The 72089-nt window shown below is 44.4% G+C and overlaps 3 protein-coding genes across 13 annotated transcripts in view; all 3 read right to left on the bottom strand.

Moving 5' to 3' along the window:
• AREL1 (apoptosis resistant E3 ubiquitin protein ligase 1) overlaps positions 1 to 16165 on the bottom strand; it is a 94267-nt gene extending 78102 nt beyond the window's left edge. For 2 of the 5 annotated variants that reach the window (XM_085869873.1, XM_085869874.1), the window contains exons 1-2: positions 15886 to 16165; positions 1 to 142 (exon numbers count right to left, since the gene is read on the bottom strand). The exon at positions 1 to 142 is cut by the window's left edge and continues 91 nt beyond it. In XM_085869873.1, coding sequence (XP_085725999.1) covers positions 1 to 142; positions 15886 to 16123 — 380 coding nt within the window. In that variant the 5' untranslated portion in view covers positions 16124 to 16165. Of the gene's footprint in view, positions 143 to 10127; positions 10216 to 11535; positions 11645 to 15885 lie in introns of all 5 variants that reach the window. The other 3 variants (XM_085869875.1, XM_085869877.1, XM_085869876.1) reach the window with 3 other exon arrangements.
• Positions 16166 to 32082: 15917 nt separating this feature from the next.
• On the bottom strand, positions 32083 to 68223 carry LOC147032340 (intermediate filament family orphan 2-like). Of its 6 annotated transcripts, none has more exons than XM_085869866.1 (15): positions 68077 to 68223; positions 66813 to 66908; positions 66499 to 66576; positions 66177 to 66239; positions 65844 to 66034; positions 65683 to 65743; positions 56421 to 56516; positions 47972 to 48100; positions 46345 to 46561; positions 44876 to 44945; positions 44360 to 44474; positions 44029 to 44115; positions 42158 to 42282; positions 41827 to 41892; positions 32083 to 33484 (listed from the first exon to the last, which is right to left on the bottom strand). In XM_085869866.1, the coding sequence occupies exons 1-15, from the start codon at positions 68083 to 68085 to the stop codon at positions 33427 to 33429; spliced, it is 1461 nt and encodes a 486-aa protein (XP_085725992.1). In that variant the 5' UTR covers positions 68086 to 68223; the 3' UTR covers positions 32083 to 33426. The 6 variants fall into 6 exon arrangements, with proteins under 6 accessions (XP_085725992.1, XP_085725991.1, XP_085725994.1 ...); XM_085869865.1 differs by having other exon boundaries at positions 68071 to 68100; XM_085869868.1 differs by having other exon boundaries at positions 67901 to 68078.
• Positions 68224 to 70651: 2428 nt separating this feature from the next.
• WDR45B (WD repeat domain 45B) overlaps positions 70652 to 72089 on the bottom strand; it is a 54404-nt gene continuing 52966 nt past the window's right edge. For both annotated transcript variants that reach the window (XR_015055126.1, XM_085869870.1), the window contains 3 exons: positions 71749 to 71850; positions 71322 to 71431; positions 70652 to 71108 (listed from right to left, as the gene is read on the bottom strand). Coding sequence is in view for 1 of the 2 variants with exons in the window: in XM_085869870.1 (XP_085725996.1) it covers positions 71005 to 71108; positions 71322 to 71431; positions 71749 to 71850 (316 nt within the window). In the remaining variant the exon portion in view is untranslated. The remainder of the gene's footprint in view (positions 71109 to 71321; positions 71432 to 71748; positions 71851 to 72089) is intronic.

Genomic DNA, 72089 nt, shown 5'->3' with positions numbered 1-72089 from the left:
AACAAGAAGTCCTTGAAGGAATGGCAGGGAGTTGCACCGATCCTCTGTCTGCAGTGATGCATGAAGGAAATGATTCGCATCCCAAGTTCCCAGCAAAGGTGCAGCAGGGAGCCAATGGAGACCAACAGTATCATGTTCTCAACTGCAGCACAGACAGAGATGCATTGACACTATGCTGCTGCAGACATTTAAAAAAGGTTATTTAAATTTGATTTGGACTTTTATTTATAAAAGGCAAAATAATCAATGCAGATTAATAATTGAGAGAATTTTCTTTTATCATGTTGGTAAGCATTACTGAAAATCACATGTTCCCCATTTTAATGCATTTTTCCAAAATTCAAGATGGAACTCAAAAAGAATATCATGGTATATTAAATGTAGGCACCTGCAGATATGCTCATTATAAAGCAGTGTTGATAGTTAATTTTGGAGAAAAACAATGACCTAATTAATCACCGGGGCTATAGAATGCATTTAAAATAAATACAATACGCAGTCACCTGCCCCTCAATCCAGCCCTCCATACAGGTACATACATACATCTTATTATCACCCGCCCTTCCGTCAAGGTCTCCGAGAATCTGTCAATGTACTTTTGTGTAAGCGATATTTCAAAATAACAATTGAATATTTAGCTTTTATATTGCAGATATCTGTTCCTCATGACTTTATCTCTGAAACCTGATTAGATCACGGCTGTGATTGGCTGAATTATGTTTCCATGGCAACCATCTCCGTAACTTGACTTGTGCGTGCAATATTTCAAAAACGTTCAATATTTAGTTTTCATATTACACAGATCTATTCCTCATACCACCGAAAAAGCAAGGGACCTCAAGTATCAGCTCCTTGTAAATGTACTCTGGTTACTATTGGTATCAAATGATATGGCAATCTTTATTGCATTTCATGTATAAATGGTTAAACACAAACCATGTAGCCATACTAACATTATAGTTCAGGAAGAAAGGTGAAAGAAGCAAGTATAAGCTATATGACTGCCCACACACTTTTACAAATCAATAAAGTAACAATATATATATATATATATATATATATATATATATATATATATATATATATATATATATATATATATATATATATATATATATATATACACTAGTTTATTGTTACGGTTCTGGGAACCGAAACTCCAAGGCAATGGCACACAACATAAAACGGTTCCCAAATTTGTAATTTGCCTATTACACATTCCAGGTAGGGTCCTCCCTCATGTTTGCTCGGTCACAAAGGGAATATGCATTGTGAGCGATTAGTCAAGGCTTTCCCCACTTTTTCTCCATCTTCTACTTCTATCAAGCACTCTCTGCGAATACCATCATTGCATCAACATGCCAAAACCATTTGAATATGCATGCCAGAACTAACTGCCACTCAATACCATGGATAGCGTAGACCAAAAAAAAAAAACCGCCATCCACTTCTCTGCCATTCCTTCACCACCTTCCATAACCACCCTGCCAACTTCGACCCATGCACATAGACTTTATTCCCACATCTACACACCATTCAAGCTTGCCATTCAAACCCGCCATTGCCCAACAGTGCTTCACTTCAAGGACGAAGACAGCCACAACCACCACAACCACCTGCCTATGCATCACTTCAACCACCATCCAACGCTTCACTCCAGCCATCACGACCTCGCCCTGCTAAAAGACGCCATTTGCTCCACACTCACAGCTCAAGCCCACCTCAATCACCGATGCTTGTTACCAGCATGCACACACCATACCGATATGCTCTCCTGTCCACCATGACCACCCTGCTGTCCAGCCCGCAGTCAACACCTCTGCCGGACATTTGCGCAGCAATTCGGGAGCACCAGGCCTGTCCCCATGTTAATTCAGGAGAAGGTGCACTTGGCTCGTCCTGGGGGTAACTGAGCCCACTTTGCAGATAGAGGTCTCGGAGGGAGTGCGACGTCACAAAGAGGCAAGTCCGAACCAATGGACATGCCAGACTCAGGACAAAAGAGGAGTGTGACCCTCGGTCTCAGAAAACACGCCTACAAAGGCCGCCAAACTCCACCCCTCTCAGGATGTATAAAAGGGCAAAGGACCCCAGCGTCGGGTTGGGTATTTTTTGTCTTGCGGAATGGAGCGGAACACTGACTGAGCGTTCGGAAACCAGAGTGGGACAAGCGCTCAGGCAGGGTGGGAGACCAGACCAACCATACCCAAGAAATAGCTTGTTCCACACGACACTCATCAGTTCCCATTTCTCTTCCCTTACCTTCCCTTTCCCATGCTTGGGATCAGCCCAGGCTTGCAATTCCGTGCCACGTGAGAAACGCCACAAAGTAATACATGTGAAGCATACAGGGCCATGTTTGGCAATGGTAGATGGAGAAGAGCCCTCATCGACATGAGTTTGCTTATTGTGGCCAAATTGGCACTGGCAACTTGACAATTCGATGCAAAATTGCTGACATAGGGGTAGACACCATGGTGTACACAGGAGCAAGCACCACAATCATCAACCCTGTGATCCTCAATTCAAGTACGGACAGTTGGGAAAAAATCCGCCGTCTACAAAATCATAGTCTGCAGCTGGCTATCCAGGCAATGGCTCCCATTATAGGGCATGGTTCTGTGACCTTCAAGTTGAGGTCAGTAATGCAAGAGATCGAGGTTTGCTCAATAGGGTTTGATTCATTAACTGCCAGCAGGTAACATCAACCTGAGCCACAGCGTCCTCCAGGTGGGTTTGGAAGAGCTGCCATTGGAAGGTGTGAGCACAGACGAGAAGGTGGAGCTAGAGGCTCCTGATCCAGTGACGATCCCCCGGGGAGCCGAGGCGATAGTCCTGGCACGATGGCAGGTTCACAACCTGGCGGGAGCCTTGTGGCCTGGTGGATTAACCAATTCCTGGCTTTGTCGTGGGTCATACCCTCGTAAATAGTGATGGGCCTTTGGTGGCCGTCAGGGTGGCAAATGTTAGTACGGAACCATGCGCAATAGGATGGGGCACGAAGGTAGCAGACTGCACCCTAGTTATTCAAGTCATGCCACACCCCATGATCCAGTGAATCCATGACTCCCCAGGCCTGACCCAGATGTCTATTGACCTCTGGCTCACAGCCAGCAGAGACATGAACGTTGGATTGAAGAAAAATCCTTTAAAATATTTCTCTTGATCTTTTTTTCTTCAATCCAATATTATAGAGTGGCCACAAAGTCCCTATGCACTATGCAATCCAATATTTTCCTCAGCATTTCTTTCGCGAGCTCTGACTTCTTCTTCTTCTTCCTCTTTCGGCTTGCTCCCGCTAGGGGTCGCCACAGCGGACCAACTGTCTCCATTTTGCTCTATCCTCCACATCTTCCATTGACACTCCAACCACCCGCATGTCCGCCCTCACCGCATCCATGAACCTCTTCTTTGGCCTTCCTCTTCTCCTCCTGCCTGGCGGCTCCATCTTCAACATCCTTCTCCCGATATACTCCGTTTCCCTCCTGTGCACATGTCCAAACCATCGCAATCTCGCCTCTCTCACTTTGTCTCCAAACCGTCCTACCTGCGCTGTCCCTCTAATACACTCATTTCTTATCCTATCCATCCTCGTCACTCCCAACATGAGAATACGCAGCATCTTTAACTCTGCCACCTCAGCTCTACTTCCTGTCTTTTTGTTAGCGCCACCGCCTCCAAACCATACAACATAGCTGGTCTCACTACCGTCTTGTATACTTTCCCCTTCACTCTTGCAGCTACCCTTCTGTCACAAATCACTCCTGCAACTCTTCTCCACCCACTCCATCCTGCCTGCACTCTCTTTTTCACTTCTCTCCCACACTCTCCGTTACTTTGGACAGTTGATCCCAAGTATTTAAACCAATCCACCTTCCCTACCTCAACTCCTTGCAACCGCACCATACCACCACCCTCCCTCTCATTTACGCACATGTACTCCGTCTTACTCCTACTGACTAACATTCCCCTTCTCTCCAGTGCGTACCTCCACCTCTCAAGGCTCGATTCAGCCTGCTCCCTACTCTCCCTACAGATCATGATGTCATCCGCGAACATCATGGTCCATGGAGACTTCAGTCTGATCTCGTCCGTCAACCTGTCCATCACCATTGCAAACAGGAAAGGGCTCAGAGTCGATCCTTGGTGCAATCCCACTTTAACCTTAAACCGGTCCGTCATTCCTACCGCACACCTCACCGCTGTCACACTGTCCTCATACATATCCTGCACGATCCTCACATACTTCTCCCACCACTCCCGACTTCCTCTTCTTACAATGCCACAACTCCTCCTCTTGGCACCCTATCATAAGCTTTCTCTAAATCCACAAACACACAATGTAACTCTTTCTGGCCTTCCCTATACTTCTCCATCAACATTCTCCAAAGCAAACAGCGCATCAGTGGTGCTCTTTCCTGGCATAAACCCATATTGCTGCTCACAGATCGTCACCTCTCCTCTCAACCGAGCTTCCACTACTCTTTCCCACAACTTCATGGTGTGGCTTAACAACTTTATCCCTCTGTAATTTCCACAGCTCTGCACATCACCCTTATTCTTGAAAATCGGAATCAGTACACTTAATCTCCACTCCTCCGACATCCTCTCACTTTCCAAGACTTTATTAAACAATCTGGTTAACAACCCCACTGCCATCTCTCCTAAGCACTTCCATGCCTCCACTGGTATTCCATCTGGGCCAAACGCCTTTCCACTTTTCATCTTCTTCATAGCAGTCCTCACTTCATCCTTACTGATCCACCCCACTTCCAGATTCACTATCTCCACCTCTTCCAACCTTCTCTCTCTCTCTCATTTTCTTCATTCATCAGCTCCTCAAAGTACTCCATCCACCTTCTCAACACACTCTCCTCGCTCGTCAGCACATTCCCATTTAGTCCTTTATCACCCGAACCTGCAGCACATCCTTCCCAAGCTCGGTCCCTCTGTCTTGCCAATCGGTATAAATCCTTTTCCCCTTCTTTTGTATCCAACTTCTCATACAGCTCATCATATGCCTTTTCCTTGGCCTTTGCCACCTCTCTTTTTGCTTTTTCGACGCCACTCCTTGTACTCCTGCCGACTTTCTTCATCTCTCTGACTATCCCACTTCTTTTTAGCCAACCCCTTCTTCCTTATACTTTCCTGTACTTCCTCATTCCACCACCAAGTCTCCTTATCTTCCTTCCTCTGTCCAGATGTCACACCAAGTACCTTCCTAGCTATCTCCCTCACAACTTCTGCTGTGGTTGCCCAATCATCCCACCCATCTTTACCACCATCCAACGCCTGTCCTCACCTCCTCCCTAAATTTCACGCAACAGTCTTCCTCCTTCAGCTTCCACCATCTGGTCCTTGGTTCAGCCCTCACTCTCTTCCTCAACCTCACCTCTAAAGTCATCCTACAGACCACCAATCGATGCTGTCGAGCTACACTCTCCCCTGCCACAACCTTACAGTCACTAATCTCTTTCAGGGTTGCATCTCCTACTTAAGATGTAATCCACCTGTGTGCACTTTCCTCCACTCTTGTATGTCACCCTGTGTTCCTCCTTCTTCTTGAAATACGTGTTTACCACTGCCATTTCCTTTCTTTTGCAAACTCTACCACCATTTGCCCTTCCACATTTCTCTTGTTGAGACCGTACCTCCCCATCACCTCCTCATCCTCTTTATTCCCTTCCCCAACATGTCCATTGAAATCTGCTCCAATCACCACTCTTTCATCCTTGGATACACTCTCCACCACTTCATCTAACTCACTCCAGAAATCTTCTTTATATTCCATCTCACACCCCATATGTGGGGCATATGCACTGATGACATTCATCATCACCCCTTCAATTTCCAACTTCACACTCATCACTCGGTCAGACACCCTCCTCACCTCCAATACCCTCTTGACATGATCTTCCTTCAGGATTATCCCGACACCATTTCTCCTCCCATCCACACCATGGTAGAACAGTTTGAAACCACCTCCAATGCTCCTCGCCTTACTCCCCATCCACTTGGTCTCTTGTACACACAGTATGTCCACCTTTCTTCTCTCCATCATATCAGCCAACTCTCGCACCTTTGCCAGTCATCGTCCCAACATTCAGAGTTCCAACTCTCACCTCCACACTTCTACCCTTCCCCCCCTCCCACTGCCTCCGGACTCGCCTTCCCCCTCTCCTTCTCCTCCTTCGCCCAGCAGTAGCACAATTTCCACTGGTACCCTGCTGACCACCGGTACCGGTGGCGGTCGTTGGTAACCCGGGCCTCGACCGATCCGGTATGGAAATTCGTTTTGTTGTCCGCATAATGATTTGGCATAGGTTTTTACGCGGGATGCCGCTGCTCACGCAACCCTGGTCGCCTCTTACGAGACAGAGGGATATGGTACACCTATTCTAACCGGGGGATAGACCGGGGCGAGTACAACTGGTGCTCATTTCGCCGACCTCGGAAGGATGGCAGGCTGAGTCAACCCCTGGTGTTTTCTACTTGGTTTATATATATTTATATATATATATATATATATATATATATATAGATACATATATATATATACACATTATATATATATATATATATATATATATATATATATATATATATATATATATATATATATATATATATATATATATATATATATATATATATATATATATATTTCGCGAGCTCTGACGCGCACACTTATTTTCCACAGCACGTTTACACACAGTTCTTTCGCGAGCTCTGACGCACGCCCTTATTTTTCCTCAGCAACATTTATGCACGTACTTCTTTCGCGAGCGCCGACGCCCACCTTTTTTGAGAGCGCACAGGTCGTCATGGTAACCGTGCGCAAGTGGGGTGGGGTGAGCTTGGGGCAGACTCTGCACCCGCCGAGATGGCCTCAGATATAAAACGAATTGGAGGTCCGTTCTGAGGAAGAAAGCGGAGGCGATTGAAAGAGAAGTGAGAGGAATAGGGCAGAACGAAAGCTCGGGAGGAAGAAGAGAAGCGAGCAAAAGAGAAGAAGAAAGCGAGCGTGTGGTGCGCGTGTGGGTGTCTGACCAGCATCAACGAGAATTCATCCTTCCCAGTGCTTGAGCAAGCGAGCATGTGGTGCCTGTGTGGGTGTGAGCAGCGCCGACGGTGAGTGAGACACGGGTCGGTCACCAACAAGTGAGGCGCGGGTCAGTCACCGGCAGACCGTGTGGGTCACTGGACGTCACCAGTTTTATGAGGTGTGAGGAACTGCCCGTGTCGCAGCACCAGGGTCTAAACCCGTGACAGACGATCTCGGTGCCCTCCCATACGTCGACTGGGGTTCAAGGCTGTTCGCGAGAGGGTGCACGGCAAGGCTGGGTGCTGGCAACGGACGTGACATGCACGCACACATTTCAGGACGTTTTCACTTCACGGACGACTACTCTGGTGAGTGATACGATTCTTCCCCCGAATGATCTGTTGGGTACCCTTGTCTGTGTTTAGCTGTAAGTAAGTCAACCCCTGATAAGCATCTGCTCTTTGTCTCTTACTTGGCATTTTGATTGATTTTGCTTTGAAATTAATTCATTTATTTACCTCAGAAAATAAAGTTATTTTTATTTATTTATTTTATTATTAAATCATTTATCGATTTCCAACCTGTCCGTGTTTGTCCTTTCCTTCCATTGGTCTCGCATTGTTCGAACCGAGATAGACTGGGAGGTAATTACCACAGATTTGACCAAAAGTAAAGTAGTCGGCACACTCCAGCGGTTAAAACGCTCGGCCGCCCTAATTAAAATCTAATCGAGATAACATTGGTGCTTTGCCGAGGGCGCGCTCCCCGCTCAGGTAACCACGTGACTTCTAGTTAAACGGAATAATTAGACGGTGGACACTGGAACTCGTGGTTGACTGGGTGGCATTCGTGGTTCTAAAACAACCCACCGTACCACAATGTTAATTGTGAGCGGTGGCCCCAGGTCCGGCTCTACCGAGGACAACCAGGGATTAATCCTCCTGAGTGACACGCTGGTGTCACTACCCGTGGCTGCAACAATATGATTCTTTTTAAGTATGTATCCATTTGGAATTAACATAATTATATTACTCCTTTGTTTTGAAACATCACCTGTATATTCAAAGTGTAAACAGGTTGAACTTTGCCAGTAAGTTGAATATAAGAAGAATTGCCTTTCATTTTAAAGCTATCGAAAGGAATTTTTATATAAAAGACAAACAAGTTGGAATGTAGATTTAAGAAGGTGTCCAGATGTATTCACTAAGTTCTAGTCGCTTCAAGATAATATATCTTCCCAGTTTCAGGAGAAGCAGCCTGACTTTTAACCTACATACAATGGAAACTTGTTTTCATGACCATTAGAGTTGGCGTTTGACATCATTCTAATATTCTGTGCGTTTTCTGTATTAGGAGAGGATTAACATATCTGGATTTGAAATATATGTTACAACCATTCAAGCAGGAACAATCTAATAAGACTGAAGATAAGCTTCACCTGGAAGATGTCAAGACCAGACAAGCTGGTGCCAGTGCCAGAGATGATTAAAAAAAACGTCTCTTACTGAAAACTATATAAAGACCAAGATTCTCCATTTGTATTTGAGAGATCTGGAATGAGTTTGTATGTTCAGAATCTCCGATGCGCACATAATAAAGTGTTTGTCTGTTGAATAAATGTTCTAATTGTACAGAAGGGTTGGAAATTTCTTCGACAGCACGCAGTTAGAATTTACCTGTATGCTTCCCTCCATTCTCTACACAAATTGGAATTTGTCTCCATGTACTTCTGGACATCATCTTCCATGTTGAGGGTTGGAGGTCATAAAAGCAGCTTATGACAGCTATTTTGAGGTCTTCAACTGTTGAGAATCAGCGATCCTATCTTCAGCTATCGTGCAACAAATTGGTGTACCAGCACATTATGCTCTCGCAATTAGAGAATATCTCGACGACAAATTCAGTGGACGATGGATTGGACGTGGATCTGAGATAGTGTGGCCTCCTCGAAGTCTGGACTTAACAACATGTGACAACTCGCTTTGGAGCATTGTGAAAGAGGAAATTTCTCATCTCCGCCTAACAACAGTTGAAGACCTCAAAACAGCTGTCAGGAGCTGCTTTTATGATGTCAAACCCTCAACATGGAAGATGTCCAGAATAACATGGAGAAAAATTCAATTTTGTTTTGAGAATGGAGGGAAGCATACAGGTAAGTTCTAACTCTGTGCATCGGGACTTTGTAGCCACTGTACATACTTGTACCAAGTTTGATTTAAATCCCTGAACCCAGATTCAAAATATTAAATAATTCTGCCTACCAGACCATGCATCTGATCAGGTTGAAATTTAAAACATATATTCCACATGGCTACTGCATAGTAATTATGACGTTTCACATCGATTGATGAAGCAGATTAAGAGAAATATATTTTAAGGATTTTTCTTCAATCCAATATGGCTAACAGACCATGTGACCTATTAATTATTCATAAACACCCTGGTATCCCCAAGGCTTGGGGAATATGTGGATTAAGTTTCTCCTCAATCTGTCAAGCTATTCTGGAGAGGATTTTTAAAGGTTTATTCTTCAAAACCAAAAAAAAAATCATAGCTGCCAAACCATGTAACCTATGATGTCAGAGAGGGAGAACTTTTTCTCATGGACAGGTGATCATACCTGTAAAGTTTCACCTTGATCTGTTCAGCCATTTCATAAAAGAAGATTTTTGAAAGGTTTTTTATGTTAAAAAAAAATATATATCTTCTTCTTCTTTCGGCTGCTCCCGTTAGGGGTCGCCACAGCGGATCGTCCGTATGATCCGCATAGTGATTTGGCACATGTTTTACGCCGGATGCCCTTCCTGACGCAACCCTGGTCACCTCTTACGACACAGGGACAATATAATATATATATATATATGGCTGCCGAACCATGTGACCAATGACATCATCAACTTTTTCCCCTCATACAATAAATTTAACCCGAGACGACCCTCAAAAATTTTCATTCTGATGGAATCAAGCACTCGACGTATGCAATTATGATGTCATAATGAAGCCACCAATAAAATCCCAAAAATAATTTGAAACCACGAATAATGAAGTCACCACGAATCGAAACATGAATCGGAAAACGAACCTGCCATTTAGCAGTACTGTGGCTCTGAATTCATCACGATTCCACATGCGCAGAGGAGCGAGATAAGTTGTTTACTCTGTCTGCCTGCCTGGCAGTCAAACAAAATTGAAAATTATTCCAAACAGGAAACTTACTGTTTATAAGGACATCATAAAGGACAAACAGGCATGAAAAACTAATGTAAAGTGTTAAATTAGGTGGTGTAAAAGACGCTGCATCAACGGTGGTAGACTTCCAAATTTTTTATGGTTTTTCTTTTATTTCATTTGATTTGTATCATTGAACACTGCATAACATAAATCACCTTTGGCACATTCAAAACCCGTCCGTTTAACAGTACTTAGATAAAATGTTGAGGCATTTTATGTCATCACGACCAATCAAATTTGCCGCTTACAGACCCCGCTCATGTCCTCATTTCTCAAGACTGCATGGGGTAAAGTGTTCCATGAACTTTCTTGTCAGTCAATTGCATTTGATGTCGTTGCTCATGAATACAAGTTAAACGATATAAAAAATAAAAATTCTGTAAGAATGTGATGTCATCACTGTGATTGATAAAAAAGTGAGGTGTATAGATGAGAAATGTACAAATTATTTTGGTGAGCGAAGGAGTACCACCACCAGAGGCGCCAATGAAATAACAGTGAGGTCTAAAACTTGTGTTTCAAAATGAGGGATGATCAGCAATTGGTTTGTGCACAGAGTAAAGAAACAAGACATACTGGAAACTGGATGAGAAGATAAAGTTTGACTTAAGAAGGCATGGTGTCACCCAATGTCACCAAATATATTTTGAGTATTATCTGATTCTGAAGACAAACAAGATCATCACTTACACCACAAGGATTTGAATATATTGCTATAATTTTGGCTCATACATAGGGCGTTCATAGGTAGGAATCATGGATCCAGGAGGCTACGACAGGAAAGGGCGTTTTGGACATTGCACTCTCCAAGTTACGGGAGTTAGTTGAAAGGTGAAGCTAGCGAGCTATGAAAGTTATAATAAACACAACTTTTTCACTCATATACAGAGACATTGTATATGCAATTTTAGAAACTTCTGCAGGATGATTTACAACTGCTGATAGTTCAGATTACTCTTCTGGTGAAAAGAAGCATGTTCTGTTGGCAACCGAACCTACGACTAAAATCACGCGTAGTAGCATGCCACCTGTGGGCTTGTTCCAACATAATACATGTTAATCTCATCAAAAAAGAGACGGAAAGGCTTCTAGTTCAGACCAATCATACATTATGCATTTAGGATAAAGGTTACTGACAAGCTAACGTTTCTCATTTCCCAACAATAAAAATAAAAACAAAAACCAGAAGATGCAAAAAATTGCTAAAGTTTATATAAATCCAGCAGAAGCTGAGCTGTGATTTTCTGAATTATCATTACCTTCAACAATGTTTCTGCTTGCTCGTTTTCCGTGTTACTTCAAGTCCAAGAGCTTCTTGAACTCGGTAACAAACTTCAGCTGTACTGTATATGTTAATCATTGGTAACACTAGGAATGCATAGGGAAGTGAAAACAGCAGTGAGAAATTGAAGGTGTACTTCTGAGCTAGGGTGGTATGATGCATCGTGGAACAAAATGTTATCATTCCTTCTGTAAAATATGCCACTTTGTAAAACAAGTTACACATGAGACATTGCTTGCATGTGTGGGGGGGTTTCTCGGGTTCACACACACATTCCATATGAGAATGAAATTGGTAACTGTTGACTGTATTTCATCAATGCAAATTTCAGGCTAATTCGTGCAGATATTAATCAAGTTGTTCTGTCCCTTTTGTCTTTTGCGGACATTGGTGTACCCTCAAAAAGGGGAGAAAAAATATACATGTTAATGACATAAATTCCAGTCCATTGATTAGGTAACCCTGCTGACCATCACTGTAAAAAATAAAATAAAAAACTCAAACCCTCCCCCACACCCATCGGAATCGTTATCTCTACCACCGAAGGAGGATGAAGGTTATGTTTCCACCCATCTGTCTGTGTGAGCAGGATATCTCAAAAAGTTATGGACGGATTTGGGCGAAACTTGGTGGACAGACAGGTTGGGTGTGTGAGAATAACGAATAGAGTTGATTTTGGTGAAGATCTGAATCCAGATACGAGAATTTTTAACTGATTCTTCATAATTGAGATATGACGCCAAAAATGATGGTATACGGCAGTGTTTCTCAACCGGGGTTCCCCGGAACCCAAGGGTTCCGCAAGAGGTCGCTCGGGGTTCCGTGAGAAACAGTAATAAATAGGCTCATGTATTTTTGAGTAGTTTTTGTTTGATTTAATATTCGTAATTTTACTATACACGTACGGCATATTGTTGGAAACTCCTTGTTTATTATAATAGAGGCTTCAACCTGTTATATTATTTACAATTATAACAACCATAGGGAACGATGTCTATATGGCGCCAGTGTGAAACTGCCCTCACTGGTTAGTGGACGTCCTGTACGCGGCGGATTCGTGTATCATTGAGTGACTGACTCAAGTACAGGACGCATGCACGGTGTCCATCTATCTTCTCTGTGCTTCCTAGCGTGAAGTCTATAAAAGAGCTAGATATTAATAATGGTAGATAATAATTTTTATAATAATAATAGAAAATAATAATTTTCAAGGGTTTCACAAGGGTAAAAAGGTTGAGAAACGCTGGTATACGGTATAGCATGATATTGTTGCGGTTATAGAAAAGACCCCGGGGTGACATACGGTGCCTACAGAAAGTCTACACCCCCTTTCAAATTTTTCACCTTTTGTTGCCTTCCAGCCTCGAATTAAATTAAATTAAATTAAAATCAGACTTTTTCCACATCGTAACCAATAACTTCCAAGTGAAAAACAAATTCTACAAGTTTCAGAAAAAAAAAAATAGATGTGAGAAGAAAGCTCCCTAACCTAACTGTGTAAAGGTCTGTTTGTGGAAGCGTGTACCTCCGTGGGACACTCTGCCTGAGTGTTCCCATCTCATGATATGGCATGTTATCTCCTTATTTATTCGCCGGGACTCACGGCAACGTGCGCTCCGCACTGGTCCGCCGTCTGTGGCCGGTGGTGAACCCGTCTGGCTTTATGGGGGTGGCGGCACGTCGACAGCATGAGTCCACTGGATGCTATCCAAGGACGGCAGTCAAACGCTGATACTATTCTCGAAAAAGAAGCTCTCTCAACAGCTCTGCACTACCCCCTTTCATTAGCCCCAGGCGAAGGATGGGTCGATGACTGGAAAGCAACGTGGTGGCCCAAATCCTGCTCCTCTATTGGGCCACAGCGGTTCTGGCCAAGCCCCGCCAGGCTCCAGGACCGGAAACCAGCTCAGATTCCCACCAGCTTCAGCATGACTCGGAGCTCCCGACTTAACATGGCAAGTACGCACCTTGAGCTGGCACCTTGGCCCCGAACCTGCACAGAGTGTAGTTTGAATGCTGGATGGTAGCGGATTTTCTCCGCCACCCATGGGCTCCTTCACAAGCCAAAATGCACATCCGGGACCTGAACCAAACTCCCGGATCGCCCATCCCATGATCCATCCAAGTTGCTTATGGTCTTGCAGAGGTCTGACGACTGTATGAGGTCTGTAATAATTCTGGACGCTCAACCAGAACGTTCCAAGTGAGATGCGGTGGAGCTATATAGCGTTTGTAGCGTAATCGAGCATCGCGTGGCGCCAAGGACAATGGCCGACGCTGCACGGTGCTCGAAAAAGAGTGGCGAATTGGAGCAATGCATAGGTATGCAGGGATGCGGGAGTATTTTTTTTTCCTCCTCCAAACCCCTGTTTCCACCTACGGGGCATGGCTTGCTCACACGAAACCAGGGAAGGCGGGGCCTCTGACCTCTCAGCACGTTTGGCTAGCTTCTGACGTCATGCCCATCAATCATCAGCCTCGGGGGCATGACTTTTCCACCATCACACTTGGAGGCAGAGCTTCTGCCTGCTCAGCACGTTTGGCTCGCTTGTAAATGCAAAAAACATAGGAATAGGTTACAGGGGGGCAATCACATAATGGGGAAACTTATTCTTAATCCCAATCTAATTACCCCCCCCCCCCCACCGTGTGGTGACACACAACACCTAAGTTCACAGTCTCCCGACTTAATTACATTGAGATGAATCCTACACGTCCACGGAACAAACAACTCTATTCAATCCTAACTTTCCCATTAAATTCCTCTATCTACCCCCACAATGGAACAACATATGCATACATATTGTTATGGATTTCACAATCAGATCCAACTAATACATACAAACATTTAGGTCTTCATACAGTTATTTCCCTAAATGCCTGTCCAGGATAGATCCATCCCCCATGTCTGGTGGGATTCTAACTTTGATGCGTTGGAGAAGGGCATGGAACAGATTCCCTTTCTTATGAGATCGCCTTTTTCTCTTTACAACACATGAGATAGCCATGAGCCCAACGGAGGCTCGTCTACCCCCTTTCCATCAGGACACATTGGCTTGGAGGTGGACGATTTATTTACACCTCGGACTTACAGGACATTTGATTAAGCACACCGCGAGCTTTTCCTGAGCAGTTATTCTGATTGTCAAATATGGCTGTGGATCATTTACCTCACCCACCTATCTTTCACCGACGTTGACGCCCACCTTTCAACGGATGGTATTTGCATACTAAATAAATAAATAAATATATGACCCCCGACAATCCGAATTTCGTGTTTGTTCAATGCCGAGCAGAAAGGAAGGGTGGTTATAGTACAAGTGTGTTAACAGATTTCATTTTACATCATTCTCTTTAGGCGGCGCTCATCGGTGCGGACTCAAACTTCATGACGCAAGTTGGTTCAACTCGTTTGAGGAAGTGGGAACGTTTCCGGGGAAACCGGCCCAAACGTCACCTCGTCGTACATCGTTAACAAACAAGTGCAGACACACACACACGCACACGCACACGCACACGCACACGCGCACGTGCACACACACACACACACACACACACACACACACACACACACAGACACACACACACAGACACACGTGCACACACACACAGACACACGTGCACACACACACACACACACACACACACACAGACACACGTGCACACACATACACACACGTGTGCACACACACACAGACACACGCACACAGACACACGCACACAGACACACGCACACAGACACACGCACACGGACACGCACACGCGCGCGCGCACACACACACACACACAGACACACGCACACACACACACACACACACCCACGTACACCCACACACGTGCACACGTACGTACACACACGCACGCGCACACACAGACACACACGCAGACACACAGAGACACACACACACACACACACACACACACACACACACACACACACACACACACACACACACACACACACACACACACACACACACACACACACACACACACACACACACACACACATACACACACGTACACACACACACACGTGCACACACACACACACAAACGCACACACACACACACACACACACACACACACACACACACACACACACACACACACACACGCACTCACTCCTTTGAGATGCCGGTGTGCTCCAACATACCGTACCCCTTAACCATTCACAACAACTTATCACTCTCTCAGCAACAATATTTACAATCAATTCGATTATTTAACCAATTTACCAACGCGAACATCCTGTACGGGAGTGAAACATCAACCTTGTCCTTGAGCGCGACGTTGTTTTCAAACAGACACCTGTCCCTGACCTACCGTTGGTCAATAAGTCCGCGACGAAGGGCGAGAGGCGTCGTCCTGCGAGCCACGTCGTCATGGTCATGCTGAGGGACTGGGCACGTCCGCCATGAAGACGGACTGCGACGAGAAGCCCCGAGAACGCGCCCAGCACCACGAGCTTCATGTTCTTCATGGTCTGGACTGACTCGTCAAATGAAACGCCGACGTCAAAATTTTTCACACAGCCGTCAACGGATCGAGTCATCCATTTCATTATCGAGCCGAAGGTTCCTCGTCCTTTAACCAACAACACTTATTACAATGTTCCTCACCGAATATCGTTCAACACTAACATTAAAAAAACTGATCCCCATCAAACAGCGGTGCGGCCCTATACACCGCCCAATCTCACATTCACAACACGGAGCGCGGTGTAGCGAGCGGACGCCATCTTGGTCGGCCCACTCGATTGCTGGACGGAGGCGATCACCGCCGTACATTTGTGTGTAATTCAGAACGAAGAACGATTTTGTGCGATCGTTTTTCAATAGTAAACTATCATAACTATCATAATAACTATAACACTTTCGTTATCATTTGCTTTTCACAATGAACTTCAACAACATATGTTTGTTAATTACAAAATCGAAGGATTTTTCAAGAAGAGTCAATCGATTTTGTTCTTCTGTCTGTTTGTTTGTCGCCGACAGGTCACAATTTAAAACCGATCTTCACGAACCTTCACCACGTGGTAGAGTTTGTCATAAGGAAGAAGCCCATTGTTTCAGAGGTCAAAAGGTCAACATAGGCCAAAGGTCAACAACTTGGGTGAGATTTCTAAAATCCTCAATTTTCATCCGATTGACTTGAAATTTGAAGATACTTTATATTTCAGGACACTCAAATCAACAAGCCAATTATTACCGAGGTCAAAATGAACCAAAAAGTCAACATAGGCCAAAGGTCAACAACTGAGGTGAAATTTCTAAAATCCTCAATTTTCATCCAATTGATTTGAAATTTGAAGAGAATTTATATTTCAGGACACTCAATTCAACGAGCCAATTATTACCAAGGTAAAAATGGACCAAAAGGTCAACATAGGCCAAAGGTCAACAACTTAGGTGAAATTTTAAAAATCCTCAATTTTCATCCGATTGACTTGAAATTTGAAGATAATTTATATTTCAGGCCACTGAATTCAACCAGTCAATTACTTTTGAGGTTAGCGCACACCAAAAGGTCAACATAGGCCAAAGGTCAACAACTAAGCTGGAATTTCTAAAATCCTCAATTTTCATCCCATTGACTTGAAATTTGAAGAGGATTTATATTTCAGGACACTCAATTCAACGAGCCAATTATTACCGAGGTCAAAATGGACCAAAAGGTCAACACAGTCCAAAGGTCAACAACTAAGCTGGAATTTCTAAAATCCTCAATTTTCATCCCATTGACTTGAAATTTGAAGAGGATTTATATTTCAGGACACTCAATTCAACGAGCCAATTATTACCGAGGTCAAAATGGACCAAAAGGTCAACACAGTCCAAAGGTCAACAACTAAGCTGGAATTTCTAAAATCGTCAATTTTCATCCCATTGACTTGAAATTTGAAGAGAATTTATATTTCAGGACACTCAATTCAATAAGCCAATTATTACCGAGGTAAAAATGAACCAAAAGGTCAACATAGGCCAAAGGTCAACTACTGAGGTGAAATTTCTGAAGTCCTCAATTTTCATCTGATTGATTTGAAATTTCAAGAGGAGTTGCACATTTGATCATTGAATTGAACAACCAATTATTATTGAGGTCAAATTTGTTTGATGCATTTTGCAAGTGTGGTGCTTTGGACAATGTCATCTTCTTGTTTGTTTGTCTGTTTGTCTGTTTGTCCGCACAGAACTTTTGTGTTTTTCTCTGCAACCTCTTGTCGGATTGAGGGGAAATTGATACCACTGGTGTGACTTCTCATGTAGAATGTTTTAAATGATAATTATGATGTCATAGGTCACGTGGTGTGGCAGCCATGTTGGAAAATCTTTCGACCTCCATCTCTGAAATCGCACCAAGGAAAAAATTGAAACTTGGCACATAGCAAGTACTCCTCATGGGAAATCAGTGATTTATTGTGGTCATAGGTGCCTTCATTATGACATCATAATTGCATATATATAGAACGCTACATCCGATCAGTATGAAAATTTTTGAGGGTCATCTCAGGATAAAACGGTCCACAAAATAAATTTTGATGACGTCATCAGGCACGTGATGTGGCAGCCATTTTGTTTGTTTGTTTTTAAACCTTCAAAAATCTTCTCTGAAATGGCTGAACATATCGAGGCGAAACTTTACACATATGACTGCCGATCCATGAACAAAAGGTTCACACATATGACATCATATGTCACATTGTTTGGCAGCCATATTGGATTTACCCCAAAATATATAAAGAAAATCTTCTCCAGAACAGTCGGACAGATCGAGGGGAAACTTCACATAAATGCTTCCCAAGGCTTGCGTGTCCAAGGTTGTTAAGGAATAATTGATAGGTCACATGGTTCGGCAGCCAGATTGGATTTAAGAAAAATATTAAATAATGTTTTTTTGTGGAACCGCTTTATCAATCGATGTGAAACTTCACAATTATGATCGAGTCGGAATGGGGGATACCTGTTTTAAATTTCAACTTGATCGGACACATGGTCTGGCAGACATAATTATTTAATGGTTTGATGTTGGGGGTGGGGGGCGTTGTAAGTCTCACTTGGTTGTGCCTGGATGGGTTTGAGGGTAGAGGAGAAGCAGTTGAAATGGGAGTCCTTTGGGAAATGAAATGGGAGGAAGGTTCCTCCTGATGACTTCATCTCTTCTTTTTGCTTGTTTGGGTTCCTTCTGATTGCTCCAACACAGGATTGTACCTATTTGTTACTCAATTTGATCTGAGTTTAATTTATTTTAATCCCATTCTGAATTAAATTGAATTATAATTTTTAAAAACGTCATGGGTCAGGGTCAGGTGTTGCATCAAAGCGGAATGTCTTGGTACCCGGTCATCACTGCCAGCAGTTATAAAGTGGCAGTTCTAGTTATGTCTCATTAATTACAGAACACACCAGTACACAAACCAAGTCCTGGTATGGCGAGGGTCTGCAATCTCTGATTGCTCTTTTTCTTGTTTCACAATTATTTGTTTTGGGGTAATAATTGAAAACGTGAATTTGTGTCGTTTTTTTTAATTTCGTACCAAAATGATACAAAGTAAAGTGATTAAATATTACAAAACGTTATTTTTATGTTCGGTATGGCCAAATCGTTGGCAGAGTGAGCAGCCGAGAGAATGTGCCTGTCTGTGCAGACAAGGAGATTCATCAATGTGTGTGCCGACCCTCGGCTGACCCGACAAGAAGGTGCGATTAATGGTGGTCGTTAACATAAATACACTCGTTCATCCCCACCCCCTCCACAGTTAATCCCACCGACATAAATAAAAATGTCATAAACCGATTTGCGTCCAACAAACAGGGTTCAGACGATGAACGCCAAATGAGAAGCTGCGATACCGCAGTGATATTTCACAGTAAAACTACACCATTCCTGTCCATCAACACATAAGAACACCTGTGAAAGGTCTTTCAACACCCCCCCCCCCAACAGATTGGAGCAGCTTATTGCCGCATAAAATGGCATTTTAACATTTATTTGGCTTTTTCAATATGCGATGTGTTCAAAACACAGCGCATCTGCAACGCGAGTCAGCCAAGAGGTGCTAACCAAGATGGCGCTGGTCATGTGACCTCGAACTCACGGAGGCTGCACTTTTAACGGGTTACTAGATGACCCGTGAACCTGTTGGGTTCTCGTTGACAGGGGTTGATTTTAAAAAATCATTACAAGAAAAGAAAAGAAGATAGCTCCAGCGAACTGTACCGCTGAGGTTGTTTGCATTGATCAAATTCTCCCGAAGAGTACTTGAATGAATCGGGAATTGATTTATTTATTAATTTTTTCATTGCCCCATTTGAACGAAACTTGATACTGCACACCGTACGAGAATGGTGAGTAAGGGTGCCCTAAAATTTTTGCGCCATTGTGTACCATTTTGGCTGTATTTCGGGAACATACATACATACATACAAGATGAGAGTTTTAGTAATATATCGATGAGTATTCTGTGTATTCTCAGCTCAGTGCTCAGTGGAGCGCATGGCTCTGCCAGGGTGAACAGTTTACATTTTGCATCCCACTGATAAGCAGGATCTGGATCTGAAGGTGGACCTGAACCAAAATCGAATCGGTTTATTCTTGTCACCTCCCCAACTCATCCACATAGTTTTGTCACAACTCGTCCACAACTTTTTGAAGTTTCATGCTAGATATCGTTTTTGGTCCCATTTCTCAATGGTGAATAATCACTTTAAAAATTTTAAATGTTCGTATCTGGATCCGGATCCAGATTTTCACGAAAATCGAATCTATTCGTCATTGTCGCACACCCAACCCATGCACCAAATTTCATACAAATCCGTCCATAATGTTTTGAGATATCCTGCTCACAAACAAACAAGAAAGATTCCGCGCAGAGCACGGTACTTGCGCAAATCCCTAACAAAAGTTTCACCTTAAAAATAATTGGTGGTTGAATTCATTGACCGGATATGCAAATCCGATTCAAATTTCAAGTCAATCAAATTAAAATTTAGGATGCGAGAAATTTCAACATTGTTGTCGACCTTTTTCCCTATGTTGACTTCAAAAATAATTGGTGGTTGAATTCAGTGTCCTGATATGCAAATCCTGTTCAAATTTCAAGTCAATCGGATGAAAATTGATGATTTTAGAAATTTGACAAAGTTGTTGACGTTTGGCCTATGTTGACCTTTTGACCTCAAAATGAATAGGCTTCTTGCTTATGAGCAACTATCATTTCGTAAAATTTTGTGTCAATTGGTTTTAAAATGTGAACTGTCAGCAATTGACAAACAGATAAACAGGCAAAGAAACAGAATAATACATGTGACCAACCAATATACTTAAACAAGGACAAATGTGTCCAAGAGCAGCGTCCTAAAGGTTTGTCGGCTAAAAAAAAAAAAAAAAAACAACTTCCGATATTTCGTCACGTGCCTTGATTAAGACAATAGCGAGACCCGTCATAATGTATTTACGTATTTACAATATATAGTGTATTTACGAAATAAATAGTGTATTTACGAAATTATAATACAATAAATGGAATAATCTTTAAATAGTAATGTGAACTTTTCGAAACTTTAAAGCAAATGTCTGAATATATTTAAAAGTTCATGATAGACGCTCTCAAAAGGCACCATCAAAAGGCACATCCTCGTGGTGCGAGGATGTGTCCATGTGCTTAGTATTTAAGGAGATCCGGATCTTGTATGTACAAGAGCTGAGTCCGAGAGGTTAAGGTTTTGTCTTCACAAGAAGAAGAACAAGAAGAAGAAGAACAAGAAGAACAACAACAACGCTGAGCTCTCTATGAGCAGCGTTTGCTACGCGAGACGCTGCTAAAAATGTTCAATTTTCGCCAGCAACAAACAGACAAGAAAGACATCATGCAGAGCACGACAATTGCAAAATCCCTAAAACAAATTTAACCATAAAATATGATTGGTGGTTGAATTCAGTGTCCTGATATGCGAATCTTCTTCAAATTTCAAGTCAATCGGATGAAAATTGAGGATTTTTGAAATTTCACCCAAGTTGTTGACCTTCGGCCTATGTTGACCTCCAAAATAATGGGTGGTTCAATTCAGTGACACGATATGCAAACCCTGTTCAAATTTCAAGGATATCGGATGAAAATTGACGATTTTAGAAATTCGGCCTATACTGACCTTTTGACCTTGAGACATAAAATATTCGGTGGTTGAACTCAGTGACCAGATCGGCAAATCCTGTTCAAATTTCAAGTCAATCGGATAAAAATCGAGGATTTTAGAAATCACACCAAAGCTGTTGACCTTTTGACCTCAAAATCAATAGGATCTACTTTTGACCAACTCGACCATTTGGTGAAGATTGGTTTTATATTGTGACCCGTCGTTGATTGACTGACACACACACACACACACACACACACACACACACACACACACACACACACACACACACACAAACACACACACACACACACACACACACACACACACACATACACACACACACACACACACACACACACAAATGAAAAATCTCTCATAGAGTGACACTTCGCGAAACGGAAAGGGACTCGGAAAAGAACATACCCTCTGTCAGGCTGAACAGTTTACATTTTGTATCCCACTGATAGGTCTGATCTGAATCCGGACCTGAATCAAAATCGAATCGGCTTGTTGTTGTCACCGAACCAACTAGTCAACCTAGTTTTGTCATAACTCGTTCACAACTTTTTGAGGTGTGTTTTCAATAAACTGGTAATCCGGTCAAGTTTCTATCAAGAAAACAAGAAAAAATGTTTTTGCCAAGTAACAAACAAACAGACAGACAGAATAACACATGTGACCAACCAATATACTGTACATCCATCCATCCATTGGGACCATCCTCGGTGCAGAGCGTTGGTGCTGCCGAAGCAGTCTCCTTGGCTGGTGGGCACAATCCTGGACGGGTCACCACTCCGACACAGGATACCAGCAAGCTGGCACTCATTTTGCCAACCTCGGAAGGATGACAGGCAGAGTCAACCCCACCTGGTACTAGTTCAACAGCCAAGTGGGGTTTGAACTCAAGATCATATGGTCTCAAGCCCACCACCCTAACATACAGTACAGTACTTGAAAATATATATATATATATATATATATATATATATATATATATATATATATATATATATATATATATATATATATGATGTGGATTGTGCTTGCATTCCGCAAGCAACTAAAAACTAAATAAATCAAATAAATCAACAATGAGTGATCAACAAGAGCTCTTTAATTAACACTTTAAAGCTATATGGTAATTTTTAATGTAAATAGGTCAAAAGTTATTCCATAAAACTAAACATAAAACCAAGCTGTTCGGGAATAGGAATGCAGTTCACATGAGTGGATGACATTGTAATAAGAGAACAAGTATGGTCTGTCCGAGTGCTAAAATACATCGTTGGAGCAACAGATGTTTGATAAATGGTATCATTACAGGGCCATCATAGGGGTAGGATACACTCCAGCCACTGGGGTTTAATCTGCCCCTGAATTATTGGCATCATTCCTCAAGCATGACATCTGTTCGATGTTTCAGAAGGCGTCTCTGTTGAGTTGAGAGTCTCAGTACGGGCACCAAGGAAACAGGGCGAGTTGAATATGCAGATGGCTGGACATAGGTGTTGTAAAAACTGGTGCTATGGGATCAGGGGCCTGGACCGGGGTCTGCAGGACATGATTAGATGAGGAAGACCGTGGCTGTGGATCAGGTATCGGCATCTCTGCACCGGGAGGCAGCTCAGGGATCTGAGCCAGTGGTTGGGGAACAGTTCTGTTTGACCATCTTAGGCCGTGGAGTTTGCGTAGTTGGTTCCATATTCGCCGGCATTGGAGCTGGGGAAGGTGTAAACGGCTCAGCCAGTATGTTAGGGTTAATAGGAACATGCTCAGTTGGTGTTGGTGGGGAGTGATCACCGCGGCCGGTTGGATGAAGGTTGGAAGTAGAGCAAACTGCAAGACCAGTGTAGAAGGAAGGGATGTTGTAGCACTCAGATCTCTTGATTCAATAAGTTGTGCGACATAGCTGGGAACCGATGAATTTGCAAAAATTGCAAAAGCCACCCTTGCAAAGGTAACCAACTCCCATTGGTGGGTCTGAGATTTGTTGCAATTGGCATGAAGGTGGACAAGCCAATATTAACTGAGGTTAGTGTGGTTGCAGTCCTAGAGGAACCTTGGACTTCTGGCTATACGGGTGATTGGCCCAGTGGAGCCGATGTTGAGTCTCAATAACTCTTATCTGTCATAAGACAATGTTCTGGAGAGGAGTGAAAGTATGGCAGCTAACAGCATTCATGATAATGCATTCTCTGGAGGGGACAAGAGGTTCATCATGCCAGACGAGGAGTAAACCATCTTGTGCCATGGGAGCAACCCAAAGGTAGCATAAGACATTGTGAATGTTGGTAAGCTTCTTTGAGGGTAAGTGCCTTGCAACAGATGGGCATGCATGCAACGGAAGTGGGGACATTCAAAGTTGATAGCTCACCATGCTGGCCTGCTGGTGAAAGGAAGTTTTGTTGAGACCAACACAATGTCATCAATGGATATCTGGTGAACAGTGGAATCAGAAGTATGGCGAACGAAGGAACAGACTTGGCATGTGGGGTCTTCACATTCAGGCGCATTGTCGCTTGCAAAGTCCAATGGAATATTCACATATTCATTGTGGCTTGCAAAGTCCATCTGACACAGGCATGGAAGCTAGCGACTGTCACGCCGTTGAATAACAGGAGGTCGATTGACTCAGCGTGTTATCCTTCTGAGGTCAACAAAATGAGAACCAGTTTATTGGAAACATCGGGCACTGCATCAGCGGCACATCCACACTCCCAGAAATGATGCAACCAGCAGCCATCGGCTGTATACGAAATAGCAATAACACTGTTGAAAGGAAGGTAGTGACACATTGAATTGCACATAACTCTCCCCCGCATAGTTTCTCAGAGGCCTGTATACACTATTTGCTGAATGTGAGAACACAAGGACAATGTGTTGACTGCACAACATCTGGGCTGAAGTGCTTGATAGAAGCTGCGATGGACAGAGCTTTAATTCCACAGGGCAACCAAGTGATTTGGCTCTGCAAAGTATGTCACTGAAAAACCCATCTAATTACAACCAAACCAAAAACTCCAAGCAGTTTAACCAACACTTGCAGAGTTTCAAAGCTTTCATCTGCAGCCTGATAGAGTACTGTTCTCTACTCTGGGCTGGTGCTCCTGCCTCACACCTAGCTCGGCTTGACGCTGTGGACACCAAGGCTTTTCGGATCCTTGGTATCTCCCATGATGAAGCTGAGTCTTTGGTCTTTCACTCTCACTCTCTCACTGCAGGCAGGTCAGTGGTCTTTCTGTCTTCTTCCATCTCCTCTCCAGCCTCGCCCCCACCCCCGCTCTGCCCCCCTATATTTCCACAGGGTGCTCAAGGTCCACCAAAAATCCCCTTTTCATGAAACTGCCAAAATCAAGAATCACTGTTCACCTTCATTCTTTCATTCCTCTTTTTTCCCACCTCTGAAACAAACTCCCACACTCTCTTCAATCCCACTCCTCCCTCCAGATCTTCAAAACAGCTGTTCACCACCACCTATCGTCCCCCATCCAAATCCTTGATCCTTTCTATCCCGTTAATCCACACAAATACCCACCTCCTGAATATTCCCTGCTTTCCTTCCTGAAAGTCCCTGTAGTGTCCATCTTATTTTCCCCATGTTCCCGGCCCCATCCCTCACCCATCCACAGACCTCCTCATGTTTCTGTTCCACACTGTTTTGTGCTTCCCTCTCCCACCCCTCTTGTCTCCTGCTCCCTTTGTCATATGTTTTGTGTGTTAGCTCTTATACAAGCCTCAACAATGGATACAAAAATAAATAAATAGAGAGAAACAATAATGCGCTTTTTTTCTTTCCATTTTGTGACATTTATATATACTAATACGTGCCCGTAAAAAAATAAAATAAATAAATAAATATTCAAACCGCGAGCAACAAACAACAACCACGCAGGCCGTTTATTCACTCTCGTGTGCCCGCACGTGCGTGGCCCGGAAGTTCGAATATTATTCACGGTTACGATTATTCGCAATTTAGTTTTAATACCCAATTATTCAATTAGCGCCAACGTATTTTACCTTTTCGCAATGTCGTGGCAAGGAAAAACAAAAAGAGAAGAGAGAAAAAAAATTTACTTCCTGGTTCGGAGCATACCAGCAATCTGATGTTACCGAAATTTGTACACCGTCTAATATGAAAACGATCATAACTTGGGGCATTGTGTTTATCTATAAATGCGCATAAGAAATCGAGAAATTATTAGAATACACGAAGTCATCATTATCCGGAAGTCCGTACGTTGTAACCCGTAATGGCGAATGCGGCTGAGCTTCCCTTCCCCATCGGCCACGCAACAACGTGTCTTCTCATTGGTTTGGTAAATAAATGGCCATAACTTGGGAAGCACTTGTCTGATTAATAACAAACCTTGAAAAGGCACATCCTCAGGTCCCCAGCAATATACCTGGCAAGTTTCAATTAGATCGGACCAGTGGTTGTCGAGAAACAGTGGTCACAGACACACACACACAGAGATTGCTGGAATTATAATATATATATATATATATATATATATATATATATATATATATATATTGTTGCGGATTTCGCGCCCGCCGGCGTGCGAACGGCCACGTAACTCGAATCGCGGCACGTCGCCCACCGGACGGACAATCCAGTCGTGACCCTCTCGGACTAACGCCGGGAACCAGTCACGGGTGGACCTTTCGGTCTCACCGCGATCGAGCCAATCAGCCCCCGCGTGGGATAGGGTTGCTCGCCAAATTCGACCTACCTAAGTACCCACGCGGAGGGTAGACCGGGCGATCGCACCTCGCCGCAGGTCGACTTCGGACACGGGCCACTTAAGCGACCCGTTCCGTACTATCAGAATAACCGAGCGGTGTTATCGTCGGCCTCGACGGTTCGATTAATTATCGGGCGTATTCAGCCCACTACCAACCCTTTACGTGAAGCAAGATGGGGATTCAAAGAAAGAAATGACGAAGCGAAGCGGGAAATAGTTCAACAATAAAGCACATTTATTCGCGACGAACGGAAAGCACACAAATACAATTCCACCAAATGCACACAAAAAAAGAAAACACACTTCCATTTACACAAAAAGCAAACATAAAAGTGAAAACACAGTGCAGAGCTAATACCGACTACCGAGCACACGGCAACACTTATACAATTCTACTTCACAGACGGCGCCGACAACACATACCCAAAACCAAGGAAAAGAAATCCCCCAAGAATGGGGCAGGCCTGAGGCCGAGACCGGGTCGGGCCTACCCGTCTGGTGATGAGACGCGGAGCGGCGATGGCCCCGCAACCCGCGGGCCTCGTGGACAGTCTCAGGCAGGGGGTGGGAACGGGGCCCCCTTGGTCGCACTATCTCAGCGCGGGGGGAAACAGGAGGGGGTTGCTGATGCTCGGGGTATAGAGGATCTTTATTATCCCTGGTGTGCGTCTCCACCTCGGCCAGGTCGCGCTGCCGGCCTCCCTCGGGCGTGCAGCTCCTGGCACCGACGCGAGCACCCCCTCGTCCGACTCTCTTCAGCTTCTCCAGCCACTGCAGGCTTCGGGCTCCAGTCTTCCACACTCGTTCCCTCCGTTCCGACTCCTTCTCGTTCTCGACTCCTTCTCGTTCTCGTTTGCGACTCCTTCTGACTGACGAACACCGTCCTTTTATCCCCCCGTAACTTCGCCTTTGACCCCCTCCCTTTGACCTTTCACCTCGCTCCCCATTGGCCCGAGAAAAAGTGGGCGTGAAGGCTTTTTGATCCACAAATTTGCATATATCGATCGTTCTGGAGGCGGGGCCAAATCGCCCCTCCCTCACCGATTGGACGGCAAAAAGTGGGCGTGTGTCGTTTTTGATCCGTTTTTGAAGCACAAAATCCGTGATTTTGTACACGCTGTTCGACGCGCGTTCTGCATGAGTCCAACACCGGTACCCACAGCGGGGCAAGAACGGTGGCGATGCTACGGTTGTGAGGTGTGCGTGAAGGTCGTGGCGGTTGTGGTGAAGCGGTGGTTGTGGTCGGTGGTTGATGTTGTGGTTGTGATCATGGCGGTTGGTCCAAAATAAAGATAGTAAAAGAAAAATGGCTATCCTGAAGAGTCGCAGCTCGCATAAATGACATGTATTCCCACTAGACAACGGGTTTGGGCCTAACTACACATGTACTTACCGAGATACCTCACCTAAGGGACCTGAATGGTGGTTTGCGAATCTGGTAACCACAACACTATATATATATGTTCCCGAAATACAGGCAAAACGCTACACGATAGCACAAAAATTTTAGGGCCACCTTACTCACCATTCTCCTGTGGTGTGCAGTATCAAGTTTTGTTCAAATCGGCAACAAAAAATTATTTAAAAAATCAATTCCCGATTCAGTCAAGTACTCTTCGGGAGAATTTGATCAATGCAAACAACCTCAGCGGTATAGTTCGCTGGAGCTATCTTTTTTTTTTCTTGAAATTATTTTTTTCATCAACCGCTGTTACAACGGGAACCCAACGGGTTCACGGGTCGTCTCGTGATTCATAAAGGTTATTTCCTTGAGTACACCTCAAACTGTGCTTCTTTAGTGGCGTGTAGCACATCCAAGCGAAAATCCACTTCAATCCACGTGTTGGCCATCATATCCCTCATCACACTGCTGATGCAATTAGTTATCCTTGCATCAAGTGTTTCAACGTCAGCAATGGAGGTTGGGAAAACAATTCTTGACATACCCCCACAACAAGAAGTCCAAGAGCATCACATCGGGAGACTGTGGAGGCCGTGGGACTGCCCCACCACCTCCAATCTGGGGAACTTGTCAGTTCTAAACCTTGAAATATCTGCACTTCATATAATTTTCCTTCAGGTTTGGATTAATTTAAAGCAACTTTTACTTTCTTTCCATTTTTTTTTTCTTTCTGAGAAGTGTTTGTGTTTTGGAGGTTTGGGAGGCCAGCAAACAGACATCTTCAACCATATATATTGTTCTGGTTTTGGAAAACTTACCCCGGGGGAGAGCATACATGGACACCTCGGTGACCCAAGGATCAGTTATTTCATTAATCTTTGTATAAATAATCCTTGGTCCCTTGTCAAAGAGCTTTTTGGCAGGGGCCATCTTAACAGCATTGTAGGCCCTGGGCAAAGCAATGGACTGGGGCCCCTACCCACCCACCCACCGAAATGAAAACTAAAACTTTCAGTAAAACTAAACATATAATTAATTGGTAAAGCAAGAATTAATCAACACAAACGTTTGCAACATTTCTTTGCAGAGAATTGTTTAAGAATTGGTTGGAAGTTAACGTTCTTCAGGATGTCATTCTCCATGCACACGAGTGAAAGCCAGTTCAAACGCTGCTGTCCCAATGTGCTGCGAAGCTGATTCTTTGTTCGTTTCAATCTTGAAAATGAGCTTTCCCTCCTACTATTGGTCACCATTATGGCACATGAACACTCTGAGTGTGATTTTCAACAATGGGAAACACAGATTTCAAGTTATCTGAAATGAGTTCGCTGTACACCGCAGGGAGAGTCTCACATTCTTCACCGTGGACCACGTAGCGCTTGAGCTGCTTGCATTCATTTCGAAGTTCACCGTAATCAAGGTCTTCATGGTCACATGGTATATATTTTATATAATTTAGTAGTGGTGCGCTCTATTCAAGGGCCCCTAAAATCATGCGGCCCTGGTAAACCGCGTAGCGTGCCCATGCGTGAAGACGGTTCTGCGTTTTTTTTTGGGGGGGGGGGGCATGCATTGGATATGCTGTTTGTCCTGTGTAATATCTTGCCCCTCCCCTTGTTACTTTCAATCTCTATTCATTCACACCATCGTTCTGTTCAATCCCTCTGTTAATTTAAATCATCTCTCCAATACCACATTGGCCCATTTCAACGGTCCACCAATAATCTCCCTTCCATCAGACATCCTTTCAACAGTCCCTCCTTCATCCCATCGGGAGGGATTCAAGTGCTTCCCCTTGTGGCAAGCCTCAAACCCCAGATCCACAACATTATTATATTATATTAATACGCTAAGCCATATTTTGTGGACATATCTCCTCCGAAACTGCCGGACGGATTGTCGCCACTTTCAGCATGCGGGTGCTCTGTGGTCTAATGTACAGCATAGGCTACGTGAGATCGCACCATATGGACAGGTTTGGGAATTTTGTGTGATTTTCTAATTTTTACATTTATTTGCATGGTGACGTAATGACGTCATGACATCATCGGTCATTCGCCGACGTCATTACGTCTGTCTTCAAGAGACCGTCACCACTAAGAGGCGTAATGCCACTCCAAGAAAACAGCGTCTGCAATGTAAAACTCATCTGCACATGCCGACTACCTCAGAAGGTGCATTTGACACAAAAAAATGTAACAAGAAACATTGTATATAAAAAAGTTCTATAAATCACATTGTGAACACTGGATATATTGACATCCTAATGAACCCTCACTTTCGAAACTTAGCGCGGATTTTGGCTCGTATACAATATATATATATATATATATCTATATATATATATATCTATATATATATATATCTATATATATATATATATATATCTATATCTCACACACACACACACACACACACACACACACACACACACACACACACACACACACACACACACACACACACACACACACACACACACACACACACACACACACACGTTACGCACCTGTTGGGGACTATGTTGAGATGGTTCAGCGGACGGTAAGACCCATCCTCAGTGATAATCATCAATTTGATTGGTCTGTCTCCATCAGCTTGTTTCAATCCCAAACCGCTCTTTGGGGAAGATTGTTTGTGTCCTCCAGGTGTTGAACATATAGATCTCTTTCCCACATGAATAAATTCTCTCAACGCCTCAGGGGTGTCAGAAGAATGTAGTGCCAAAGAGTGGACGGAGGAAGTCAATACAAGCAAAAGCAAACTTTAACGAGCAAAGATCGCATACCCTAGGCCAGACTTGTTTAGTGTGGTTTTATAGTACATATTTTATGGACGTACTCACATTCTAATTGCACATACTTTTAGAGGTACTCGGTTTAAAAAAAAGAAAAAAGAAAAAAAAAGAATACATCATGTGCTACTGGTTACCACGAGGTGGCGTTTGTAGCCAACATTAGCACATTCTGTGCTGACAGACAGATAGACGGACCCAAATGCAATACCCTCTCCTTTGGCAAGGGTAATGAGGCAGAAGTTAAAAAAAAAATCTCGGTAAAGAACCCTAACATTCCTTTTTAAAAAAAAAAAAGTCTCATTATATTAGCAGATTGATGCATTGAACAATACCTTTTCTCTTTCTCAAACTCCAAAGACTTTCTGGTGATGATTTCAGCTGTTCAGCAGCATATGAGAATGAGTGACACCAAGCACATCAGAATTACACAGTATCTAGGCATTATGGTATGCAACATCGAAAAGATACGAGTATCACGGTGCAGTGACCTGGCAATGCAATCTCAAACTCAGATGGAGAAAAACTTAAAGACTAGGACACGATATCGAGTGTAAAGGCAATGGAAGGCTGATCCTTTTGCAAGAGGACAGAAGGCAGTCTCTTTATTTTATTAAGAGATAGATATACCAGTTTCCATTATCCACTCGTTAAGTAGTTTGAATTTTCCTGCTGACCCTTTCAGCATTTGCCCTCGCCTTTCTCCCCGAGTGGGTGTCAGGTTGGATTGGGTTTGTCGGGTTGGTGTCCTGAAGGGTGAATGTATTGGCTCATATTGGTCTTTGTTTGCAGCACGATGGACAAATTGTTGATAGGATTTTTGTCTGCGATCTCAGGCTCACGGAAGTCATACATAGATAATATATCACATTCAGGACAAGGGCATCGAGACGTGTACTTTTCCACTAATTACAGACATTTGGAGACTGGATAAAACAACAGTATATGCGATTTAAACCTGACATCTGAACATGAACCAACTGTTGAGATGGGAATAACAAACAGGCCAACCAAAACGATTTGCACAAACTATCAGCATGGCGTTCAGCCAGAGGGAAAGCAATGTTTTGGATGTATTTAGCAAATGGGAGGAGGAACAAGATATCTAAAATGTAGTGTACTCACCTTTGAGCCGTGTTATCAAGATTTGATTGTAAACTGTCCTGGTATTTTTCAACTCCAACAATGAAAATGCCATTTTTCGAAGACGATGTTGTGCTTGTTGTCATTTGCTGGTGGATGTTAAAGATCCCAAAGTACCTTTTGAAAAGAAAGGTATTTGGGTCTGAGCAGGATATCCGCATCCCCAGAAATAATGCAACTGCAGCATACGATGGAATGCACAAATGGGGAATGAATTAATAAAGAGATGTGGGTAGAGCGATTGTAAAACACAATGGTGTTTTGTACAATAAAAAAAAAAATACACACAATCGAATGTAAAGTAAATAAAAATAAAAATCCACACAAAGGGATCAAACTTTATTGTAGTTTTTTTCCCCTATTGTGTATGGAAAACTACCCCTGATCTGATAGTCTTTTGCAATGCAATATTTGAAGCACAAGTATTTTCAATCAATCTCTGAAACTGCATTGACATTCTTCATCATTATTATTGCCTCACATCCATGCATTTCCTTCACACTAAAAAAAACTCTTAAGATTCTGCATACATACAATAAGATCATGAAAGAAGCGTAACCAACATTTTATCCATCTTCACAAACAAAAAACTTCGTGTTAAAATATTTGCTTTAGCTGCTGCATCATGCAGAGATTAAGCTTTTATAGCCGTCGAATAATAATAATATATAATATACATTTAAAATTTTCCACTTTCATGTGCAAGAGAAATGTTATTTCTTTATCACATGGGCAAAAATTTTAAATAATATAATTTCACATGTGAATCAGGCTTTGATATGAAAGATAAAATGTATCCTCTTTCCACAATGGTTTAACTTTTGGCATGACGTCTTCACGTGATTCTCCAATTCAAACAAACAAACAAACAAAAAAGACAATCACTCAAATTGTTAACCAAGTACTTTTACCGTTGACAGACGTCTTGGCAAATGGCCAAACACCATCGAGGGGCTGATGTCCATCTATATTATTACATGATTAAAAACATTTGTCTGTGGCCTTTCCTTATGTACCTCCCAACTTCCTTCCCCTTTAGTCCTCTCTTCCTCAATATATATTTTTTTTCCAATTTTCCTCTGTGCACATGATATCTATATATATATATATATATATATATATATATATATATATATATATATATATATATATATATATATATATATATCGACATGTATATTATATAGATAGACCACATGACTTCCTATTGAGATAAACATCTGGCACATTGTTTGAGCAATAATATAATTTAAAATATAATGAAAATAATCAGTCATACAGCACCACAAGTATTGCAAAATCAGCTTTCGAGGAAAGGCAATGAATAAACAGCTTGAAATTATTGGATTTGAGAGGGGAAAAAAATCTGACTGCTGAATGTATGGATCAGACCCACTTGATGTTGAAATGTATGGAAAACATTGCTGAAAATAAAGTTTCACTTTCAGCAGTATATATGTATATATATATATATATATATATATATATATATATATATATATATATATATATATATATATATATATATATATATATATATATATATATAAAATTCTGGCTTCTTCTTGATAATCTCTGCTTCACATTGCTTCTCCTTCTCTTCGACATAAACTCGCGTTTCCTTTTATGATATCATCTCCATCAATTTTTCTCAATGCTATCATGCTCTTCACATTTTCCTTCTTCCACTTTTTCATTCCTGCTTGAATGAAAGGGGAGAAACATAATTGTGTTAAAAAACAAAAAACGATAGGTGATTGTAAATACGAGTAATGTACAATGAAAAGAAAAGAAAAGAAAAAAAACCCCATAAGAGACAAAAGTTAACAAGACTCATGATCATTAAACAATGCAGGGCACTGCTGCGGTATATAGCTTACAGCATATCTGAGAATTAGACATCAAAGTAGATCTGTGTGCAGAAAGACCAATTGCAATAGCTCTCCTGTTCCTTAAAGGAAGAGGTGAGAGGCTCATAAAATCTGAAACAACTAGCAACAGACAACAATATTGTTATGAAATGGCCCAAAGGAGCGATCGAGTTAATTTCGTGTATATTAGATCTGTCATACGACCCCCACTAGAGACCGACCCAAATTAGCGGTCACCAGGACCATGTGTATCGTGAGATTCCTCGTTCACCCCCTTTTTCCTTTGCGGTCTTAGAATCCCCATTTTCCTTTTATTTTCACGCTTTGTAATGCATCCCAGGATAAGTTACATGCACCATTCTTAATTTATCTTCTTTTCTTTCTTTCCTCATATGGGAGATGAGCGCGTGGAAAATTCCTTTGTCTGGCCCTGGGCGCAAACACTTTCATGATATGCCATGACGTATGGCGGAACACGTGACACAAGCCCGTCAAGATGGTTCAAAGGCTCATCTCCCTGGCATCAGCTCTGTCTTCGGGCAGGAAGACGGCCAGCTCTCCAGGCTTAGAGTTTGAGGACCTCAAAGCAAGCACAGCACAGGTCCCGCATGCAGCTGACCTCCCGCTTTTTGTCTCTGCTAGTCCCGGCTTGAGACCGTTGTACCACATGAACTGAGGGAAGTGAACAACCTCTCCCAAGCAGACTTGTCATGCTATCTCTCCTCTTATCTCCCCCTTTTTTGTCTCGTAACCCCTGAATGAGTTTGTGTTTTTGAGGCTAGATAAATAAGCATTGGGTGTTATATTGTGTAACTGGTGTATATTTATTCACCCTGATGTAATAAATTAGTTTCATTCTCATTGTTGTTATTTCTTAAAACTGCTGTAAAGCATTTGCGTGCATGAATCACAAGCTCATCCTCCGGACGGACATTGAAACCGATCGGGAAAAGCGGACCATCGTGTACCACCGATACAATCACCATCATGGAATAGCTGTCCGTGGGGTGCGTCGCGCAGCACTGAATTAATTAAATAAGTAAGACAACTCTACGATTAGGCGGATGGCACCACGCCAAATTGTGATCGTGGAGCGGGCATTGGGATTACCCATATGATTAGAACGATTGGCATGTCCGAATCCACCCTACTTCCCCCAAGCTTTGCCATTACTGCTCAAGCATTTTGTGGGACTCATTCCCAGCATGGCCTGGGTCTTGCCACGTGGGTCTTGCACTTTCGGATCGACCTCGACCAAGTTACAACATAATACATTGTTGAGGAAATGGCTCCTAGTGGGTTAAAGGTGTTTATAGCATAGTTATTTCCTTAATGAGAGTCTCAGCAAAAGCGTGAAGTATTTAAATGTGATATTAGGTAGGCGTTGCTATTATGTCTAGACACATGACCCACACCTATCCCAGTGTCTGTCTAAAAACCACCATCCCTTTAAACTTTTATTTACTGTGTTACCCTCTGTAATCTGTCTTAAATGTCTCTTTTTATGCTTTGGTGGGCCTTGAGGCGCTATCTGGGTGGCAAAGTAAGGTCCCGGAGAGCTCAAGATCAGAGGTGCAGGGGCCGCCTGGTTGACAACTGGGAGATGGGCGGTCATTTACCCATCAAACAGGCCTTCAGGCAAATGGTAAGTCAGAGGGGAGGGGCACAGCGCATCATGAATGACGTATGTGCCCGAGGCTAGTGTGTACTAGGTGCGGTGGGACGCAAGAAGCACGCGGGCCACCATCTACTCCGCTTTATTGCGCGAGCAGAAGCACAGTCCTGCCACCCCTAGCGGGCGAGGCATGATATACGAAAACCCAATCACGTGACACAGCACACTCCTCCCCCCGTAAAATGACCCGTCACAAAACGAACGGATACTCACAACATGACCATCAGAAACCCATCAACACTCATAATCCTCCAAGTACCGCGGCCGCACCCTGACCCCGCCTCGGACGGGCAGCGCCACCAGACAGTCCAGGCTCATACGCCTCCCGGCTCGGTCGAGGTGACACCCTCGCCGGACTCGCACTTTCCGCAACACCAGCTACCCCCGACTGCCCAGCCTGCTCGACGTCCCCGGGTAGGACGGCACCAGGCGAAGACCCCCTCGGCGCCGGCCCAGCCAGTCCCGGCGATACAACGTCAGGTGCCGGCGAGAATACCGGTGGGGGCCCCGCAACGTTCGGCTCGTGGAGGTGTGGGGGGGGGGTGACGCTGAACAGCGATCATGCATCTGGTCCACGTGCCGCTTCCACACATCTCCACCATCAGTCTGCACCATGCAATTCGCCGGCCCCAGCACCCCAGAGACCACAGCCGGCACCCATTTGGAACTGTGGAAATAATCGCGTACCATCACCCGCTGCCCCACCTCGAAGCTGCGGAGCCGCGCCGGACGCGACATTGCCCCACTCACCGACCCTCCAGGTCGCAGCAAATCTAGCCTGGACCGCAAAGCCCGTCCATAGAGACGAATAGCAGGCGAGTCACCCGTGACAGGATGAACTGCGTTCCTGTAATGGAGCAAAAAAACATCGACCACCGTCTGCACAGGTGCAACACCCCCCCTGCGCAAAGCCCGCTTCAACATCTTGACAAACGACTCAGCTTGGCCATTTGTCTCAGGATGATAAGGTTTAGATAAGGTCTCAGGATGATAAGATAAGCCTCAGGACCTTAGATGTCGAATACCATTCTGGCGCATAAACTCATCAAATACACCCGCGATGAACTGCGGACCATTATCAGAGACCAGGATCTCCGGCAACCCTTTATTAGCAAAGATCGTCCGCAGCTTCTCTACCGTAATGCTTGCTGAAGTATGCTGCATTACTACAACCTCCGGCCATTTAGAGAATGCATCAATCACAATGAAAAACATCTTGCCATTAACCGGTCCCGCAAAATCTACATGGACCCTCTGCCAAGCTCGGTCTGGCACAGGCCAGAGACCCGAAGCTCGACGCGGGTTATCAGCATCTGTCTGGCACGTGGCGCAACGCTTAACCAATTGCTCAATGTCTTTGTCCAACCCTGGCCACCACAACAGGCTACGAGCAAGACTCTTGGTCTTCACGATGCCCAGGTGACTGACATGCAGTTCTTCCAAACACCGCTGCCTGAACCTCGGTGGAATCCCCACATTATGCACCGTTGGACCAACGACAGCTCCGCTGCACGTGACGTGAAAGGTCGAAATGCCGGTGTCGAAGGCAGATCGCTCCAATTCCCCGTAGAAATCGCCTGGACGACACGGGCAAGCACCGGATCACGAGCAGACTCCACCGCAACCTGCCTGGCCGTGACCGGCCCGCTTTGGACCTGGTCCAGCACAAACACGTCGACTCGGTCGCCCAGCTCAGACGCAGGTGGACCCTCCGCACACGGCAAGCGTGAGAGCCTGTCGCAGTTAGCATGCTTCTCGGTGCTTCGGAACTGAATATCATAATCGTAAGCACCCAGAAACAGACACCACCACTGTATTCGCGCGGCTGCTACCACCGGCACTCCGCGTTCGGGTCTCAGGATGAATTGAAGCGGTTTGTGATCCGTCTGTAAAATGAAATGCCGCCCCAGCAGATATTGATGAAACCTCCGCACACCCCAGACGATGCTGAGAGCCTCACGCTCAATCTGGGCATATCCGCGCTCTGCTGTGGACAGGGTCCGGGATGCAAAACAAACAGGCTGCTCAGAACCATCGTCCATCCTGTGGGAGAGCACTGCCCCGATGCCATATGCAGAGCTGTCGCATGCCAATAGGAGCGGACGCGCAGGCTCGTAGTGCACGAGGACCGTATCCTCTGTGAGCAGCCGCTTGACGCGGTCGAACGACGCCTGGTGTGCAGGCCCCCAAACCCAGCGCTCGTCCTTCTTGAGCAACCGCGTCAACGGCGCAAGTTGTGAGCTGAGCCCGCGCACGAACCTTTGGTAATACTGGGCCATGCCAATGAACGCGCGCAGCTGCGTCTTGTCGCGAGGCGGTGGCATGCGCTGAATCGCCTCCACCTTCCGAGGACCTTTCAACAGCCCCTCCGGCGTGATGATGTGCCCGAGGTATTCCAAGCGCCGCTTGAAGAACGCGCACTTGTCCCTGTTGAAGCGCAGGCCGCACACTTCTAACTTCGTCAGCACTCGGGCAATGTTCGCCAGATGCTCGTCCGCCGTTTTCCCCGCAATGAGTACATCGTCCAGGTAGGTCTGAGCGGGCAGGCCAATGCAAACCTGATCCATAGCTTTCTGCCACAAAGCTGGAGCCGAAGCAATCCCAAAACAGAGTCGGGTATATCGATAGAGTCCTTGACACGTGTTGATTGTTTAAAGCTCGCTACTCCCGGGATCCATCGGCAGGTGAAAATATGCATCACGCAGGTCTAGCTTCGTGAAGTATTGACTCCCCGCCAATCGCGCATATATCTCATCGATTGACGGCAATGGATATTGCTCCATGCTGAGCCCCGGGTTAACTGTGGATTTGAAGTCCCCGCACAATCGGACGTCCCCATTCCGTTTCAGCACCGTGACAACCGGGGTGGCCCAATCCGAGCACGACACCCGTTCGATCACTCCACAGGCCTCTAGCCTATCCAGTTCACCCTTGACCTTGTCCCGCAGGGCATACGGCACAGGACGTGGTTTACAAAACCGAGGGACCACCCCCTCCTTCAAGAAGAGTTTCGCCTCCATGCCCTTGAGTTTCCCAAGGTCGTCTCTAAACAACCGTTGATGTCTTTGAAGAATCTCCTCCAACTGATCCTCCCACTGGCTCGGCACGGGTTGCACAAGGTGAACTGCAGCCCAGTCTAGCCTGATGCGGGACAGCCAGTCTCGGCCGAGGAGAGACGGCCCCCTCCCCCGCACGACGTACACCTGAAGCGTGGCGACCTGGCCTTGATACCGCACAGACACGTCTGCCATCCCGACTGGCGTTATCTTCTCGCGGGTGTACGTGAACAGCGCGAGGTTTGACCTGAGAAGCTTCAAGCCGTTGAGTCTACGCGCGGTCTGTTCGCCGATGAGCGACACCGCTGCTCCCGTATCAACCTGGAACGTGATCGGCGTTTCGTTTACTTCGACCTCCACCGTCATCGGGCGCGCCGTCGTTGGGCCAACTGAACCCAGGCTCAACACCGGCCGCTGGTTCCGCCCCGAGTCGCGTCGCACATCGCCGTCCCCGACTTTAACGGTGGCCGACGCCCCACGGCACACACGCGCCAAATGACCCACCTTGTGACATTTCAAACACACGTTGCCTTTATACGGGCATGCACGGCGCAGGTGTCGACCTCCACATCCCAAGCATGCCCGCGGTGTCACCCCGCCGCACGCGTGGCCGCGCGGCGACGTCCGACCCGCATCGAAGGTCGTGCGCGCGTCCCGGGGTGCTCGCGACCCCGCGTGGCCGGTGATGGCTCGAACATCCCCGCGAGTCTGCTCAACCGCCATGTGTGCTTTCATTTTCTCCACGATGTCCCGAAACGCCAGCCCGTTATCCCGGGGCCTGTTCGGTGCCACTAAGTCACCCAGCAGCCGATAATGCTCCGGCGAAAGCGAAGCGAGCAAGATTGACTTCTGCTTGCTCTCGTCGACCACATCGTTCGCGTGGAAATAGCAATCCAATTGCTCTGAAAACGATTCGAAGTCGTCCCCGTCGAAAACGGGCATAAGTCCGTATGATCACATCTTCGTCGCCAACTAGTGTGTACGAGGTGCGGTGGGACGCAAGAAGCACGCGGGCCACCATCTACTCCGCTTTATTGCGCGACCAGAAGCACAGTCCTGCCACCCCTAGCGGGCGAGGCATGATATACGAAAACCCAATCATGTGACACAGCACAGAGGCAATAAAGGCACACACGATGGGAGGGTGACAAGTGCATGCACACGAGCTGCATCGAGGTTTCTCCCTGTTGCTGAGAAATAGAGCCTTTTAATGCACAGCCTCCAGCTACGCCCCCATACAGCAAGCTGCATCCACTCTCCCCCTTATTATATGCTAGCTCCTGTCTACAGCCGGGAACTGTCCATTCCCTGCCTGTGTCACTACTTGGGACTCACTGCGTATTACCGGATGCAGCTTGCGGTATTCAGTCTCATCAGTTTCTAATGTCTATCTCCTGCGTGTATCTGATTGGGCCCTATAGACTTAAATAATTAAGGTTCCCATCTGTTAGTTGGTTTGTGGGCACATATGATCAGTCGTGATTTAATGGGGTTTGTTTGGTTATTGATTACTGTTGATTACTTCTCTCGTTTCCTTTCCCCCATGCCATCATTTCTTCTTGAAGAAACCTGACTTGGTCTCAAGGGAATTCTGGCTGTGCTGGTGCCTTCATTGGTGGTTATAAAGACCCACGAAGGGAATAATTGATTGTGGTCTCCATGCCACTGACAAGATCACATCATGTGACTCAGATTGCTTGGCCGAAGATCAGATCCAGTCACGTGATGCCTATCGGTACAGCACTGCATTGGGTTGCTTTGCATCATAAGACGCAAGTAGATAAAGACCCGCTAAATAGCTCGGTCGTCAGACGTAGATCTGGCAGGGAGGTCTCAAGGCGATCGACTGTTGAGGTCACTTTGATGTGACTTACCGGATTTGAACCAAGCAACTGGAATGAATCGGATGGCTGCAACAAAATATTGAAAGCGTCTGCCCTCCATCTAACAACCAGAGAGTTGGTGTCAAAGCCACCCAATGCTCGCCTGTTTATACATTTATCGTTTTTAAAAGACTCGTCTAATAATATTTTTTATAAAGCATTGCAGTGAAGTCTGATCCAAATAATTTTAAAGCAATATATGTATTTGTATATTGTAATCAGTAAAAAATAGTGTGGTAGATAAAAACATTAGAAAAGAAAAAAAAAACTTTAACGTTGATGTGCTACAAAAAAGTTAAGTTCAAAACAGGTCAAACATTTTTGAAATTTGAAATTATTTTTTCATTTGAACTTCACGACATCAATAATATACCCCAAAGGAACCTCCATGCTAAATATCAGCATCCTCGTACACATATTAATTGAATGGCAAGCTTCTAAATAACTTGCACCAAAAACTTTAACATTGATGTGCTACAAAAAGTTAAGTTCAAAACAGGTAAAAAATTTAACATTATTTTTTAATTTCAACTTAACTACATCAATAATATACCCCAAAGGAACCTCCATGCCAAATATCAGCATCCTAGTACACATATTAAATGAATGGCAAGCTTCTCAATAACTTGCACCAAAAACTTTAACGTTGATGTGCTACAAAAAGTTAAGTTCAAAACAGGTAAAAAATTTAAAACATTTAAAATTATTTTTTAATTTCAACTTAACTACATCAATAATATACCGCAAAGGAACCTCCATGCCAAATATCAGCATCCTAGTACACATATTAAATGAATGGCAAGCTTCTCAATAACTTGCACCAAAAACTTTAACGTTGATGTGCTACAAAAAGTTAAGTTCAAAACAGGTAAATTTAAAACATTTAAAATTATTTTTTAATTTCAACTTAACTGCATCAATAATATACCCCAAAGGAACCTCCATGCCAAATATCAGCATCCTAGTACACATATTAAATGAATGGCAAGCTTCTCAATAACTTGCACCAAAAACTTTAACATTGATGTGCTACAAAAAGTTAAGTTCAAAACAGGTAAAAAATTTAAAATTATTTTTTAATTTCAACTTAACTACATCAATAATATACCGCAAAGGAACCTCCATGCCAAATATCAGCATCCTAGTACACATATTAAATGAATGGCAAGCTTCTCAATAACTTGCACCAAAAACTTTAACGTTGATGTGCTACAAAAAGTTAAGTTCAAAACAGGTAAAAAATTTAAAACATTTAAAATTATTTTTTAATTTCAACTTAACGACATCAATAATATACCCCAAAGGAACCTCCATGCCAAATATCAGCATCCTCGTACACATATTAAATGAATGGCAAGCTTCTAAATAACTTGCACCAAAAACTTTAACATTTTCACGCTGACGCTCACGCCGGGGGTATCGCTATAGCTCTCTGTTCTTCGAACAGGCGAGCTAAAAATGTTTTAAATCTCCATCACTGACCCTACGTTTTTTGATACTTTAGCAACACAAATATGTCTAGGCAACAGACATGAAAGAGGTCAATAGAATCATACCCATTTCTTTCTTCAGTGTTTTCTACTTCACTTTCCTCACTTGCTGATGTTGGTGAAACTAGAGGTCTAAAGACAGGGAAGCGAACAAAGGCATGAGAATAACAAATGTAGTGTATTATTTTAATTCAATAACAAGAACAAAATCATTTAATTTATTTAAGAAAAACATGATTATTTAATAACCTGTTCTCTGTGTTAAAAAATGATGAGGATAGCTGGATAAATAAATAAATAAATAAATAAATAAAAAGTCAGTTTAGCTCGATCAGGAGTCTTGACACCCATCCGAATAACATTCACACGGGTGGACAATGACGGAGCAATTAATCACCTTGGTTTGCCAATAAGTCGCCGACAAGTTTCCATCTGCACATCGAGACCACGTTTCATGCTGCACATTTCCATGTACTCGCTCAGATGACGAGTCATGTCACTCTTCGCACTGCGCAGCTCAAGCTGTAGTAGTCACAAAGCCCAAAGGTTAGGACAAATGGGTCACATAAAATGCAGAACAGTACACTGGGTCACACTGAACAGAAATGGGTCACACGAAACAGCAGAACTGGTCATATGAACTGCAGCTTGTAAAGTTCACAGGAACAGCTCAACACACCCAAAGGTCAATCAAAATAGGGTTGCACTTTACATACAGATATGAATGGATGTGCACAAAAAGGGAATGTTATACGTTTGAGAATGTCATTGCAACAGCAGCAGAAATTTAAATCTCAAATTCAGTGCCTTCGGAAAGCATTCACACCTTGACTTTTGTCACATTTTGTTGTGATCAAGTCTGAATTAAAAACGGATTAAATTGAGATTTTTTTTTTTTTTTGTCACCGATCAACACATCATACCCATAACGACAAAGTGGAATTTTTTTTCTGAGAATTTTTTACAAATTAATGAAAAATGAAAAGCTGAAATGTCTTGAGTCAATAAGTGTTCAGCCACTTTGGAAATTATTTAGAACGAAACACACCTTTCTATATGAAGTCCCGCAGCTGACGGTGCACGTCAGAGCAGAAACTCTACCATGGAGTCCAAGGAACTGTCCGACAAAGTCCAAGATAGAGTTGTGAGGAGGTAAAGATCTGGGGAAGGGTATAAAACAATTCCTGGAGTGTTGAAAGTTCCCAAGAGCACAATGAGCTCCATTTTTAGGAAATGGAAAGAAAATGTAACTACTGAGACTCTTCCTAGAGTTGGCCATCCGATCAAACTGAGTAACTGACCACGAAGGACCTTCGTCAGGGAGGTGACCAAGAACCCAATGACCACTCTGACAGAACTACAGAGTTCCTTGGCTGAGATGAGAGAACCTGCCAGAAGGACAACAGTCTCTGTCGCACTTCACCAATCGAGGCGTTATGGGAGAGTCGCTAGATGGAAGCCACTCCTGAGAAAAAGGCACATGACAGCATGCCTGGAGTTTGCAAAAAGGCACGTGAAAGACTCTGAGAGCATGAGGCAAAAGATCCTGTGGTCTGATGAGGTGAAAACTGAACTCTTTGGCCTGAATGCAAAGAACTACATCCGGCAGAAACCGAGCACAGCTCACCACAGAAGATTGCTGTTCACCGACTCTCCCCATCCGACTTGACAGAGCTTGAGCAAATCTACAAGGAAGAATGGGAGAAAATCCCCAAATCCAGACATACCCAAGAAGACTCGGAGCTGTAATCACTCCCAAACGTGCTTCATAAAAGTATTGACTCAGTGAGTTGCATAGTTATGTAAAGTAGATATTTTTGCATTTAATTTTCAATATATTCGTAAGGATTTCTAACACCATGTTTTCCCTGCCATTTTGGGGTATTTTGTGTCGATCGGTGGCAAAAATTTAAATTTACCGGTAATCCATTTTAAATTCCAGCTGGAACACAACAAAATGTGAAAAAGTCAAGGGGTGTGAATACTTTCTGAAGGCACTGTAGATGGAGGAAAAATTCAATGCTGGCAGACAGGTATATTGTGGGCACTGGGACAAAATGGTCACTCTTGCACATCCCAATTACAAAATTAAATAAAACACGAGGAAAAAAAAAAAATTCATTACATTTACCGAATGGAAGAAGTTACATCCCCATAAATAAGTGTCATCGAATTATAATGAGAGATAGCATTTGACCTTTGACAGACATGACGCGTGAGCGAGTCAATGCTTACCAAAGCAACCCTTTCTAATGGACATGTTCGTACCTCTATCTGGGAGATTGTTTCATGGTAATGTTGTTCACGCGACTGAAGCAACGTTTCCGTCTCCGAGATGGCTCGCTCCACCTCATCCTGTGGACGATATGGAGGATCTCAGCTGGTAGTGAAACTGGAAGGTGACCAGGTTAAAATGCTAATTTCCATCGGCTGAAACGTATAACCTATCGTTAGCCGATCAGAACAAGTACTCCAACATAAGTGAAGTGCGCGAACACTCTGCGAGCATCGTTACAAATTGTTCACAAAAATATTTGATGACAAATGTCCAACTTGGTTTCCAAGGAATGATGGACCCTGAAGTCCTCAATCGTTTTACCTCGGTGGATGCCTCGCCCTCCGCTTCAGTAACACCCGAGAAATCGTCCCAAAGGAGAAGAGAGTCATCCGATTCCCACCCGATGCTCTCATCATCAACGTCAACCGATTCCCGCCTGAAGCAATGGTATGATGTTTCACCACATCAGAACCTCATCATCCTATTAAATTTTATTAACATTACATTTCTTTAAAGACAGCCAAGTTAAATACTAGGTTCCCTCACAAGGAACTTAATACACAGCCATTAGGGCCCATAAAAGTCTTTGGCAGTATTGCCAACCTATGGTTGTTTGTCCATGCTCAATTCTTTTAAATGCTGAGCATCAAGCAAAGAAGCAGCACACACACACACACACACACACACACACACACACACACACACACACACACACACACACACACACACACACACACACACACACACCATTTTCAGTCTTTGCTACAACTCGGCCAGGGTTCGAACCCCCGACCTGCAAACTGCCAGACTTAAAGGCAAAAATATCACTCGACTTACAGTTGGCTGAGCAGTCGTTTCATTTCATCTGTTATGTTCCCATTTGTGGAGTTTCCAGTGCCTCCTTCCGCTAACCAGAACAAAAACCGCAACATCAGAACCCGATACAACAAGCAAAATAAAATATGAACACAAACCAAAACTTGAACCAAACCCCACAATGCAAACCAACAAATGCTACCATTTGAGCCACGAAAACTATTGGTCAAAGACAAAAGCAGTCTGTGCTCCTGATAAGGAACCAAGAACCCCAAACACTTCTGACAAATACTGAGGCACCTCTAATAATTCAAATACATAGGACCACCTGGCAATTGAGGTGCAAAACCACAAAGCCAACCACAATCAATAAACTACTGAAGAGATGTGCTTGACCATCAACAATGATTCATGGTAATCTATTTTTTAAAGCCCGCCTGACACTATTTTGGTAATAACCTGAGCCATTTCGACTCTCACCCCTTCATCGTCGGGAAATTTCATTTCAATTGTCAATTTTTACCTCTGCCACCGGAGGTGGAAGGAAGTTATATTTTCACCCGTCTGTCTGTTTGTTCGTTTGTCTGTGAACAGAATATCTCAAAAAGTTGAGCACGGACTCAGACGAAAATTGGTGGAGACGTTGGGTGTGTGACAAGGAGGAAATAATTAGACTTTGGTGAAGATTCGAATCCGGATCAAGATACGAGTATTTTTAAAGTTTCTAAGTGATTCTTCACCATTGAGAGACAAGTCAAAAAATGATAAATAGCATGATATTTCAAAGTTGTGGATGAGTAATGACAAAACTAGGTGGATGAGTCGGTTAGGTGACGAGAACAAGCCGATTCGATTTCGATTCGGGTCCGCAAATCCGGCCAATCAGCGGGACACGAATCAAACTTTTCAGGCAGAGGTATGCGCTCTACAGAGTGCCATTCTAGTTAATCTCGTCATTCGCTTTATCCTCTCGTGCACATGCAGAATCATTTAATTTTTTCGATTTTAAAAAAATTCCTCCCAACCAGCACACTTGATTTGAATTGCCATAGAACATCTTTGCACATCTGGCCAAACATTTTTAAATGCAAGACAAATTAACAAATGTCAATTCCTGCCTTTACGACATATTACGCAAACAAGGAGGTTTGGAGAAGGTGGGCAGAGGAATGGGTGAACTGTAAAAAAAAAACCAAACAATCAAGCGAAATAAAGGAGTGGGAGAAGAAAGGGAGAGGGAGGATGATGGGGAGGAAAATGTAGGCCACTGGTCTAATGGTTGGGGTGTGATGGTCATTTAATGATCCTAGATTGCATTAACAACCCAAATGTTATCTACATGAACAATGTGATTCTCGAGCCCATTTCTCAACATAATCGGTGTTTGGGATTCAAATAAAACCAAGTCCAGTAAGTAACAAATAATTATCCACATTTGATTTGATGATTTCAAGGAGGGGTATATAAATAAGGACACTAGTAAGTTGTACCATTAATGGAAAGCGAAACTGAGGCTTGGGTGGATTCGCTCTTATCTTCTTGTTTTGATGCTCGATCTCCTATGCTTTCTCCCAGACTTCCATCATTCTCACTTGCAGCTAAAACCTCTACATTTTCTCCTTGCAGTGTTTCACTTTCATTGCCTGCACTCCCCTCTCCGTCCCCTTCAAGACGACGGGGGCAGCGAGCTGGAGAAACAGGGAAACACTGAAAAATATGGAGGTTGGGGTGAAAAAAACAAGGATGTGATGATGGTCACATTCTTGTAATTGGTCACATTTTCATATCATTCTCTCTGCAATGCATCTCAGGTATGGAATTTGTCTTTCAATCAATAAAATCATCAAATGTAGCTAATGTTCAATTTCCGTAACCTACTTGGCCTCGTCTTACACCTCGTCTCCACCAGGAAGCTTGGAATATCAGATCAAAACCAAAATATGCATGAAATCTAGGGAGATATCATTATGCCATCGACATGTGGGATTAATTGGTATTAAACACCATTAATTAGTTGTTTCCCAACCTGCGGACCCCGACGCAACATGTTATTTAATTACCTGTATAAATAGGTTAAGAAAATTAACTCAATTGTTAATAGATAAACATTCTGCATTGTAACAAGAACCATATATAGGCAAGGCTGATGATGGCAATATCGCTCATCAATGACTACAAACTACAGCTCCATGCTTTGTTTGGTTACCGAGTTATATAGTAATTTATAAAACAGGAGAATTTATACTGACAGCGATTGCACATTATATGTACACCATCATAAATATTAAACACAACTTTACAAAATAACTTGATAAAGGATATATTTGTAAGAGCGTTGAAGTGACAAATCCTATAATTCCTTAATTATTAGTTCCTGGTGCACAAATTTCCATGAATATCAAATTTATATCCTGTTTAGTTGGGTTATCAAGCCTGATGTTGGCTTTGAGGGTCGGGTGGCTGGCTTACGATCTTAGGGTCCCGAGTTTGAGCCCCGTTGACTCCTGAATTAGCACCAGGTGGGGTTGACTCAGCCTGTCATCCTTCCGAGGTCGGCGAAATGAGTACTCGTGTACTGGTAGCAGGGCACAGCATCAGCAGCGCAGCTGTGCTTCTAAGAAAGTAAAGCTACCCTGGCAGCCAGGCTGCCATACGCAAGAACATAACAGTTGAGTTATGTAAATTTTTGCAGACTTCATTGTAGGGATGGCAATCACAACATTGGCTGCATTTATCAAAGATCACCAAGCAGTGTTGAATCTACAAAGCATATATTTCAGGTATACACTCCTGCAGCCATAAAGTAAGTAATGAAAAAACAGCGAACTTGCTATAATTTGTTCATCACAAGTAAAGGCCATTTAAGTGGTCTTTTTTTTTTTTAGGTTGCATGCCAAAATGCCGATGTGGCCAAACAGCTCGATGAGCAAGTGTACGCATTGGCATTTGAGAAAGGTGATCCCTTGGAAATGGCTTAATGGTGTTCTCAATCGAGCACAAACAAAATTGGGATGATCTGGTTGGTGTGTTGAGCCAATTATTGACTGTTCCAGCTCTATTCTGTCACAACTACAGTGAATGGAGGCACAACAGAAACCAGGAGAACACCCGCACGACCTGGAAGATGTCACGATGAGAGTCACGTGCCACGTCACACAGCCGTGCCGTGATGTCGATTCGTCGGCAGATGTCCATGTCGACTCGCCTTGCCTGCTCCTGGATCTTTGTGTCCAATTCCGACATGTCCTGCAGCAGAGGCAAGAATTGCCAAATTCCACAAGCCTTGTGTTGCTCCAAAGGAATTTGGGACCATTTTGTGTGTTTTATCATAATTTCAAAGGGTCATCACCCCCAATAACACACTTGGAAAGCAATTGTATTAATGAAAGCTGGCAGTATGATGACCACGTTATTCCACACTGTCGATATTCTCAACGACCTTAAGAACAGAGAACATTTAAAGAATGTATAATGAATTAAATCAACACCACATGCCAAAGGATTGAAAGCCAATCTCAAGCAATAAAACCCAAAGAAGGGCGTGAAACCATTTTTTTAAATTAATATATTGGGTTGGCCTGTGGTGTTCTCATCAAAACCCCTGACTCATAATGTAGATTAATCCAGGTTCAGGTCTCATATACCACTTGTCCATTGTTTAATAATACAGTAAAAGAACTTTGGCACAGGAGGAGGCCATTTGGACCATCATGACTGTGCTACACCAACCCCAGAAACCATCACCCATCCACAAACAAGCGATCTCCAAGTCCTGCTTGGCACCCTGCATCCCTCCATCTCCAATGCCTCAAGGCACCTATCTAATTCCAATTTAAACCAATCGATCCTTTCGGCTACCATTACATCTATATGGAGACCACTCCATGCATCAACTACTCTCCACTTGAAAGACCCTTGCCTTACTACTGTCCTAATTGTCCTCTTCTTTGCTTTCAGGTTATGGTGCCTGGTCCCATCACAGTCTATTTTTCTGAAAAACTCCTGCACTTATTTTGTCCACACCCTTCATGATCTTAAGCATCTCAATCATATCCCCACATAACCACCACCTTTCTAATGTATAAAGTCCTGTCTCCTCATGCCACTTCTCTTGATTAGTCTAGCTCGATCCACAATCAGTCTCGGAACCCTACGCTATATCCTCTCTGCGGCAACTATGTCCTTCCTGAGGTGCAGCGACTAAACCTGGATGCAGTATTCGAGATGAGGCCTCACCAAGTTCCGACACAGTGTTAACGCTACCTATTTTGATTGATTATAATTTATCCTCCTACCAATATAACCTAAAACAGTCACCTTTCCCTATACCTGCTCGTATATATTACAACCCTCAGATCCTTCCCTTGTGTGACATGCTCCAAGACCGCCCCTTGCATCATGTCATCTCTATTTTCATTATTCTTACCCATCGCCAGCACCTTACATTTCTTTATATTAAATTGCATCTCACAATCTTCTGCCCAATCAATTAAAGTATCAAGACTTTCCGAAATCTAATCACCCTTCCCCCTCCCCCCTCTCGACTAGCAATCCCTCCTCCAAGCTAAGTGTCATCTGCAAATTTAGAAAGACGACTCTTTACCCCACTATCCAAAACGTTTATGTAAATTATGAATAACAGTGGTCCCAGTACTGACCCCAAAGGTACCCTACCACTTACATCCTCCCAGCCACTCTTTGAGCTTCCTATCACCAATAAATCTTCCCAGCCAGACATGCTCCCACTCACAGCCACTCTGCTTCTTATCAACAAGCCTGTTCCACATCCAGTTAGTTACCTGACCAGCCACTCCACAAGCCCTCACCTGAGCTCACAATCTCCTCTGTGGTTCCTTATCAAACGCCTTCTTAAAGTCTAAATATACACGACATCCACTGCACTTCCCGAATACACCCAATCAGAAACTGCTTCATGGAACACCAGTAAATTTGTGACGTTTGACCTCCCTTTAGTAAATCCATGATGATTAAATTTAATTATCCTGAAATTATTCAAATTGTTACCTATCCGTTTCTTAATTAATGTCTCCAACACCTTAAGTGAAGCTCACAGTTCTATAGTTCCCAATTTCTTCTCAAGATGCTTTCTTAAAGGGTAACCCACTCACTCAGACCGCCTTGATGCCAACCTATCCCTTGATGCCCTACAAAAAATACGACGCGTCTTTTTCCGATTTGTGAATTATAAAGTGGGTAAATTTGCAATTAATAGTCAAAATTGTCTTCCTGTTCTTCTTTAGATTAGCTGTGACGTCACACACGGAAGTAGACAACCAGAACCGTACTATCTCTGGGTTACATCGCAGTATGATTTAACTCAAACGGCAAAATAATTTTCGATTTTCCACAAGTATGCCGAGTCGATGTGTCCTTGGTGCTTGTATAGTAATACAAACCGAGATGGTTTCATGCCGCACCAACGGCTGAAACACCCCAAGTTTGCCAGAAATTGGACGAGGTTTGTCTGAAATACCCGAGTATGGATCGCGCTCGGAACATCTTACAGAGCGCCGTTATGAAACAACAGAGATGGCTAGCTAGCTCTTGTGGTCACCCGTCACGATTGAGAGAAGACGAGCGGAAGAAACAGCCATCGCTCAAAACTGTAACACCATCTCCACCCAGGTATCAGCTTCATCAGCCCAGCAGTTACCATAAGAGCACGTGAAAATAGTTTATTATCAACACTAATTTCTACAAATCAAATGAACCACCAACTATTTATAGTGGAGAGAAAGTATATATGTATCATCTACTCCTCTAAGAGGATTTGACCCTTCCACAGATCTTGTCATATCTCTGTTCCCCACTGTTTTTGAGCTCGCCTGTTCGAAGAACAGAGAGCTATAGCGATACCCCCGGCGTGAGCGTGAGCGTGAAAATGTTAAAGTTATTGGTGCAAGTTATTTCCTTTCTAATGTTTTTATCTACAACACTATTTTTTACTAATTACAATATACAAATACATATATTGCTTTAAAATTATTTGGATCAGACTTCACTGCAATGCTTTATAAAAAATATTATTAGACTAGTGCGTCAGCGTGAGCGTGAAAATGTTAAAGTTATTGGTGCAAGTTATTTCCTTTCTAATGTTTTTATCTACAACACTATTTTTTTACTGATTACAATATACAAATACATATATTGCTTTAAAATTATTTGGATCAGACTTCACTGCAATGCTTCATAAAAAATATTATTAGACTAGTCTTTTAAAAAATGATAAATGTATAAACAGGCGAGCATGGGGTGGCTTTGACACCAACTCTCTGGTTTCTTTCCTTCTCCCACCCCTCTTGTCTCCTGCTCCCCTTATTGTGCATTTCTGTGTATTAGCTCTCAAACAAGTCTTGACAGTGGAGACAAAAAATATATATATATATATCCTCCAGTACCTGTCCAGTGTCCACATATTATCCAAATTATCCAACCCATTGCCGAACCCTCGTTGTCGAAGCTGCTTCTTCCCATCTACTCCGACACGTATCTCTTCTCAAAGCCCTTGCTTACTCCCAAGATAGATACTCTCTGCTATTGGAAACTCCTCTGACTTTCCTTGTGAATGTAGAAGCAAACAAACAAACAAAAAAAAAAACTCTTTAATGACTCTGCCATCTCACCCCAATCATCCACCAATTCTCCTCTGTTACCCTCAATGGGCCCATACTCCTCTTAACCCTTTCTTTACATCTTACATATTTACAGAATGTCTTGCTGTTATGTGTAATGTTCTCTGCTATGTTCTTTTCATAATCCCTTTTGACCTGCAGAATTGTTTTCTTAGCTCATCTCTGTTCATTCTATTCTGGTGAGAGTCAGACTCTAGTCCAGCTATACCTCGCACGCGAAGCGAAAAAAGGGGGTTAAGCAATTGGTCCACTCTGCCTGTCTGTCTACAGAATCAATAGAATCAAGATCATTCTACAGAATCCAGAATGATCCAGGAACTACGTCATGTCAATTGAATGTTACATTGTGAACATTGCAGAGCATTAATCGGATGATTAATCAGTAGACAAAACTGCAGTTTAAGTGTCAGTACTTTGGCTCTGAATTTGGCAAATTGTATGGAATCTCATCGCGATCGCGCATGCGCAGAAGAGTGAGGTACTTATTTTAGTCTGTCTGTCTGTCTGGTCAAACTAAATTGAAAATAATTTCAAACAGAAAACTTACTGTTTTTATGGAAAGCATAAAGGACAAACAAACAAACATCAGGCATGAATAACTAAGTTAATGTGTGATATAATGTGGTGTAAAAGACGTTACATCAATGGCAGTAAACTTGCACAAAAATGTTTTTTTGTTTTTTTCTATTTGGTTTTTTTTCTATCACCTCGAGTCAGGTCAGGTTCGATCTGTGACCTGCTACAGGTACCATGTAAACCTGTACTAACCTGTTCCATGGTCGGGTTGTCGGCGACTAAACCGTCTCCCCTACCAGGTTTTCTGGTGAGGAGGGTGTTTGGATATGGACACCCAGCAGGATTAAAAACAAAACCTGTCAAAGGGCGGAGGAGCTCCTTGTGAGCCAACGGCCATCCATATCTAGTGCCCAACTGTGTCTGTGGACGTCCTCCTGCAGTTGGGTTACTTTTTATTAGGAGGTTGGTGGCAGGATTTGCACTCCGGCCACCGTAAAACCCTTCATTCCGCAAAACACAAAAAAATCTGAAAACCCACTCCGTGGGAGTACCTCCTGTGCAGCTTCCCTTCGCAGGGCAGCTCACCGGATGACGGGATTGGGGCAAAGCCTTCGGGACCCCCAATCTTTGATGATAGGAGGGAAACCACGGGGTAACATTCCCGGGTCAGATTGCGGGAGAGTGTGTCGGAGTGGTGCTGAGGTGTCGTCCACCAGACGGCGGTCTCCTTGGGTTAACCTGAGGCGGTCCCTTCGGGTGGGTGCCTGGAATGTCGTATCCACAAGAGAGGATGATCACCTCTGTTATCATCTGAGCTCAAGTGTTTGGACATCGGGATTGCAGCACTCTCTGAGGTTCGGAGACCGGATTGCGGTGAGATCATGGCGGGTGGTTACACCTACTATTGGTCTGGTCGCTCTGATGGTTACCATACCCAAGGAGTTGCTGTGTCCAATAAGCTGACCCCAATGATAATTGAGGTAACACCGGTCAACGAGAGTATTATGAGACTAAGTATTTGTCACTCCATTGGTGTCATTTCCCTGGTCTCTGTCTATGCTCCGACTGAGGCGAGTGATCTCACCGTGAAGGACACATTCTATGCCACGCTCGAGTCTGTGGTTGATCAGTGCCCCAGACGAGATACACATCTAGTCTTCGGGGATTTCAATGCATCGACTGGAACTGATAGGGATGGTTATGAGGTGTGTGTTGGTCCCCATGGGTCAGGAACTATGAACCAGAATAGCACTAAGTTCCTTGACTTTGCAAGAAGTCATGGACTTAGGGTGGCCGGTTCATGGTTTCAGTGCCCACAAGCTCATCGCTGGACTTGATATTCCAACGCTGGCGGTGTGGCAAAGGAGATTGACCATGTCCTCGTTGATGGTCGCTGGAGGATGATCCAGAACTGCAGGGTCGACCGGAGTGCTCAGTTCCTCAATACTGACCACAGGCTTGTTGTAGCAACTCAAACTGCACCTTAAATCCGGGAGAATGGTACATCCCAGCCTAGGCTGGACGTTGGCAAGCTCAAGGATGAGAGGGGAGCTGAAGAGTTTGCGAACAGGCCGAGTGGACATTTGGGGGGTCTGAGTGCTTTGGGGGGGTCCTGAAGAGTTGTGGAGCGCCTTCAAGACCACCGTCCTTGATGTTGTCGGTGGATGTTTTGGACCTCACCGCAGGGCAAAGAAGAATTTTGTCTCTCAAGGGACACTGGACACCATTCACCAGAGTCGCAGGGCCAGGCTGAATGGCAGAGCTGAGCTGTTCAGGGAGCTGAGGCGTAAAACTGTACGTGCACTGAGGGTGGACAAGTAGGCCTATGTGCGAGGAATCTGTGAGTGGGTAGAGCATCACCTGTGGACAGGTGATTCTCGTCCCGCTTACAGGGGAATTCGCGCATTGCGTTCATCCAAGCCCATCCCTCGGTGTACTGCAGTTCGAGCAGAGAGTGGTAGGCTCTTGACAGAGGAGTCTGAAGTGAAAGCCCGCTGGGCCGGTTACTTTGAGCGGTTGTACCAGGCTGATCCCCCAGCTGTCGAGTTTGACGTCAAGGGTGTTACAATCCCTGTTGCTGACCCTTCAATCAACTGTGGTCCACCTTCGCTTGTGGAAACACGGGCTGCAGTGAACCAGTTGAAACGGGGCAAAGCTCCAGGGATCTGTGGCATCCATGCCGAACTTCTCAAGGCTGGTGGAAATGCTGCACTCGTGTCGTTGCATGCAGTTTTGTGCTCTGCCTGGAACACAGGCATCATCCCAACTGACTGGAAGAGGGGCCTTGTTGTCCCTCTCTGGAAAGGGAAGGGTGATCGCCAAGACTGCAACAACTACCGAGGGGTGACGCTGCTCTCAGTGCCGGGCAAGGTCTTTGCTCGGATAATTCTTGATAGGGTTCGTCACCATCTGCTTGAGCACCAGCGTCCAGAGCAGTCAGGCTTTACACCAGAGGTCAACGATTGACCGTATCCTTGCTCTTCGGGTCCTCACCGAACACAGACGAGAGTTTCGGCAGGGGCTGCTTGCAGCCTATGTTGATCTCTGTAAAGCGTTCGATTCAGTGAATTGGGATGTCCTCTGGAGGATTCTTGGTCTTCGTGGGGTGCCACCGAAACTGATCGATCTGATGTCTGAACTCTACTCTGGTACTGAGTTCTGTGAAGTGTGGTGCTACCATCTCTGACTTATTTCCAGTTGTTACTGGAGTTCGTCAGGGGTGTGTACTGGCCCCCACACTTTTCAGCACTTGTATGGACTGGATTCTTGGGAGGATGTTGGAAAGATCAAGCTGAGGTTCATCGTTTGGGAATGTCAAGATCTCTGACCTTGATTTCGCAGATGATGTCGTCATCTTTGCAGAGACTTTAGATATCCTTTTGGGGGCCCTCGAGGTGTTGAATGAGGAGTTGGAGCCACTGGGATTATGGGTTTGTTGGGTCAAAACTAAGATCCAGGCTTTCAATGACATCGTGGATGCTTCTGTCCTGTCTGTTCCTGTTTGTGGTGAGGATGTTGAAGTCGTGGAGAGATTCACTTTCCTTGGCAGTGATATTCATGTCTCTGCTGGCTGTGAGTCAGAGGTCAAGAGACGTCTGGGTCGGCCCTGGGGAGTCATGGATTCACTGGATCATGGGGTGTGGCGCTGCCGGTATCTGTGCGGGAGGAGGAAAGTCCGAGTCTTCAGGTCCTTGGTACTTCCAGTCTTGCTCTATGGATGTGAGACTTGAACTCTGACCAAGGATCTGAGATGGAGACTTAATTCCTTTGGTACCAGGTCTCTTCGGAGAATCCTTGGCTCTCGCTGGTCGGATTTTGTGTCCAACGAGTGGTTTCTGAGAGAGACTTGGATGAGATTTGTTACCTGCATAGTCCGTGAGCGTTAGTTGCGGCTGTATGGACATGTGGCTCATTTTCCTGACGCTGATCCTGCTCACCAGATTCTCTCAGCGAGGGAGTCGCGTGAGTGGAGGAAGCCAATGGGCCGACCACGTGCCTCGTTGTTGCAGCAGGTTGACCAGCATCTCAAGGAGATGGGGATGGGCCTGGCATCTGTCTGGGGGATGGCCAGACGGAGGCCCCTGGAGTACCGGCGGAAAGTGGATGCAGCGACGCCTGTTCTGGCACATGCCTGACCTGACCTTCAAAAGCTTTTATTTTATTTCAATGGAATTATATACTTGAACAGTACAACACAAATCACCTTGTTGGCACTTCCAAAAACCTCCAGTTTCGCAGTACTTGGGCAAAGTATTAAATAATTTTACACCATCTCGACCAAATTTGTTGCTTGTGCTCTCAGCATTGGGGAATCTCGAGATTCAGACAAAAATCGCGGCTTGTAAGCCATAAATATAGATTGTTCTCAGAAACGCAAAGCAAGAGTTGAAATGACCCTTCCCATGTTCTTTTTCTCAAGAGTGCGTGTGGTGAGGGAGGTGTTCTATGAACTCTAGTTTTGCGTTGAATTTCAATATCATAAAGGCTAAAAAAAAACTTGTAAAGCTATTCAACCTTCCGCCAAAATTGTGACAATATCCTCAATATTTTTGTGACACTATATTTTAGGCACAAGAGGCCCTTCAAAATTTTATTCATGCAACAAAGGTAAAGGTGTTTGACACCCCTCTCTACCCATTCCCCTCTCACTGTCACAGTATAGTTTGGGAGATGTACGGCATCTGCTCTCTTTATTCCAAACCTCCTTTCCCTTTCCTTCCAAAATTCCATTCCCGACCTTTTTTCCCAGTCCATTTTTCACAACACAATTCTCTGCACCCCCAGATCATGTACTTTCTATGGCTTTCCCAATTTCGTATCACTACATAAAACGAACTATTATTAATCCCTGGAGGTTGGGACTTCCAGTTGAGATAGGATAGTTAAGCCAGACTTACATCATTGAGTAAGCTACGGAAGACGACGAGTTCAGCACGCAGACGTTCCAATTTGGCACGAAGGTCATCCTGTACCAACTCTGCATCCCTCGCTTCCTGTAAAGTTCAAAACAGAAGACAATTCTTATTTACCACTGTAAAACCAACGCACAGTGTAACCAAAGAAACGCCCAAAAACAAAATTACGTCAATTTCTCATTCTAAACCAGCACCAACAAATTGTTCTGGACTTGGGAGCAGTTGGAATCATGAGAGAGTTCTCCAATCCACTATCCGCCGGCGATCCTGAAGCTGACGAACCACAGATAATTCCACGGCGCGGCGGATTGCTAAGCAACCACAGACGCCGTCTAACATGTTTAATTCAGGCAGGGTCGTGCGTCTGAATTGCACTTTACCTTTCGAGTGAATTCAGCCCCCCCCCCCCCCCCCCGAGACAGAGTACCATGTTCTCAACGTCCCACTGTGATTACCAAACGGCCGAGCGATACAGTAAATGGAAACGTTGGCTAAAAGCTACCCACACTAGAACAGCAGGGGTGAACTCCCTGTTACAACAACACACTATGTCAAACCAATGGAAGCTGACAGCCAGACAGTTTTGGAAACGCTTTATATCGAGTTAACGGCACGGCACGTATTTACAAGTAGTCTCACAAAAGAAGAGTTCTTACCCATAGTACAGAAGCTCTTCTTATCGAGTCACTTATTCATAGGTCTACAACACAGGTGCCTCAGTCACACAGGGAAACAAGGCAATGAAGAGCAATAGACAGAGAGGGAAAAGTACGAGGTGTATTTTCAGCCTGTCGCTTATTGGATGTAAGCCGGTGGGCTTACGTTGGTCCCAACAAAAGAGGGGGAATGGGGAAGAAGGAAGAGGAGAGTGTTGGTGTGATGTGACGTGTGGGGAGAGAGGCAGATGGTGACTGCGTGTGGCTTCGAGGAAATGGCATCAAGTGCAGCAGTCAGTAAACTCTGGAAAGAACAGTTTGCACGGTTGATGGCTCACTGTGTCTGAAGTCAACGAAGTAGAACAGAGATGGCAAAAAACAGGTCGTGAGTCAGTGTGTGTATGTGGCCAACGCGTCCAGGAATTCTCCGCAGGCTGGGCTCATTCCCTGCACAGAACCGTGCTCGCTCACGCTCTCCACTGCACTGTGGTCACCAGCTCGTTCCTGTTCCAAAAAAGTTTGTTCACGTAGATCCCCAGACACGTAGGTCTGGGTTTTAATAGGCCGTGGGGAAGCATGGCACTGCGGATGTGTCGCCACTTCTGTCCTGGCAACCCTGTAGCATTGCTGCAATTCTACCCCTGCAACTGCTGTTGGGGCCAGTAGAGTTGTGCCTTCCCATTGGCCCACTGTATTTCCAGGTGATGCGCATTGGCTGCACTCAGGTTCCACAGCGTGGCCGGTGACCAAACCGGGCCATTGGGTATCAAAGTCGTTGCCGTCAGGGTTTGGCCAGGTGGGGCTGTGCAGGTCCACGATGCGTTGACATCTCTTCTGAGGTGTTAAGCCAATTTCTATGTAGTTCGTTGTCTTTGTAATGTGGTGTTTGAGGCTGTTTGTTTTTCATTGTGTGAAGCATGTGACAAAGCGTTATGGATGCACTGCAGAGGTGTGGAGAGAGATTGAGAGAATTATATCGAGAAGAAAAAAGAGTCACAATGGGGTTCGATTCTATAACAAACACAATGCCTATTCCCTTCCCACCAATTCAGGGGAGAAGGAAGGAGAATGGGGGATGGAGGAAAGAGACCCAATTTAACTACACAATATACTCCAGAGATAACTCCACAAGGGTTCCTTTATGCGTCTTGTGTGTGCTTCTCCGGGGTCTCTGAAAACCGTCACGATATGTACCAAAGATTCAAAACAAACCAAAATGCACATCACCTTTATTGCCCTCCATGCAGCTAAGGACGAGAACTAAAAATCTACCAATCAAAACGTAGTGATGTCCAAAACCCCATAACTGAATATTTTAAAACTTCCGATAATAAGTTATGGTAAAGCAGATTCATTTTGATTCAGGACAAGATTCACACAAGAAGTGATGCTATGGGGGAGGGGGGAGGGAGAAGGGGGTGAGGCAAGAGGGAAAAGGGATTGGGAGGAGACAGAAGGGGCCACATACACTCTCTGCCATTAAAAAAAAAAACCGAACATGTAGAATTGATAATGTAGTTGTGGAAGGATGATTCCAGCGTTCATTCGAAGTGCCTTTTTGGCACGAGGGATTTGCAGAACACCTCAATGCAAGTTTCCATGTAACTTAATTGCCTCATGCAATAATCGTTCAGCACATGCAACGAATGCGCCCTTAGGTTTTTAGAGGTGACGTGAGGCATTCCGAGCAAATTTGAAACAATCTTTCCGAGAAACCAGCATGTGGATTATTATCCAAAAGACGTTGATGACATGATTTTACCTGAAGGGCACGCGGTAGAGTGCATACCTCCACCACACAATGCCTGATCCAGTAGAACATATAGAGCCCAATCCATTTTTGAAATATCGTGCTACATTTCGTTTTTGGCCCTTAACTCTCAATGGTGAAGAATCACTGATAAAATTCTAGTAGCCGGGTCCAGACCCGGATCTTCACCAAAATCAAATCAGTTTGTCCTTCTCACACACCACCATGTCCACCAAGTTTCATCCGAATCAGTGCACACAAACAAACAGACAGACAGGGGTGAAAACATAACCTCCTTCCACCTTCGGTGGTAGAGGTACCAATCCATTACAATGACACATCTGACAGAAAATGAGAGGAATCAAATGATTGGACACTTTCAAGCAGGGTCCTCCATTTGCCATGTTGCAAGGCTCTTTAACGTAAAGAGAGGAACTGTTTATGACCTCAGAAGACGTTGTCAATGCACTGGATCAACAAGATATATACGTCCCAGGATAATGACTCCTACTCAAGACCAACACATTTGTACGATCACTCTACACAATCTGTTTTAAACTGCCCAGAGTACTGCAAACACACTCCCTAGACAAGTGTGAACACAGTCTTGAGGCATATCCATGATGCAGGAATCCATGCTCGTCGTCCTGTTCAGAGTCCAAAACTTGCACAGCGACACATCCAACGGATACGGAGGCAATGGCCAAGTGTTTTGTTCAGTGACGAATCCAGGTTGCTCCTTGAAAGGCATGATGACCGTGCAGGGGTCTACAAAAGACACATTGAGTGATGTGCCCGTCTGTGACCAGGAAGCCACAAATTTTGGACGTGGAATTGTCATGATGTGGAATGGTATTGCTGAAACCTTTTGCACGTACTTTATCCGTATCCATGGCAATAGCATGGCAGATCGATACATTAATGAGAACTTGCAGTAACATGTGTTGCCTTCCCTTCAACATGGTCCAGGAATCATCTTTATGCACGATAATGCTCTTGCTCACAGGGCCATTTGAACAAGGAACGTTCTTGTCAAAGCCAACATTTATGTCATGACACCTTGGCCTGCCATCTTGCCAGATTTAAATCCAATTGAACATCTTTGGGGCATCATTGATTGTTGCATTTGAACCTTGCCAAGACAGCCACAGACCCTCAATGAGCTGGAACAGTCGCCGTTTCAGGGGCATTCCCCAGGCTCAGGTTTGCGTGGTCAATGCAGCAATTGCTGCCAGAGGTGAACATACAAGGTGTTGAGATTCTTACTTCCATGTTGAATCGATGTGAAAACATTCACCAGAGTGCAGCACTACGTGATTAAGCACAATGAAATGGACATGTAATAATTCAGCATTTATCTCCGTCAGAGGTTTCCACCTCATCTGTGTCCCATGATGTCCCATAAATAAAATCGCATCAACAACAATCACGTGTTCCATTTTTTTTTTTGATGACGGAGAGTGTATTTACGATGTACACAAATATGTCAGATATTTTGCGGGTATAAACATGGGTCATGTGCAAGTTTGCACGGTGTCTTTGGAAAGCAAGACTTGCATGTCAATTTCCAGGATCGTTAAGTTCAAGTGAACATCGATGAAACGTGGCATGTTTCACGTCTAACGTCCTGATTGGGTTTCTTTTCTCAACAACCATTGGTGTGCACACACATGACTATGAAATTTCTGAACAGTGGATTAATAGTTTATTGTACAGCTGAAAAGGTGGTTGCCTAATTATATGGGAGCAGTACATTTGTCGCTTGGTCCCCCATCAGCAACCATCACTGAAGCAGCAGGGCGACAAGATGGCCTCGAGGTATGCACACTACCCTCCAAGTTGTCTCGCTGAGTTTGAATCCAACCTCGCTTTCACCTGTCATCCCGGTGTTTCACAGTGAGGATGATTAATCAATGTGTGCCGTTCCTCGGATGGACGTTGAACGGACGTCCCGTCTACCGGCATTAGTTGGTGGGTGTTATAGATCCCATGGTGTCCTTCAAGAAAAGTAGGCAAGCTATCGTCGGCACCGTGGCCAAATTCCGAATTCCTGCCCGAACCAGCAGAGGGCTTTGCATCAGCGGCACAGCCCCCAGCCAACGATGCTACCCCGCGGCCTTGTGCTGCATACGAACGAAGACGACGACTGGTGCAGCACATTCACATGCACTCAAGTCAAACTGAGAAGGTAGTGGGAGTAGGTTCAGCATTTCTACAGGCCAACTCAAGTGAAAACAAAACTGCTGCAATTTGGTCAGGCCTGCCTACCCCTTTCCATATCCTAAAGCGGAAGTAATGGATGAAAGTTGATCGAAGTGTGCTAACCATCATGGAAAGCAAGGAGAAGCTCACGTTTCGGGTGTTAACCCTTCATCAGAGCAAAAAAAAAAAATGGTTGTTGCTTTTCTGCTTCGATGAAGGGGTAACACCCGAAACGCTAGCTACTCCTTGCTTCCCATGGTGGCTAGCACACTTCGATCGGTGTTTTAATGACCCCATTCATCATTATACCTCTCCATTGATGCAGAACGACACAAGCCTTCATGATTAAGATCGTCTTCCCATTTTACTTCAAGGTGAACATGCACTGACCAACTTATTGTAAGTTTGTTCAATGAAAAGTGTTTTTTTTTTATCATGTACGAGAAAGCCACAGTGCATGCATCCCACAACATGCTATGTATGCGTTTCATGAAAACAAAAATCAGACACATTCTACTCTGTATTGTATTGACCATTGGGGAGAAGTAGAGGGGATAGTGGTCAGCTGCATGAAAGATCAGAAGGTGGAAGTGTCTTTGTAAAGCCCGTCAATCTACACCAGCTAACTCGTACAGAACAAAAGTGGGACACAACGCCATGAGACAATCTCAATCTCTCTCTCTCTCTCCAACATGTTGGGCAGTGAATGGCCATCTTAATTTGTTTTAAACATTAGCCCCTAGAAACTCACTCCCTGATATTATGGATGCATGATCCAAAGACAATCAAATGGTGGAAAGCTTCGTGGATCCAAAATGCAAAAGGGTGGAGTTTTTTTTTTTTAATTGACCTTGAGGACCTTGGGCGGACCTTGAGTGCCCTGAGGAAATGTGGTGGGGACAAATCGCAGAGAGAGCAGGGGGGGCAAGGCTGGAGAGGAGTCGGTAGAAGACAGAAAGACCACCGACCAACCTGCGGTGATTGAGTGAGAGGCCCAAAGACTCAGCTTCATTGCGGGAGATGCCGATGATCTTAAAAGCCCTGGTTTCGACAGCGTGAAGCCGAGAAAGGTGGGAGGCAGGAGCACCAGCCCAGAGGGGAGAGCAGTACTCCATCAGGCTACGGACAAAAGTTTTGTAAGTGGTCAGGAGCTCAGGAGGGCCGAGGAAGGACTTTGCACGACGGAGGATTCCCAGTCGGCGACTGGCTTTTGAGGCGAGGTTGGAAATGTGACTTTCCCAGGAAAGGTCATGGCAGATAGTGAGACCCAGAAGCTTGAAAGAAAAGACTTCTTCCAGAGGATTGTTGAGAAAGTGGATCGGGGGGGTTTTGTAAACGGTCCTTTCGAAGAGACAGAGTGAGAGTGTGAGATTTGTCAGGATTGAAAGACATGTTCCACGTGTTGGACCAGTTTGTGATTTTATCCAGATCTGCAGTGAGCGAAGAAGCTGCTGCTTGCCGGTCTGAGGGATGACAGATGGTACGGCAGAGGGTTGAGTCATCGGCAAAGAGAAATAGAGGATTTTCCAGAGAGTCCGAGAGATCATTGATGAAAACCAGAAAAAGAACAGGGCCCAGAACGCTACCTTGAGGAACTCCAGCCTGCACAGGAAGAGGGGATGAAAGAACTCCATTTAGGGCCACACGTTGACTGCGACAGGAGAGGAAGTCTGCGAGCCATGAGTGGAGATGGCCTTGAATACCATGGGAAGAGAGTTTGGTGAGTAGTGCAGGGTGCCAGACTGTGTCAAAAGCACGTGATATGTCCAGGGATACGGCTCGGATTTCCTGTCTGGCATTGAGGACCTCCATCCATTGATGGGAGAGCAGAAGCAGCATATCCAGGGTAGAGTGACCTTGTCTGAAACCAAATTGATGATTGGAAATCAAGCCATTGGAGAAGAGGAAGGATTTCATGTCTGAAGCGATGATGGATTCCATCACCTTGCTGATGATTGGGAGAAGGCTGATTGGTCTGTAGTTACAGGGATCTGTTTTTGCACCTTTTTTATGCAGGGCAGTGATGTTAGCAGATTTCCAAGCGGATGGCAGATGACCTTGGGCAAATGAGAGGGTGAATAGAACAGAGAGAGGGTGAGCAAGAGCAGAAGAGCAGGCTTTGAGGACACGTGGGCTGATGCCGTCTGGACCGGTTGCAGAATCTGACTCGAGGTTTGAAAGCAAGCTCTTCACCTTGTCAGGAGAAAAGGATACAGAGCCAAGGGACAGTTGGGTGCGACTGGGTAAAGTGGGTAGAGATAGTGATGGGTTTCGGACACAAGATTTAGCTGCAAACACCGAGTTTAGACATTCAGCTTTGTCACGTGTGGAATCAGCAGTGCGGCCATTTGAGGTAAGGGAGGGGATGGAGGGGGAACATACACCAGAAACAGATTTGATTAAATGCCACCAGGATTTTGAGGAGGGAGAGAGGTTTGAGAGTTCAGACTTGAGATGAGAAAGATGTTGTTTTCTGGCTCTCCTGAGGGTAGATACACACTTGTTCCGAGCTTTGTGGAAAGAACCGAGATTGCCCTCAGTTGGGTTTGCTTTCCATGAGGCAAAGGCAAGTTGTTTCAGGACAACTGCCTCGCCACAAGCTTCAGTAAACCAAGGGCGGGAGGAAGGGTAAGACAACTGAACACGAGAGGGGATAAATCTGTGCATGAGGGAGAGCAAGTTTCTTTGAAAGAATTCCCAGGATGAGTTGATGTTTGAGAAAGTAGTGATAGGAGACCAGTCTGTAAGTTTGATGGCTGCTCGGAGACCCTGCCAGTCGGCTTGAGTGAAATGCCAGACTCGACGGCGGTGAGGTGGTTCTCTGATAACAGCCAGAGAGATGTCCACTATAACAAGGACGTGGTCAGAAGAACCAATTGGAGCGAAGGAAGAGCAGCAGATATTGTCAGGGAAGTTTGTCAAAATCAGATCCAGAAGAGATGGAGTACCATTGGTTGAGATCCGGGTCGGGAAGTTGACCGATTGAGTCAGTCCCAATGAGTCGCAGAAAGCTTTTGCTGAGGTGCCATGGCAGGTGAGAGAGGTACCCACACCTAGCCAACTGGCGTGATGACAATTGAAGTCACCACATAAGAGGAAGAGAGAGTTTGGATGAGAAGATAGAAGATGGTCCATGTTTTCGGATAGTGAGATGTAGATGGAGTCATCACTGTTCGGTGGACGGTACAGTACACATATAAACATGAGGTGGGAGTGGAGGGGAAGCCGAAGCCAGAGGTATTCCTGGGGGTGTGGGGGAGTGAGAGCAGTGCAGGGAGAGTGAGGAATAGTCTTTGATGAAGAGAGCAACACCTCCACCAGGACGAGGCTCAGGTCTGTCATACCGGAGGAGGGAGTAACCGGGGAGAGATACTTGGGAGTCAGACACGTCTTGGGAGAGGAAAGTTTCTGTTCAGCAGATAATGTCTGGTTTGTCAGTGGCAACCTGCATGGAAAGATCTGAAAGGTTTGAGCGAAGGCCCCGGATATTTGAGGTCCACACTTTTAATGAAGAGGTAGGGGAGGAGGCTTTGGGTGCAGGAGGTGGAGGGGGAGGGGGAGGGTAGGACAAGGGACGAGGGGGGAGGTAAGGAGGGTTGCTGAAAGAGTGTGGGGTATTGCAGAATAGCGAGGGGAGGGGCCGAATGAGGAGGAGAAAAAGCTCTGTGGTGCTGCGGGAGAGGGGGGACAAGAGACAAGGAAGAAGGCATTGAGGATTTGAGGAGGTGGAGTGAAGAGATGGAGGTGAGAAGGCAGTGGAGGGAGGCAGGTTGGTGGATGAGAGGGGGGCAACTTAGAGAAGGAAGAGTGAGGGGGATGAAAGGTGGGAGAAAGGTGAGGGGGAATTTTTGAGAGAGGTGAGAGGGAGGCTTGGAGGGAGAAGAGTGGGATGGTTGCTTTGAGAGTGAGAGTGAGGGGTGAGGGGGGTGAGTTGGCACTGAAGTTGGAAAAAAAGAATGGTTGATGGAAAGCGAACATCCATGGCAAACTGTGGTTTTTAAAAGTTTTAGGTCAGAGATGCGATTTAACACAATTCTTGATGGATGCAATGAAGGCGAATTCAGAGCATGGAGAGAAGAAGCGCTGTAATCGTTGCATTTTTTAGGCAAGGAATGAAGGAGAGGTCGAAATGAGAGCAGTCTGTTAAAATAGCAGAAGAGTAGTGCATTGTGAAACAGTAAAGAGTACCACATGAGTGAGAGAGGAAGATGAAGCATTATAAGAGATCGTTTTTGTTGTTAATATTAATGTATGAGAGAGTTCAACAGAGTTAAACGGCGGGGGACAGCAGGCTCAAAGACTGACAAAGAATCAAAGCGAAACAAGGAGATAAAGACGTTGCACATGAGTGGATGGGTGTAAGAAAGGAAAGAGGTGGGAGAGGGAGGGGGCAGGGTTTGAGAAAGAGTATAAGAGAGCAGAAGTAAGAATGGGAGAAAGTACGAGGTGACGATGGGATAATCTCTTGATGGACTGGAGAGTGGGCACAAAAAAAAAAAAAAAAATAAATAAAATAAAACGGGAGAGTCGGTTCACCAGATGATAGAATATAGCGATGAAGGAATGGAGGTGACCATTCTGCTTAGAATTGGGGTGGGTCAATGGGTTATTAAGAACTCTGGGATCTGCTACACACCTGTTGAAGCACAAGGACAGCATCCTGCACAGCTATTCGTAGTGCAGATTCCTCTTCCCACCTGTTGAAAAACAAGACTCCTCATTTCCTCAACTACCATTGCACATGAGAGTTACTTCACTGCAGGTATATGTTCTCACAGAAAAGGGATCAGCAAGTACCTGCGTCGATATTCATCCCTCTCCCTCCGCGCTTTGCCGAGTACAGCATGAAGTGCTCTGACCTCTGGGGTCACGGTATCGGCCTGCACCCATACTCCTACTTGAGGAGGGGACGGGGAGGGACGGGGAGTACGAAGGATGGGGAGGTTTCGCGGTGACAGGTATTTGGGATAAGTCGATAGAGAACACGACTGTTCGGGCAAGGAAGGTGGGAAGGGATGGATGGAGGAGGAAACAAAGGAGGAATTGAGTATTACGATCGTTCGTCCTTCCGGCTCACGGAATTCGAGACATCTGTATCAAATCTCCAGCCCTCCTCTCTTTCCATCTCACCGCAGCTCCATCTGTCTGGCTGCTGGTTTCCTTCCTCAGCGATGAGCGAGACAACTCTGAAACCTGAACAAAGTACATTAGCATTTGTCTTCCATGCATTTAAATATGGTCTGAATGGCTCAAACCATTGTATGCTCGTCACGAAAGCAGTTTCTATGGCAAAAATGCTCAAATTCTATTTCAAGTCTTCATTTAATTCCTACAATTGTGACGATCCTATCCAAGCATTCCTTCTGCCCACACTTCCCTTGGGTTCATCTGCAAAACTTTACTGCAATCCTCATTGTGCAGACAAAAGAAAATCCTGAGCTGGGTCATCCACCTGCTTCTCCAACAGTCGATTGCGTCTCTCCAATTCATGTACGCGTGCCAGGAAGCAACGAAAACGAAGATTTAGGGTCTGTATGGGGGAAAAAAAATAAATAAATAAAACATTTTTCAGGTGTGTTCTCGTTTAATGCACACGAACAGTTTGTGTTGGTTCATAGTTAAAGAAACAAGGCAATTCAATGCATCGATGCTCGTGGTCGGGTACTCACAACAAGGCGTTCGAGGTCGAAAGCACTGAATGCACAAAAGATAAATCGCAGGAATTCGGTTTCTGGAATTGTGATTCGAAGGAAGCAGGTGAATTACCTTCAGCAAACTGATGTTGGAGCCCAAGTCACTGCGGAGGACAGAGGACGAAACCGGGGTCCCTCTTGGGTGGAGCACAGGGTGCGATGACATTGACTGTTTGAAAGGATCGTGTGAGAAACAATGGGCCAGGTAGAAACAAAAGAAGTAGACATAAATACCACATCAGCATGGAAACAAAATTAATACATGGAGCTCATGAAGATGAAAGTGATGATTGTGTGGGGAGAGAGGGGGTGGAGGGAGGGTTGTGGGGGGCTTAAGAGATCAAAGAACAGCAACGGTGACCTCCCTCTCTCTCTCTCCATCTCTTTCCCAATCTCACCAATCTCTCATCTCCTTCTCCTTCTCCTTGCTCTTCCTGAATCTTTGTATCGCTCTGCCTCTCTCGCCAATGCTCTTTCTTCATCTCTCTGCTGCTTTCTCTCTGCAATGCAGGAAATTTAACCCTTTCTGTCCTGCTTCAAGCACCGCATTGCAGCACTCTATCTCTGCCCTCCCTCCTACCCTTCTATCCCTCCCTCCAACCTCCACATGTCTGTTCCTTTTGCACTCTCCATGTCTGTCCTTCCCCTCTAACCCTTTGCATCCAATTTTCTTCGTACCTGCGATTCCATACGTCACACCTGCATGAATTGCTAACCTTACCTGAATTTGTTTTGTTCTATCTTTGTCTCTTCTATCCTCAACATGGAACTGCACTCAAGGATCTCAGCATCATCTCATTCTCACTACCTCTTCCAACTCCCTCCTCTTTTCCTCTCATTTTTGCCCCACATTCCTGATCTCCATCACCTAGCTACACATTCTTCAATCCCTCTCTCTTGCCCACCTTACCTTCCTTTAAGACCCACTCCTCGACCTCCTCTCCCCGCTTTCCTTCACGTCCGCTTCCTTTCCCACCCACACCATGAACGATCGATACATCTCGAGACGTGTGTGTATATATATTATATATATATATATATATATATATATATATATATATATATATATATATGTATGTATGTATCACACACACACACCCATTCCCACGAGTTTCGCAATCACTTTCTTCCTCGATCTCCCACATTGTTCTCTTTTCTTACCCATCGTTTCACCTCACCGCTTTCAGATCCCTCGCTCTTTATTGAAGGTCCGTTATGAAGCGATCGGCCTGGTGAGGACCAGTCTGACACGGAGAATGAATCCACGGCACCCGCGAGCCATGTTCATAGCCACAGCCATCCCCATTCCAATTCAATCTGGACACACTCACACTCACCGCCCTCATCACGTTACTCCGACTGTACACGACACATCTTTTTCCTCTCTGTGCGTCGTGACGTCACGACGGTTGTCACAAACCAGACGTACGTTTTATGTAAACGTACCTTCTTCCAAACGTCGAGAACTTCCAGAGGCTACGACTCATTTTAAAAAAAAGGTAAACTCAATGTATAACTTACGAGACGTTTCATATTAATGAAGACTTTTAATAACTGACAGAATTAACCTTGTGTATTGAATGAATGGGAACGGGGAAGGGTGCCATGTCCTCGTGTAGTGCTTCAAAGGGAATTCCACTCAATGCAAAGCACACGGCTTCTTCTTCCTCGTTTGTCCGCAGAACAAGGCCGGAAAGTAGCATTGTTGGCTGAGAGTCGTGCACCTGTTCCACTGATGCAGTGCCCTCTTGTAGGTTTGGGTAAGAATATGTAATTTGTTCAGGGTGCCGGTGTTGGCTCGCTTACTCTTCGTGGATGACACCATGGGATCTTTCATGTCCACCAAAGGGGATGCCACGTTTAACGTCCATCCGAGAGACGACACCCACAATTGATGAATCACCGGGATTAGAACCCAGGCTTGAACATGCTCGATCCAAAGCCATCTTGCCAGCCCAAAAATAATGCACCAACTAAACTGCAGCCACCTGGACATTTTATAGTTTGATGGCTCTTCCTTAATCACCTGCACTTTGAACACTGCTTCAAGTTTGTTTATTACCTCCACCAGCAAAGGTGAAGGAGGTTGTTTTTACCCTTCTGTCTGTTTGGCTGTGTGCAACATATCTCAAAAAGGTAACAGATGGATTGGGATGAAATTTTGTGGACAGGTTGGGTGTGTGACAAGGAAGAATCATTTCAATTTTTGTGAAGATCTGACAAAATTCCAGCAAAATGATTCTTCACCATCGAGAGATCGGGCCAAAAACGACATAATAGCATGAGATCTCAAAACGTAGACTGCCCGATATGTTCTCGTGGATCAGGCATTACGTGGCGGAGGTAAGCGCTCTACCGAGTGCTCTTCTAGTTTAAAAATTAATTAATTAATTAAAACACCATCCTTGATAAACCCTTGTGCATGAAGGGATCATTCAGGTGTTGAGCTAGAAGTGCCATCTAATGGCATACTTGTTTATGAGAAAGATCCTCAGGTATATTCGAAAAGAGTAGACCAATGTTTAATCAATACCTCGGTCAAGATGCTGCTTCACAACTCTTCATCCCAACACTTCGTCAGTATTACAGTGATGTAAAAAGTGCACCAGTTGATCCATGAAACCCTGTGGATGTCTGATATTATCGAAGCATAAAAGCCTCGACCTGTTAAACATCAAACGCTGCTGCTCAATTCCTCCCAATCTGCTCGTTTAGCCGTTTGGATTCCATTCAACACCGACAGCTGCAAAGATCATGATGGCACTCCACATTATTTCGTCCATTGCATCGCCATACATGTTCATTGTGGCAAAAGGCGTAATCCAACGTATACGAAATAAAACAAACTACAACGGCACTCTTCGACGTCGACTGATATGCCTCCGCAGTCCGCCCACATCATTACATTACACATACTTGTACCAAGTTTGATTTCAATCTCTTCAGCTGTTCTCAAGTATCACATTTTTACCTGACATGACCTCTGACCTATTGATGCCAAAATCTAATCACTTCATCTTTACATCATAATATGTACTTATATCAAGTTGTCAAAATTCCATCACTGGTTCATAAGTTAGCACGGCAAAAGAATTTTACCTTCTGGGACCTTTGATCTCTTAACCCTATAATCTAATCAGTTTATCTTTACATCATTATATACACTTGTACTAAGTTTGACTTTGATCCCTTCAGCCGTCCTCAAGTTATCGCGGGGACGAAAACCTATCACGGATGAACGGATGAACAACCCGAAAACAATGGCTCTGGCAACTTCATCAACGGAAGCATAAAAAAACAGGTTAGTGGATCATCATGGCAACAACGTCATGGTATGTCGCACCATAATAAAACTCCTTTTCACAGGTCTCAAAATGGCAGGTACATGGGGATGTAATTTCCTCCAAAATTTATCCACTGCATAGAAACACAAATTGACAAAAATACAATTATCTATAATAAGTAACTTTATGTAAAGCATAACTCCAATGTAAAACATCCTTTTAACTGAAATCGCATGCCGTAACATGGAGCCACCACGCTTAAAAACCACCACCTATTGGTCCGTCAACACCGCAAAACATCACCAAGAAGGGTGAACCTCAAATTCGAGGGGAAAAGGAACCCAAGTTCTCAAATTCAAACAAGATGGCCGGTTGCAAATTACACACATTGGAGAATTATCTCAAGAGCTATTGCTTTAGATTTTAGAAGATGGGTGGCCAATCTAATTAAAGTTGAAGACAAGGTGAACAACTAACCGTTTCTGATACCTCTATGGTGGAGCAAATAAATTCACAAAACCGATCGGTCGAAGACGAAGTACCCAACAAGCTTATATTCTCACCTGTGATCAACACTGCTGCCACAAGGTGCATCACCAAAAATAAGAAACAAGCACACCACAACATCTCGATGATCACACAATTTATTGAAAAAAAAAAAAAATGAAAAAAAAGAAAAAGAAAAAAAAAAAGAGGATGTCGTGACATGAAAGACAAACAGTTTACACCTGTGATTGACCAAGTTGTTAAATGACTACGCTAGATTAACCAATAGGAATGATCAACACTGAAGGGCAAAGTTGTTCCAAAAAGCCCGGCCTGAAAGACTTTCCCCGTGCAGCACAATCAGCAGGTGCTACTTGCTGTGTAGTCTTTGGGTTAACTGGCAAGTTAAACAGCAGTGATGAACTTCTGGCCGGCAGGCCTGCCGGCTATACAAGCAACAGCCTGCGATTTTGAACAATGGTCTGTCAACCTGGCTCACTGGTCATCAGTCATTTCAAGGAAGTGGGTGCACACCTCTCGTGCGCACTCTCCTTTTGGCCCCAGGTGGTACTTGTGATAAGTTCCATCAGCACAGATAACTGCAGAACACAGATAAACACGTACCATAACTACGAGACAATGGCTGGAGATTATTGATCAATAATAAAAAAAAAAAAATTTTAAATCATAAAAAAACAATTTGAGAAAGTGTTGGATCGGGCAATACTTGCAAAATGAGAGCAGCACAAATTACACCCACAAACAACACCGGAAGCATGAAAACGATGCACGATTCTGTAATGATGATTTACCGGTGACAGAATTGGTGTCATTGCTGAAGGCACAAAGAGAACGTGAAGCAGAAGGCAACTGGAACCTCCAAAAACTCCAGCGGGAGCTCAGGTACCGGGTAAGAAAGCCACTGCAGAAGAAGGGTTCAGAGTCGAGGAAAGGAGCAAAGGTCCAGCAATAAAATGTTTTTTTTAAAGAGCAAACACTTCAAAAACAACAGGAAAAAAATATTCAAATGAAAGCTGGAGTGAAACGGGTGGAAGGGACTCGAAATGAAATGGAGGGAGGAGGACAGAAGAGAGCAAGATGCTTTACAAATGTAGGAGAGGGAGGAAGAGGCAACCCCCCAACAGAAGACAAAAGGGGAGGGATGGTGTGTACGAGTGACCCGGGGGGGGGGGGGAGATTCAAAATGAAGATGGGAGTCTGAGAAGAGTTAGAAATTACCTTCCCTGCTTGGCTGGTTTTGCCTCTTCCGTGTTAAACACATGCACTGTACCATGATCACTTGTAACACACAACAGGACAGCATCTTGACTGAATGATATGCTGCATGGGCAGGATTAAAAAAATAAATAAATAAAATTTAATCTTCAACTTGGACAAAAGGAATCGTTTCAAACTGAAATGCTTGTCTTAAGCAATTTGCACACAAATACTCATACACTTGGACAATGAATGCAGTGCACTGCAGCACCTTTGAAAGGTGCTGCAGTCCACCCCCGACGAAGGATTCAGAGAGGGTATTTATTGCATTTGGGTCCGTTTGTCTGTCTGTCTGCACAGAA

This window comes from Eptatretus burgeri, chromosome 2 (assembly GCF_056783735.1).
Source record: "Eptatretus burgeri isolate ZD-2024b chromosome 2, Ebu_testis_v1, whole genome shotgun sequence".
Classification (NCBI taxonomy): Eukaryota; Metazoa; Chordata; class Myxini; order Myxiniformes; family Myxinidae; genus Eptatretus; species Eptatretus burgeri.
This window is presented reverse-complemented; position numbering and strand designations above follow the sequence as displayed.

Coding starts and splice junctions, on each gene's coding strand:
- LOC147032340 (XM_085869864.1), bottom strand. CDS start 67,221: ATGAAGAAAGAGCATTGGCGAGAGAGGCAGAGCGATACAAAGATTCAG. Junction 66,909..67,137: donor GAGAAGGAGATGAGAGATTG/GTGAGATTGGGA, acceptor CCTTTCAAACAG/TCAATGTCATCGCACCCTGT. Junction 65,744..65,843: donor AGGGATGAATATCGACGCAG/GTACTTGCTGAT, acceptor GTTTTTCAACAG/GTGGGAAGAGGAATCTGCAC.